Here is a 72089-nt window from a genome sequence, read left to right on the forward strand (position 1 = left end):
AAAACTTTATTCCCCTGAGTTGCACAAGACCCAGAATGTTTTACCAAGGGGACTTAAACTAAAGAACAAATTTTATGCTATTTAAACACTTCCAGTGTATATATTAAAAAATAAATTAAAAGCTAACAAATTCTTTCTGAGAAGCTCAGATTAACAAAGAGGAAAATTTAAACATTGCTGAAAAACAAAACCAAAAATTATACACAACTATTAGCAATTGAATTGAGTATGATGCCAAAAGGAATATGAAGGATCAAGCAGTTTACTCTAGAACTGTAAGAATAATTCAATATTAAGTCATCATATTTTTCATCATATCAGTAAGTCAGAGGCCCCACAAAAATGTTTAATTAAATTTAAATTCATTCTTGATATGAAATAACACAAAAATAAACCTTTTTAATAAACAGAATATTTCCCTAAAATAGCAAAGAATGCATGACTCCAACCAGCCAATATTTCACACACTGAAGAAAAAGAAGAGGCTTTCATATATCTGCTCTTACTTTTCTGAGAAAAGAAATAAGAAGGCATAGGAGGAAGAGAAGGAAGAGTAGTTTATTTGACAGTGTCTTAGATTTGATAGAATACTATTTATAACTTGTTAAAATCTTGTCCATGAATAGAATGCTTTTTTCAGTTAATCACAGAAAGATAAGTTTATAACCATTTGCAAAAGAAATACCTCCAGAATATATGTGTGTGTGTGTGTGTGTGTGTGTGTGTGTGTGTGTGTGTGTACATAATTTCTGGATCTCCTTCTGCATTCAAATATAAAAGTAGCCTGAGGAGGTAGAAATTACTGAAGGTGAAATTTCCTTCCATACCTCTTCTTCTTAACAAGAGAAGAGGTCCTTTACCAACATTTTAAGCTAAAAAATCAATATTTCCAAGAAATGCATAAGTTCATAATAATCAAACTGATTGTTTTATTAATATCTGTTGCAAAATGGATAATCACTAATCTACCTATAAGAGTGAGTTACAGCATTCTACAACCCCTGTCCAATCATTGGAAACTGAATGAGAAATCTGTCACGTTTTGACTTAATTGTAATATATATTGTCCAACACGTGTGACATAGTTGAGCAAATTAAAATTAGGTCATAAAACAGGAAAAGTAAAGGTGTCAAATCTAAACATGTTTCAAGAAACCAAATGTTTCTGCTCAAGGGATAAAAATTTTATCTCCAATGTTAAAAGAAAACATAAATCTTAAAATATTTACCATTCTCCTCTCAAACTTTTATTCTATGATGTATAAAATCATATTTTTACCTGTGCTTTTGAAATGTCATTTGACCATGTATTTTCTAACAGGGATATTTTGTATCAGAGATCAATGACTATTTTAGATTTAAACTTTTGTTGAAAAAAAAAACCAACATAGATCTGAACCCTTGAAATTCTTGTCTATAGAATTGATATCAGCTATTTATATCATATAGACTATCCAGAAGATAACCTGATAACTGACAAATAAACAGGTTTTTAGTCCTTGTGATGTCATATATTGGAACATGTTTGGACATGTCATGATATGGGGTATTTTCCAAATTGCTGGATTGTTGTGCTATGCGGAGCTTTTGATCTTTTTTCTCAGGTTAAGCCCTCCTTATGACCCCATTGACAAAACTGAAAGAAGACACAGAACCTATTTTCCTTGGTATTTGTTGAGCCTAATTAAAAAAAAAAAAAAAAAAAATCTTATAAAGTAAAAAAACCAACCTCCCCAAAAAAGCAACATAAACAAACAAACAAAAATACAACCAAACCTCAAACCTTTCACTCTTGAGAAATCAAGTATAGGATCAAGTGACTATGAGGTGTGACTGGAAAATACTGAGTTAACTGAACTTGAAAGAAATGAATTAGGTCTGTATGTATCAATGAAGGATACAGTTCAAAAATATTGATATAATGTTGTGAGTGAAGACTGCTGCCATATCCTGACTGCCATGTGCCGTACACAGCGGATGTAGCTCCAGGACCTTGTTAAAATGACCATATTGCCAAAGGCAATCTAAAGATTCAATGCAATTCCTATCAAATTACCAATGGCACTTTTCACAAAACTAGAAGAAATAATTTTAAAATTCGTATGGAAACACAAAAGGCCCCAAATAACCAAAGCAATCTTGAGAAAGAAGAACAGCACTGCAAGAATCATGCTTCCTGACTTCAGACTATACTACAAAGCTACAGTAATAAAAACAGTATGGTACTGCCCCAAAACAGACACATAGATCAACATAACAGGATAGAAAACCCAGAAATACACCTATGTACTTACGGTCAATTATTATATGACAAAGGAGGCAATAATACAATGGAGAAAAGACAGTCTCTTCAACCAGTGGTGCTGGGAAAACTGGGCAGCTACATGTTAAAAAAAATGAAATTAGAACATTCTCTAATATTGTATACAAAAATAAACTCAAAATGAATTAAAGACCAATGTAAGATCAGATACTATAAAACTCCTAGAGGAAAACATATGCAGGATAGTCTGTGACATAAATTGCAGCAATATTTTTTTGTATCTGTGTCCTAGAGTAATGGAAACAAAAGCAAAAATAAATAAATGGAACCTAATTAAACTTAAAATCTTTTGCAAAGCAAAGGAAACCATAAATAAAACAAAAAGACAACTGAAAGAATGGGAGAAAATATTTGCAAATGATACAACTGACAGGGCTTAATTTCCAAAATATACAAATAGCTCATATAACTCAATACTAAAAAAAACAACCAACCCAATCAAAAAATGGGCAGAAGACCTAAATAGACATTTTTTCCATAGAAGATTATACAGATGGCCAACAGGCATATGAAAAGATGCTCAACATCGCTAATTAGAGAAATGTAAATCAAAACCACAATGAGGTATCACCTCACACTGGTCAGAATGGCCATCATCAAAATTTCTACAAATAATAAATGCTAGAGAGGGTGTGGAGGATAGGAAACCCTCCCACACTGTTGGAATGTAAGTTGGTGCAGCCACTATAGATAACAGGATGGAAGTTCCTTAAAAAACAGAAAACAGGGCTTCCCTGGTGGCACAGTGGTTGAGAGTCCACCTGCCAATGCAGGGGACACAGGTTCGTGCCCCGGTCCGGGAAGTTCCCACATGCCGTGGTGCGGCTGAGCCACTGAGCCTGCGCGTCCGGAGCCTGTGCTCCACAACAGGAGAGGCCACAACAGTGAGAAGCCCGTGTACCACAAAAAAAAAACACAAAAAAACAGAACAAACAAACAACAACAAAAAAACCCAGAAAACAGAATTACCATATGATCCTGCAATTCCACTCCTAGGTGTGTATCCAGAAAAGACGAAAACTCTAATTCAGAAAGATACATGCACCCCAATGTTCACTGCAGCGCTATTTACAATAGCCAAGACATGGAAGCAACCTAAATGTCCACTGACAGATGAATGGATAAAGATGTGATACACACACACACACACACACACACACACACACACACACACACAATGGAATATTACTCAGCCATAAAAATGAAATAATGCCATTTGCAGCATTATGGATGGACCTAGAGATTATCATACTAAGTAACAGAGAAAGACAAATATATGATGTCATTCAAATGTGGAGTCTAAAAAAAATGATATAAATGAACTTATTTACAAAACAGAAATAGACTCACAGACATTGGAAACTAACTTATGGTTACCAAAGGGGAAAACGGGGGAGGGATTGATAAATACACACACACACACACACACACACACATATATATATACATATAAATATGTATATATTTGAGTAAAAAAAAAGTGGCAAAAATATTTATAATTCATGAAGCACAAAACAATATTTTATATTTTACGGATAACTTTACTATGAAAGTATGCAGAACAAGACTAAGCACATGCACCAAGTTCATAATACTCAGACAAGATGGAATCCCAATGAAGACAGAAATTTAGAAAAGGTTTATAACATTATAAAAGGTTACAACATTTTATAATATTCTAAATTTAAAAGGGGCATATGTCATAAATGTAGGTATATCAATACATATGTGTGTTCCGGTATATACTATATAGAATTAATGTAGCAATTATCTAGTACATTTCAGGTAGATATAGAGAGGTAGATAGATATGATTAAGGTTATTGTCTCTGCACCAAACTTGCTGAGTTTGAATCCTTCTTTTTTTAGCTGTGCAATTTTGAGCAAGGGACCTTATTGTTCTAAACTATTTCCTAATTTTAAAACTCTGATATTAATACTAAACTCTTATGTTTACTGTGAGTATTAAATTAATTTATATAAATGTTTAGAACAGTGAAGGCAATATAGCAATCCATAGATATAACGTATCATCATCATGTTATAAACAGAAGAAAAAGCACTGAAGGCAAATATAGTAAATATGAATAATGGTTAATTCTAGTTTGTGAAACATGACTTATGCTAGCTTGAATTATTGTTCACAAATACTCATTGCCATTCTCTAGGAAAGAATTGGACTCCTCCATCTCGTTGACATGTATCTTCACCTTGCAATTTGCTTTGGTCCACGAAATGTGAGGGAAATTAGCATGAGTCTTCTGAGCAAAATCAGAAAAAATTGAAAAACTAGTATGTGATTCACATTTATTCCCTTTTCCCCTATATCTGTGATCATGAAAACACGAGGAGATAGAGCTCCCATCAGCCTGGGTCCCTGAGCAACTACGATGTAAAAAACCCCCTTGCAAATCTGCAATGGATATGTAGCATGAGTGAGAAATAAGACTTTTATGTCTAAGTCACTGAGACTTTTGTTTTATTTACTCTTGTAGCATAACCCAGCTTGTTCTGACAGATGCAAAGGTACTGAGATTGCACTTTTATAAATTTTTAAATTGTAATAAATGTGAGACTGGTGTGTTGTTCCTAAACAAACACAACTCTCAGGTAAACCTGTTTAAGTATCAAGCCATGGCAAGTTTGAGTTAGGCACTTTGGATACAAAGAAATACATTCCATCTCTGTTCTCAATGTGTGGGTAATGCATGTGTGTGTGTACGTGTGTGTGTGTGTGTATGTGTGTGTGTTGGGGTTGAGGAGGAGTCGTTCTGTGCACAAATTATTAAATCAAAAATATATTGTATAACAGGATATTAATTGCATTTTCCCCAAAGGCCTCAGATATTTTCCTGAGATTCAGCAGTAAGAACAATGGCTGCTGGGTGAAGAGAATAGGTCATCTACGGGGCTTCTCTGTTGGGCAGTCCCCAAGCTGGCTATTCAGTCTTCAGCCCATCACACACCTCTAAACAAGAGTATGTGTAAAGAGAGGCCAGAAAATTGGGGAGAAGAGATTGGTGAGGCTTTCCCTCAAACCCCTCCCCTACCACTTCAAGAAACGTGAAGGCTGCTCCCAAAGACCACTTTAAAGGAAGGAACCCCTGGAGTCTGAAGGGATAGCAACCATTGCTTGACTCTTTCCAGAAAACCTCTCTGTGAGAAGCTGGCCAAAGTGTCTTGTGTTGTGGAGGGAGGAGAAAACAACATAAATTCTATTAAATTCTGTAGTTCTACAATATAGAAAGATAAGAAAAGTGAGATTTCCAGGTGGGAAAAGTTCATTTCATGGGAGGTGGCAGAACTGTAGTCATCTTAAAAGACCCCAGTGCCAGAGGGGGGCCTGCTGGGATGAGGTGACTCAGAGTCTGCCGGGGGATGCACTGATCCTGCAAACCAATGGTGCCATGGGGGTGCCATGGGGGTGCTCACTGAAGTGGGCCCTCCCCAAGGAACAGACAGTAGCACCTGAAAGCGTTCTGAATATGCCCCCCACACCAAACATGTCACTTTGGTATAAAGATTATTTTAAGTTGAAGACACCTGAGAGTCAACAGATGCCAAAAAAAAAAAAAAAAAAAACCTAAACAAAAACACCAACCAGCCTTCTAAGAGCTTCCACTACCTGACAAAAAAGAGCCACATCTGGGAAACAGGGCTGCCATAAATTCCTCTTCAGGGCAGATCTACTCCAAGAAGGGAGAACACAAATAAACCTACCAGAATTTTATGGCCTCAAAGGAAACAGAAAGATCACTCCGACCTGTAGACCTGTATAGACAAACATTATCACAAACTCTAATTTCCTGTTTTGTTCTCCTGAAAACTCATTTATCTTGCCAAGAGTCATTTGTTTTCCCATAAATGCCCTTTCTCCCCTCCCCATCATCTACTAACTAGGTGTATAAACCCCAAGCTCTCATCATCCCTTGAAGTTACTCATCACTGAGTTTCTCTCGTGGGTGTACACATTACACATGTAAATAAACTCTGTTTTCTTTTCTTCTGCTAATCTGTGTCTTGTCAGTTTTGTTTGTAGGGCCCCAAACACTGAATTTAGGAGGTTAGAGGAAAACTTTTTATTTCTCCCTACATATCTGAAAGATTAAAGAGGCAGACATTGGACACCTGTCATCAAGCCCCAGGCCAGAAAGACTGGGCCCCAAGGACAACTCCTATATAAGGCCATCTCTCCAAAACTGTGGAATGTAACCGACCTACCTAATATATAGAAATAAACACAGAGAATTAGGCAAAATGAGGAGTCAAAGGAATACGTTCCAATAAAGGAATAAGACAAAGTCCCAGAAGAACTAAGTGAAGTGGAGATAAGCAATCTACCTAATAAAGAGTTCAAGGTAATGATCATAAGGATGCTCAACAAATGGGAGAAGAATGGATGAACACAGTGAGAAATTTAACAAAGGGTTAGAAAATATAAAGAACCAAACAGAGATGAAGAATATAATAACTGAAATTAAAAGTACACTAGAAGGAATCAACAAAGGATTAGATGATAAAGAGGAAAAGATAACCTAAAAGATAGAATAGTGGAAATGACCCAAGCTGAATAGAAAAAAAAAAAGAAAAAGAAAAAATGAGGATAGCATAAGAGACCACTGGGAAAATATCAAACGTACTACCACTCACATTATAGGAGTCCCAGAAGGTTAAGAGAGAGAGAAATGAGAAAAAAAGCAAAGAACTTATTTGAAGAAATAATAGCTGAAAAGTTCACTAAGCTGATTTGAAGAAATAATATCTGAAAACTTCCCTAACCTGGGAAAGAAACTGACATTCAGGTCCAGGAAGCACAGAGTCTCAAACAGGATCAACTCAGAGGTCCACTCCAAGAAATATTATAGTTAAAATGGAAAAAATTAAAGATAAAGAGAGACTCTTAAAAGCAACAAGAGAAAAGCAACTAGTTAGGTACAAGGGAACTCCCATGAGGCTATCAGCTGACTTTTCAGCAGACTTTCCTGCAGTCCAGAAAGGAGTGGCACAATATATTCAAAGTGATGAAAGAAAGGAAAAAAAAAAAAAACCCCAAACAAGAAAACTCTATCCAACAAGGGTATTATTCAGATTTTCAGGAAAGATAAAGATTTTTACAGACAAGTAAAAGCCAAAAGAGTTCAGCACCACTAAACTGGTTTCACAAGAAATGTTAATGGAACTTCTCTAAGTGGAAAAGTCCACAACTAGAAATATAAAAATTACAAAAGAAAAAATCTCATTGGTAAAGGCAAACTACTGGTAAAGGCAACTACTATCCACAATAAGTAGTTGAGGGATACATAAAAGATGTAAAAAATGATGTCAAAAACATTAAATGTGTGTGGGGGGGAGTAAAAATGCAGGGTTGTTAGAATTTGTTCAAACTTAAGAGATCATCAACTTAAAATAACTATATATATATGATTATATACATCATTTTATATGACTTTATGGTAATCAGAAACCAAAAATCTATTACAGATACACACAAGAAACAGAAAGGAATACAAACATGACACTAAATATAATCATCAAATCACAAGGGAAGAGAGCAAAAGAAAGAGAAAGGTAAAAAAAAGGACTGTAAAAACAACCCCAAAACAATTAACAAAATGGCCATAAGTACATACCTACCAATAATTACTTTAAATGTAAATGGACTAAATGCTCCAATCAAAAGACACAGTGTGTCTGAATGAATACAGAAACAAGACCCATATATATGCTGCTTACAAGAGACTCACTTCAGATCTAAAGACACACACAGGGCTTCCCTGGTGGCGCAGTGGTTGAGAATCTGTCTGCCGATGCAGGGGACACGGGTTCGTGCCCCAGTCTGGGAAGATCCCACATGCCGTGGAGCGGCTGGGTCCGTGAGCCATGGCCACTGAGCTTGCGCGTCCGGAGCCTGTGCTCCGCAATGGGAGACGCCACAACAGTGAGAGGCCCATGTACCGCAAAAAAAAAAAAAAAAAAAAAAAATTAAAAAAATAAATAAATAAAGACACACACAGACTGAAAGTGAGGGGATGGAAAAAGGTATTCCATGCAAATGTAAATAAAAAGAAAGCTGGAGTAGCAATTCTCATTCAGACAAAATAGACTTTAAAATAAAGACTATTACAAGAGACAAAGAAGGACATTTCATAATAATAAAGGAATTAATCCAACTAGAAAAGATAACAATTATAAATATATATGCACCCAACACAGGAATGCTTAAATATATAAAGCAAATATTAACAAACATAAAGGGAGAAACTGACAGCAACACAATAATAGTAGGGCATTTTAACATCCCTCTTATATCAATGGACAGATCATGCAGACAGAAAATCAATGAGGAAACACTGGCCTTAAATGACACATTATATCAAATGGACTTAATACATATATCTAGGACATTCCATCCAAAAGCAGCAGAATACACATTCTTTTCAAGTGTACATGGACCATTCTTCAGGATAGATCGCATGCTATGCCACAAATCTCAATAAACTTAAGAAGACTGTAATCATCAAGCATCTTTTCCGACTATAGTGCTACAAGACTAGAAATCAACTTTAAGAAAAAAAATCTGCAAAAAGCACATACATGTGGAGGCTAAACAATATGCTACTAAACAACCAATGGGTCACTGAAGAAATCTAAGAGGAAATTAAAAAGTACCTGGAGACAAATGAAAATGGAAACACAATGATCCAATGTCTATGGGGTGCAGAAAAACAGTTCTAAGGGAGAAGTTTATAGCAATACAAACCTTCCCCAGGAAACAAGAAAAATCTCAAATAAACAATCTAACTTTACAGCTAAAGGAACTAGAAAAGAAGAACAAACACAACTCAATGTTGGTAGACGTGAAGAGATAATAACGATCATAAAGAGCAGAAAGATCATAAAGATAATAAAGAGCAGAAATAAATGAAATAGGGACTGGAAAAAAAAAATCAATGGAACTAAGAGCTGGTTCTTTAAAAAGAAAAAAAATAATTTGATACACCTTTAGCCAGACTCATCAAGGAAAAAGAGAAGGCCAAATAAATAAAATCAGAAATGAAAGAGGAAAACTTAAAACAAACAACACAGAAATACAAAGGATCATAAGAGATTACTACAAACAATTATATTTCAATAAAATGACAACCTAGAAGAAATGGATAAATTCCTAGAAACATACAATCTCCCAACAATGAATCATGAAGAAATAGAAAATATGAATAGATCAATTACCAGTAATGAAATTGGCTTGTAATCCTTTATTACACCCTAAGTCTAATAAGTTTATTAGACCTTGCAGTTCCATCTATGTGAGAAAGAAGAAAGTGATTCAAATTCTCACTCCACAATATTTGTGACCATAGGCAAGCTACTTAATGGATTTGAGCCTCAATTTTCTTATCTGATGGAAAGTCGTTAATGACACCACAATGTATGCAATGTAGAATTACTTCACAAAGAGGAAGCTTGACAGTTATAATCTATTAGATTCTTTCTAGCTCGAAATGTCCCTGACTCTAATAATGAGTAAGATGTCTAACACCTAGTAAAGAGCCCTGCTGAAAGGTAGTCAGGCAAAGAATATGGAGGGAAACTTTTCCTTTTGTCTTTTTCTTTTCATCCATTGAGAGGGAGATGAAGTCAACAGCTGTTGAAACAAACAAGCTCACTTAGTGAGTTGAATAATATCAAACTATTGCTCAAATGAAAAGAGCAGCTGGCTTTTTAACAAGGCATCATTGTCATACACACCCTCACATTTGGGATCATTAGACATTTACATGGGGTGAATAGCACTAGAAAACTATATTTACTTTTCCATAAATCATCAGAAAAATGCTAGCATATTCTCAGTGAGATATTCACAAAAAAAGAAAACACACACAAGCAGATGTGTATTTTTCATGTGAATGTGAGGGAAACTGCTAGAAATAAATTTAGGCTTTCCAGAGACAAAGAAGTGGCAGGCATTCAAAGGAAGATAGATGCTGAGAGGAAAATGGGGAAGTGTAGCAGAGAAAAATGTGATCAATTTAAAAGCATAAATTACTTCAAATGTTTTAGATAGAACTAATTATTCCTAGGCCTGTTAAGTAAGGAGTTCTACCTCAGGATGATAGCATTTCAGACCTAGCAGTAAGCACACACTTACAAATTTTACTAAGTTCACTCTTGTCTGATTATAAAAATTCAATACAGAAAAATTATAAAGTGTAAATGATAAGAAAAATTCATAACTCATATTCTAGTAAAAATTAACTCATGGTACAGGATAACTCTTTTTAGTATGTTTTTCATATATGTTAACACAGAGAATATCAAATAGTATATAAAGTTTTGAATCCTGCCTTTGTCATTTGATATTATTTCATAATTTTTTCAATGTCATTCAAAACACTTTATAAACATTTTTATTGATTATAAAATGTTCCCTTTAGGAATGTTCACAATTACTAACAATTCCTTAATAATGGGAATTTTATTTTATTTTTAGGTATCTTATAACTATAAAGTTATACAGTAATCAAAATTTAATTTTCTTTTTTAGATTATAAAATACATGTTATTGTGGAAAACATGGAAAATAAAGAAAATTATAGCAAATTATAAACAAATTTTATCTCCATTTCTTTCCTTACTAAGGCAATCACTTTTAACACTTGTTTTCTAGCTTCCAGAAGCCTTCTGCCATCTTTGACCTTTTCCAGATCTATCTTCCCCATGCTCCATTGCTTCAGTTCTCGTGAACAAAACTGTACCTTAAATTCAATAAATACCTATAATTATATTTCAAGTTCTGTGAAAAACCCCTAAAGGAGATACCTTCTGACATTATGTTCCAAATATACATGTAAAACAGATTTCTGGTGTTGCATTACAAATTTAGATATAATATAGGTTGCCAATTTCCTTCACCTGTTGGACTGGTCTCATGTTACGTATTCAGTGTATTCAGTGTGAAGCCCTCATTTCCTTTATAATCTTACCCAAATATTTCTGAGGGATCCCTAATGAGTATTGCACAGCTGTTGGTTTAAGATGAAATCTGTATATAGTATTCTGTTCCATGAAGAACCCTGATCATATTCTGGTTATTGTTATTTTATTATACAGCTCTTTGTTACCATGTTTCTTAGGCTAGATTCTCCTCAAGATGACCTTGAGATGAGGATTCAGGTGGAAGTGATTTATTAAGAAAGTGATTTCAGAGGAAATCTGGAAAGGGATGGAGGAAGAAGGGTATGGAAGAGAGAGAGAGCCAAGCAAGATTGGCTATCCCATTGGATAGGCTTCTCTGTTACTGCTTAATTGGAAACACTTCTGATCAAAATGAGACATAAGAATAAAGAGAGATGATCCTAGGAGGCAGAGCTGATATGACTTACCCATCAAAACTCAGGCAGAAAAGTTGCAAAATGTTGCAGCTTCCCCGCTAGTGGCTTGCAATATGGGACCAGAAGTTTAAACTTCTGCTGCTATGACCTGCTATGTCTGAGTCCAGACAGAGCAAAAGGAAAGAAACTAGATTTAAAAACCTGGGAGAAGTTATTTTATTTTTGGCCTAGTTACCTTTTCTACAAATAATATGACAGAGTATTTTTCAGGCGTACAAACACCAGCCTCACAAAATAGGTAACTATTCAGTGTGGAGATAAAAAGAGACTAAAATAGCTCTCTTCACACTTCCTGAATTGGAAGAGAAGCAAAAATCCACTTGTCTGTAAGGTAAAGCAGAAATATTAGGAGAGAAAAGTAACATTACATTTCCATCCCCATCCCCATTTTTCATGTTTTTTTGTTGGTAGCTGACCTAGGGTGTTCAAGTTCCACCAAGAAATCTAATACCAGCTCAGAAATTTATGCAACCACAGTAATTTACAAGTAACTGTTCCACCATCTATTATAAATCATTCACTTCCAAAATAAGTTCAGTACAGTAAATGGCTGTTTATATAAGGCTCCCCAATTAACCTCATGATGCTCCTTTGATGTTTATAACTATAAAACACTCCCCCTGACATAGGGCATTGGTTTGTCATCCACACTGAAATAAATTTTTTTAAGGATCAAATTTTATGCAGTGTATTTATAGTTAATATACAGAAGATTTTAGATGCCCATTAAGCACCGTGTTTCCCTAATATGTACTCACATGCCTGAGTTTTTTTAATTTCTCACCTTGCACAACAATAGGCAAATAAATGTGAGAAGCCAACTAGAGATACCTATAAATTTGAGAAGAATATCTTTGTGATATGAGTTTGGAAAACATAGTTCAGGGGAGGGTGAAGTTGAATGTTTGCCAAAGACAGGCAAGTTGAAAGATTCAGTAAAATCATGTGTAGTATGTTATACGTGATATGTTATCCTACCACTAAAGGGAATGTGGCATCCTACATACAACTAGCTTTCTCTTCACCCCAGCAGGAAAGGATCAGGCTCATCTGAGCCTCTGGTCAGACTTCAACAGAAAACACTGATGTGGAGATTTCTCCCTCATGGGTAGGCAAGGGACCAAAGAACAAGAGAGGAGCATCAGAGCCTAGGTACAAACACTGACAAGAAAGTGGCCTATCCAGGGAAGAGCTTGGCTTTCAAAGATCTGAGGGCACATCTGGGACAATGGCAACATAGGTCTCCTACAAGGTGCTAGATTTCCTGATCCCCCAAAAGTAAAGAAGCCAAGTGGTAATTGGAGGATTTTGTGCATTTGTAGTAAAGAGTATTTGGGGTATAAAGAGCCAAGAGACTTTCTCCGGGTACCTTGGAAGAAACCTGCAAGAGCAGGCCTACAGGGACAAAGTCCCTTTCTTGCATCATCTGTATTCTTCCAATAATCAGAAACGGGTCCCTTATGAGATGACAGAGAAAAGTAGGGCAAAAAGCAAGAGAGAGGAAGATCAGGCAGAGCAATTTTAATATACACCCAATAAAATAAAACTGCTAGAGGAAAAGAAGGAAACCTATAATGAAAAAGTATAGAAGGAGATTCAAGTGCAACACCAAAAAACTACAAAAAGAGAATATGGAACGCTATAGGAATATATTTGAAAACCTAGAGTAAATTAATGAATTCCTAACAAAGTACCTATTACCAAATTAAGCGGGAGACTTGGGTGGACCAAACCCAATAGAAGAGAGTTAAAGTTTATTAAAGATATATTATTGGAAAAGGCTCCAAGAAAACTACATAATATTTAGGAATAAATTTGACATTAATGGCACAAGATCTGTATTTATGATTCTCAACCTTGGCTTTACATAAAATTACCTTGGGGAGCTTTAAAATATCCTGATGTTCTCAGACAAAACAAGTCATAATTTCTAGGTGTGAACCCCATGCATCGACATTTTTTAAAGCTTGTAAGTAATTCCAGTGTGCTATTGAGTTCAAGAGTCACTGGTCAAGAAAACTGTAAAATTGTATTAAAAGATATCAGGCAAAGTCTGAAAGGAACACACAATCTTTTTGATGAGAAAGCTTAATTTCATGGCATTGTTCATTCTCCTGAATTAATATATAAATTGAATGAAACTCCAGTCAGAAACTCAACAACTCTTTTCAACTCGTTTAAATTTAATGTTTACATTAAAGATGATAACCATTACCAAGGAAGAGCCAAGAAAAAGACCATGATGATTTTACCAGTTATTAGAAAATACTATGCATAATTAATTCATGATTGTTATTTGTATAAGACAGGACAAACAGATCAGTGGCACAGAACAGAGAATCCAGAAATGGTATCCAATACATAAGAAAAGTATCAGAAGATCTATGTGGTAGTTCAATTACATGAGTTAATGATGGATTATTTAATAAATAGTACCGATACAACTAGATGTACACTTGGAAAAGTCCTCCATCTTTTAATGTTTACCAGTAAACCCAAAATTATTTATCATTTTAAATGTGCAATAAAATAATTAATAAATGTATACATACATACATACATATGTAGACTTTCTAAGGGACTTCATGTTAAAAATCGGGATGGTGGGACCTTCTTAACCAGGACGGCTTCCCTTCTCTATTTTTCTCTAGCAATTATCTCAATTTTTTCCCCTTCTCCTTTATCCTTTTCAGGCACACAAACCTATATCTCCAACAGCATCCTGCTCCATTCAATTATTTAGAAATTCTTACCATTTCCATCTGCTCTTCTACCAAAGACTTTATGTACACAGTAAAAGGTAAATAGACCCTAGAATGGTCATTCATATGCAGCACCTTTCCAGATACCCTCCCCACACACTGAAGCATCAGGGCGTGAAGACCACTTTGAGTCTAAAATTTATCACATGACTAGCTTCACCATGACTCGAAGAAAAAGGGTTACTTTGCCTTTCCTTTTTCCTACTTCTAGAAATAGATTTTCTCTTTGACTTTTCAATTGAAAGAAAATCATTTGCTATCTTTTTTTTTTTTTTTTTTTTTTTTTTTTTGTGGTATGCGGGCCTCTCACTGTTGTGGCCTCTCCCATTGCGGAGCACAGGCTCCGGACGCGCAGGCCTAGCGGCCATAGCTCACGGGCTTAGTTACTCCGCGGCATGTGGGATCTTCCCGGACCAGGGCACGAACCCGTGTCTCCTGCATCGGCAGGCAGATTCTCAACCACTGCGCCACCAGGGAAGCCCCATTTGCTATCTTAAGCTGTTTAGTTGGTCTAGAAATTAATTTGGCTAAATTAGGATATCTCTATGGTAAAGTGGCTTCAGTATATTGGCTAATCCAGCAGAACAGCCTGTGGGAAATTATACTGACCTTGATTACACAGTGCATCCATATTGGATACCCATGCATGCTTTGGGTCTAATTTCTTCTCATACTTAAACACTTATAAACATTTTACAATGGCGTAAATGTAGATGCTCAGAATTATGTTATTAAGGACTTTTTTTCTTTATGAAACACACCAGAATTTATATACTCAAATAAGTGCTGCTTTTCCAAAGTATCCCATGACATTGCCGTTGTTGTTACTAATAATAGGTTTGTTGCTCTTTTCTCAGAATTTTCCTTAGATCCTGTCAAAGATTCTTTAAATCTCTTAAGTGAGACTTTGAAGCTAAATGTGCAATCTGAAAACAGCCAAACTCATATGGAGTAATACCTGCATAGTCATATATAGGCTAAGATGGGAAAAGTATATATAGTTATATAGAATAGAATTGGGGACACTCCCTGAATAGTACTCTGTGTGCACCCACATGTACCTGTAACGAAGTAATAAGTTCAGGTTTCTTAGGTGTCTCAAATTTATTTTCAACATAATTCTAAATATTTAATGTTTCTAGGTAACTACATTGAAGCTCACCACTCGGGATACAACTGTCATTTTGGAGGGATTACACTTGCTACCTTATGGTCACACCTTTTAATGCTGCACAGACACATAAATACCTTTATTCTTTTAGACCCATATGGTCCCTTCACTGAAGCCAACCCAATCTGCTCAGTAATTCTCCAAAGGTCTTGATACCTCCAACTTCAGGGTACTTTGTATGTCACAAATAATCCTGGGGCCAAATGACCCTCCTCAATGCTTTGTCAGTCCCTGTCCAGCACTGCTTTTGAGACCTGACTCTGGATGCCTCCCCCAGGTATTCTTTTCTATAAAATGAATTTTTTTCACTTGCAGCAGCACTTGCCTAAGAGATAACAAAATCAAGTGTCATGTTTCATTACAACGGGTCCTAATCAGCTGCAGCTGATTAACAACTAGGGGCTTTGAGCGACCCTCATACACCTTGCAGTAGGAGCACCACCTGGGAATTTGTTAGAAATGCACATTCTCAAGCCCCAGCTCAGACCTGCTGGATCAGAAACTCTGGGGGTGGTGCCCAGAAGTCTGTTTAAACAAGCCCTCCAGGTGTTTCTGACCACATACTCAAATTTGACAACCAGTTACCTGGAGTAATGCTCCGGGGTAGTATCTCAGTAAATGTGTGTAAGGTTGACCCTGCCAATCCTTCTTCTCGAGCTAAAGTTAAAATTAAGGGAACAGGGACTTCCCTAGTGGCACAGTGGTTAAGAATCCACCTGCCAATGCAGGGGACACAGGTTCAAGCCCTGGTCTGGGAAGATCCCACATACCAGGGGGCAGTTAAGCCCGTGTGTCGCAACTACTGAGCCTGTGCTCTAGAGCCAGCGAGCCACAACTACTGAGCCCACATACCACAACTACCGAAGCCCACGTATCTAGAGCCCGTACTCTGCGACAAAAGAAGCCACCTCGATGAGAAGTCCATGGAACACAACGAAGAGTAGCCCCCACTCACCGCAACTAGAGAAAGCCCACACGCAGCAACGAAGACCCAACACAGCCAAAAAAATAAAAAATAAAAAAATTAAGGGAACCCCACAATTCTAGGCAAAAAATGGGAAAAAGACACAAAGAATGCAGTCAGAACTTTAGGCTCAGAGAGGGAGCTGAGTCTTCAAAAAGAAACAGACACTTGACAATGCTATTAAAACTACCAACATATAGATCTTAAAAGTTCTCATCCCAAGAAAAAAATTCTCTAACTTTGTACGGTGAGAGATGCTAATTAGACGGATTGTGGTGATCATTTTGCAACATATACAAATACTGAATCATTATGTTGTATATAACATATCTATTTCTTTTCTCAAGTTTGTTTTCCTACCTTGTCTCATCCAGGCTATGTGATTCCACATACCTCTCTGACTCTCCTGGTTGCCTTCTGCAAGGTTACATACAGGTCCTAAAAAAAAAAAAAAATCTTTAACTTTCCATCCTTTATTTGTATTTCAGTTCATCTCTCCACAGAAAACCAATTATAAGCACAATTTACAGGGAATCTTGTATCATTCACAGAGTTCACCAGCAAAATCTGCTTCTCTTTGCACCTCTTCACTAAAGGTGGGGTTTTCTGATATCTCACATTTCTATTACTACCATGGTCTTTATCCATCCAGTGGAACAGTCCCTTAACTGCTAGCTCCTTGAAGCAGCAGGAGGTATAAGTTACAGGGGGGTGGGGAATGGGAGTTGGAAGTAAGGAAATGTATGGATTTTGAATTGGATGCTGATTGTCAAAGTAGGAGAATACTGAATTTTTCTAATCTTTTCTTTGTGCTAGGCCTTCCTAAATCATAAATCCTGTGGGCACATGATAAATCAGCTCTTTGGAGCAGTGAATCTTCACCTTGACTAAGATGCCAGAATCATTGGGAGATTTTTTTTTTTTTTTAATCTCCAGGCATGGTACCCAGGTATCAGTGACTCTTAAATTTCCCAGGTGGTACCAATGAGTAGCTAAGGTTGAGAACCACTGTTTTGGATTTCCTAGTTAAGGATTGTTAACTGTTGGGTATTTTTGCCTATTTCTCAATGTTCTTCTTCTTACAGTCAGCTCCCAAAGGTCAGACCACAGCTGGATCAAGAACCATCCAAAAAAGGGAAACTGAGTCATCTGTCAAAAGCTCTAGGACCAAAACAAGACACAATTACAAGATCAATAAGCTCTGATGCTATCTTCCTTTGTTTACACCTGTTTTTGTGGTTCTATCTACCCAGGATCCCCACTCTGCCTTTGTGACAAAGTATCCACTACTGTTGAAGAAAACTATGGGACGACCTGCTAATACTGAAGCTTCAGCGACCCAAAGGGGGACTACTGTTCTCTTTGATGGACATTTGCATTTTCGAAAGTTATCTGAAGAGGAAAACATCTAACTCAATGAGCTGAAACGCTAATGTCTTTGATTCAGGCGAGGGAGACTTCTTTGAGCCAAGAGATATTCCCACGATGCTCTGTGTGTTGCCTCTGGGAAAGATAGGTTGCAGATTTCCAGACCCAGCATCTCAGGAAAAGATATGAAGTAAGGGCTTGGAGCTGAGAGATGATACATTAATAACTGACACGTACAGACATGATACAAAAGAATATCTAGCTCACGTCCTGGCACAGAGTAGACATTCAACAAATGTCCTCACTTTCATAAACGTTTTCTTCCTTTCCCAATTATGATTTTTTAGAATCCTTGAAAACATTTTACAAATTTTTCAACTATTCAGGGAATTTAAAACAATGTCTGATTTAGAGGACAAATATTGACTTTGGCTAATTTCTGGAATTATAAATAGTTTTTCATATGATTGGGGAATCTCTTCAATTTTTAGAGCAACATTGAAACATATCAGGTCCAAACCTTGCTAAATCACCCCCTCTACATCCTATGGCACTAAAATTCATTGTCTTGATTAGTTTGAGGACATTCCAAACCCATAAGCACCAACACCAAAGTATAGCTTCCACACATTTGTATCTATAACAAACAATTTGCAATGCCATACTAAATAATTTCGAAGTAAAAAATTCAAAGCTCAGTAACTTTTCACACATGTTTAACATTTTGATTATCAGCTTACTTTTAAAGAGTACCTGAATAGAAAAGAGCTACTAAGTACAATGGCATAAAAGAGGGCTTCCACAATTTGCCGAGTTACACATCAATTATTTAAAATAAAGCAAGATGCTTGTTGAAAAATATGGAGAATGGTAGGAAGGAAGCTCCTTCATGGGTGTTGTCTCTAAGTACTGTCTAAAGACAGATACTAACAGATGATTATAGAATCACTGCAAAAACACTACTCACTGAGGTCACTTCCTCCAGGGGTAAGAGCCAACCTTGTGGTCAATTGTGGCGGGTCAATAGCTCAAGATGGGGGTGTGGCTGGCAATTTAAGTATGAAATTAGATTTGCAGTATAATCAGTCATCTAATTGCACATCCAAATGTATTCTGCATTTGCACATTTAAATTAATTATGTCTTAATTGAAAGCATTCTGCTCATAATGACTTGTTCTAATTGTGTTTTAAATCAAATTACCAAGAGAAAAATTTAGTTTGGGAATTCATTTATAAAGGAGTTTTTATAGATATTGAAAAAAAGTAAAAATAATGAATTTTCAAAATGCTTCTTAAAAGGAAAAGTCTTTCAGTTTCTTTACAGGTGCAAAGGAAAACATGAAAGACAATCCAGATAAATTGGATTTCATTTGAATGAGCATCTAACTTTGAAGATGGAGAGACTATTCCTTTTACTATTGTAGATGTGCCCATTATAATATTGGTATAATTAGTCTTTCAGCTACAACTCAGATTCCTGGGTCAGCACAAAAGGCCTTGTTTATTTAGAAGAGACAATTCTCTGAAAAAGTGTCTCATTACTCTTAGACTTCAGGCACACACAGTCTGGTCTACAAATTAAAGCAGTCATTTAAATTCCCTTTATGAAAATTGTGCCTCATAGCGCACTTCCACGTGCGATGAGGTCTTTATTTCCACATCTAAGGGGTTCCAGAAAACCAGAAAAGGTGGGTTTTGTATCTTTAGATATGCTACAGTTGATAAATCCTAAGATTCAGATATTAACAATTGGGTAGGCTCTTGCATTTCCCATGATTTTAGCTTTAAAGCCATCCATTAACTTAGTACTATGGGAGAAATGTCAGGAAATGCAGAAAAAGAAAGCATTCCCAGTTATGTTTTTTGGGCATATAATTGGAAAGAAGTCAGATTGGGCTTTTAAAATTAATGCCATATAATGTTACACAAACTATGTCCTACGGCATGCTCAAAGAGGTCAGTTTGTGATTCACTTGGGAGGCACAGTTCTGAAATTACTGACTTGTGCATGTAACAGTTTAGCTTCAACTTAGGCATTTAATTTAGCATCCATTATAGCTTCTCTACTATACTGATCCTTGCCCTGAACAAGATGTCATTTCATAAACCTAATTAAACATGGTGCTTACTGTGGCTTAAATACCAAGACAGATTTAATGTACTGTCTAATTTCACAGATCAGCAATGTTTCTCTTCCTGCATCGCTTGCTCATGACAGTAACATAAGTGAACAGCCTGTACCAGTGGCTGGGCCAGAATGAAAATGGTAAAAATATTGCTGTCCTGAAGGTAAGACCAGTTGGGAGTTTCTCACCCAAGGTGTCACAGAGTTGTTGGATATAATGTGGAATTAAGACTCAAAATATAGATTTCAGCCTTTTTGAAATAAGGCAGAATGGCTTCTGGAAGACAGAGAGTCTCTTTCCAAATTGTTGAATTAAAACGCTTAATCAATAAATAAACCACGGATCTTTTCACCAATATTTGAGTTTCTTTTCCATCTTGGTGCATTTTCCAATTAGAAGAGACTTCTGGTTGTATAAATAGTGAGAAGTCAGTGTGGAACTGTTTCATTCTTGCCTCACACTGGTCTCTGCCCATCCCACTCTCTTCTCTACCCAGGACATACCCATCATGATGTTGATGTGAGCTATGTCAGATAATGGTGACTGTCTACTCAATAACTACAATCCCTTATTCCCATAGTTTATAATAACTGTATTTTGTACATGTTGCAACAGGTTTACAGAACTTGGATTCCTCTCCCAATCTGAAGGGATGAACCATGATTGGTCTAAGCCACGATTGCTGGGGTAGATTGTCTTGTTGGTTTATGATTAGTTGTTCCCTCCCCACACTGGCCATGCTTTGATGAGGGTAAAGAACACTTCCTCGTCTCATTGATTTCAGCTTGGTTATATGATTGCTTTACCCAATTAAATGCAGGTAGAAGTGAGAGAGTGCCTATTTTAAGCATAACTTTTAAGACGCATCATATGTTTCTGCTTTTCCTCTTGCACTCCTGCACTGAATTATAAAAATCATATGTCCCAGGTACTCTCTGTACATCAATGTGGGTCCAGAATGAAGGACTCATGAACCACACCTGAACCTCACCCACGTTCTGATGTAGAACTGCTACAACTAATCCATAAACTCAAGAGCAAGAAACAACAAATATATGTTTCTTGAAACATTAGTGTGTTCCTTTAGCTGCATTATTGCAGCAAAAACTGACTGATACAAATGTTGATTTAATTCCTCCTTTTTCTGCAATTGGTTTAGAGATGAACATTTGACCCTGTTCTAACTAATCAGATATGTTATGAAGTATGCTGTGGGAAGGAACTTATGAGTAGGATTTTGACCTCTGATGAAAATAAAAGCAAATGGTAAAAAACAAAAAACAAAAAAAACCAACCTTTAAAATTTTTATTTGGTTTATTGTTTAAGGACATGATCATTGGAGTTATGGTAGCAATTTTAGAACTATGAAAAATTACATAGGATGAAAAGCAAACATGCTAAGGACAGCAAAGCAGAAAGACAAAGAAAAGCTAGGTATTTGATAACATTGTTGAAATGCTGCAGAAAATGTGCCACTTCCAGGGGTCTTGTTATATAGAAAAATTGAAAGACTTAATTTCTTAAGCCAAAATTAGTACCTCTTCTGTTACATGCAACCAAATCACTCAACTAATACTATACATTTCTAACAATATGCCAAGAAACACAGACCACATACACACAGAAATTTTTATTAAAGTAACATACTACATAAATTGTACTATTTTTCATTTAAAAGTGTAAAAGGATATTCCTATACTATAGCAACTATATACTGTAAGACCAACACTTGTTTAATTTTTAAAAAACAGCTGCCTAGAATTCTATGCATGAGTATACTATGCCTTTGTATGGAATTAGTAATCTAGAAGATCAACCTCAGTGACCCACTATTCGAAAATAAACTTTAAAATATATAAAAAGATTTTAAAATATTAAAGAACAGTTAAATGACATGGAAATTAAATCCATAAATTATATACCCACCTAAAGGAGTCACCAAGGGATAGAACAAGGAAAATGAAAAGAAACACTCAAAGAAGTAATAGAGGAAAACTTTAAAAGGTAGAATGATAAAGAAATACATCCTATAACAATAAAGAAACAATGAGTCACTACCAACTCAGTACTAAGTGAAATGACCCTAAAAACAGGTATAGCTTTGGAGTATATGTGTGTGCACATGTGTGTGTGTGTTCATATAACATTTTAAAAATTACTTTTATTGAAATATCACATATGTACATATAAGGACAAATTTTAAGCTTGATAATTTTTTACAAAGTGAACACAGCCATTCAACTATCTGTCAAGTCGGGAAGTAACACTTAACTGGCAACTCTTACACTATTTCATGTTTCATGTTCACTATCAATTATTAGTCCACTCTTTCCCAAAGGCAACTATTATCCTGACTTCTCACACAAAAGATTCATTTTGCCTGGGTACTGAACTTTATATAAATGGAATTATCTATCTATCTACATATATTTTTTTCTTTCAGATATTTTCACTTAGTACCTTATTTTTGATATCTATGCTGTTTTACATAGCAGTAATGCATATTTATTCATTGTTCTATAGTATTTCATGTGCAAACCAACAATTTATTGTTTTTCTTTCTAATGGATATTTGTATTGGTTTAAATTTTGGGTTATTATGAATATGATGCTTTAAATATTCTAATCCTTTATTTTTATGTGAAAATATGAATGGATTTACAGCTGAACCAGAAAAGCTCTGTCTTTATCTCTGGGGGAAACTGGATATCTGGATTTTCAACTCCTAGCCAAGATAACAGCAATGAGATTTATAAAGTGCAATTTAAAGTCAATAAGCATCCTCTGGTGACCTGCAGGGTCAGGTATTTTTGTTTATTTGGTTTTGGTTTTGGTTTTACTGATGGTTTATAAGTGGTCTAATTGGTTTAACAACCTAGCTTGATTACAAGGTCATATAAATGGCTTGCTGAGTGTTTTTGCTTTGAGTTCCCCAGAAAGCAGGATTCCTAGCTCAGATCTTGATGGTTCAAGCTGGTGATAGAGTACAGTCTGTGTGTGTGAATAAAGACAGCCCTGGAAAGCTTGCCTGTGGGATGTCTTTCAGACCCTCAGTGCTTGCCTGCACTATCTTTCACTTGCTACACTATATCCGCTGCAAATGAACACCTTATATAAGTAGGTTCTGTGGAATGTGATGGTTCCTTTCAAGTATCCAAACTCTGGGAAACTTTGCAATGTATATCCCTCCCTATGTATATATTTAGGAATGAATTTACTGGTTCATAATGTACACATATATTGAGTTTTAAAAGATACAGCATAGGTTTCCAAATGTTGTACTAACTCACCCTATCAACAATGTGTTAAATGTTCCAATTTCTCTGCATTCTTGTCATTACTTGGTATAGTCTCTGTGTGTGTGTGTCTCTCTCTCTTTTTCATTATCCAGTGGTAGCTCTTTAAAGTTTTTTAATTCAGAAATAATTTCAAACTTAGACAAAAGTAAGTGGAAAGTAAAATATAAAGAAATCTTTTCTTCAGCCATTTGAGAGTAAGTTGCTGACCTGAAGCCCAATAGCCCCTAAATACTTTGGGGCTTACAAAAAAAACAATTCTCCTACATATCGACAACAAACAGTCAGCATAGGTTGTATTGTCATTAATATCCCACTAGTACCTAACCCTCAGGCCCATTCAAGGCCCTGGCATTCTACACTAAGCTGCCCCTGTATACACTCACCCTTCTTACACTACTGTGACCCCAACACCACTTGTCTATCTTACTCAGGCTCTGATCTGCTCTGTCAGTCACTACCTCGTGCAGTGTTGTGTTGTAATACTCTTCTCGTCCTTCCTGAGCTAAACTCATGTCGGGGCCTGTTCCATCCTGCTCCTGCTCTGACACTCCACAGCATGCCACACTGTGGTGGCAGTGCCCTTTTCATCTTGCTTCGGCTCCGGCATCCCTCGCTGGCCTGCCTCCACTTCTACATGGGCCCCTTCCTTCTCCCTTTCCTTGGCTTCAGTAGCCTGCACCATGTACAGCCCTCCAATACCAATGCCCTCCTCACCCTGCTTGGACCCTGAAACCCCACACTGAACTTCTTCTTCCACAGGGACACCTTTTTTATTCCCATTTCTCTTTCTGAAGCTCCACTCTGTGCCACTGCCCTGAATGGGGCTCTTCTCCCACTAGCCCCTGGGACTAAAAATACTTCTATCTGGATAGTCTCCTCCCCTGTTTGGATTCTGACACCCCATATGGGGTCACCTACAGGCACTGAAGCCCTCACCTAGCTCCAGCTTCAACCCACAGTAGACATCTTTCATATGTGGATACCATGCATTCCTTATTCTGTCCCACCTAATGATTTTAGGACTGAATTGTGCAAGAAGGGAAGGGAAAAAGAGGGAAGGGAAAGAAAAAGAAAAAGAAAAAGAAGGAAAGGGAAGGCATGGGGAAGAGGAAGAGGAAGAGAAAAAGCTCATTTTGGTTTTAATTTGCAATTTCCTGATTACTCATTAGGTCAAGCACATACCCTGAGTTTACGAACCACTTGGTACCTGTTTCAGTGCAGTGCCTGTTAAAAGTCTTTTGCCCAATTGTCAAAAATTTTTGATTGATCTGTAGGAATTCTTTATATATTCTGGATATGAGACTTTTACAGTTATATGTATTGCATATATCTTCTTCCAATATGTGGCTTGACTTTCCAGGTACCTAATCATATATTTTTTTAAAAGAGGCTCTTAATTTTTTTTTTAACATCTTTATTGGAGTATAATTGCTTTACAATGGTGTGTTGGTTTTCTGCTTTATAACAAAGTGAAATAGCTATACATATACATATATCCCCATATCTCCTCCCTCTTAATTTTAATATAGTCCAAATTATATCTTTGCCTTTGTGGTCAGTGTTTTCTTTGTTGTTTTTGTTTGCTTGGTTTTAGATATTTATATAAAAATCACAAAGATATTCTCATATATTACATTCTAAAATACTATTTCCCTTTCATATTTAGATCTATAATTCACCTCAAATTAATTGTTGCATATGATGTGAGATACCAGTAAATTTTCTTTTTTTCTCCACATATGATTAAGTATTTCACCCAAAACTATTTTTTAAATAAAATACCTTCATTTTCCACTGCTCTACAGTGTCCACTTGGTTATAAATTACATATCCATATATGCGTTGATCTCTGCTTAGTTCTGTTCCTTTGGCTATTTTCCTATTGTCCAATACCATACTATCTTTACCCCTAGAGCTTTTCATGAGGGAAGGAGGAATTGACCTTTAATTGTGAACTAAGTTTAGACTTATAGAAAAGTTGTGAAAATTTCTATATACCCCAGAGTTTCTGTATGCCCCACACCAAGCTTTCCTGAATATTTTTATCTTATATAACCATAGTACAATCATCCAAACTAGGAAACCAGCATCGGTAACACACTGTTAACTAAGCTGCAGACCTTACTCAAATTTTATCTGTTGCTCTACTAACATCCTTTCCATGTTCCAGGATTCTATTCAGGATCCCACCTTTCATTTAGTTGTCATGTCTCCTTAGTCTCCTCTAATCTATGACATTTCCTTAATCTTTCTTTGTCTTTTAGAACCTTGCCACCTTTGAAGAGTATCAGTTAGTTATTTTGTAGGCTGTCCCTCCATTTGCGTTTGTCTGATGTTTCCTCACTATTGGATTGAGGATATGCATTTCGCTCAAGAATAATCAAAAGTGATGTCCCGTTCTCAGTACATCATAGCAGGGATTATGATGGTGATGGTATGTCCTATTATTGATGTCATTTACCTTGATCACTTGGCTAAGGTTGTGTCTGCTAGATTTGCCGACTGTTTAAAGGTACTATCTTTCCCACTGTAGCTAATAAATCTCTTGAGATATTTCGAGACAGGCAAATGTCCTTTTACCTCCAACTTTTGTCCACTAATTTGAGCATCCGCTGGTGGATCTTGTCACTAATGACTATTATTGTAGGGATTGCCTAATGGGGATTATCCATCTCCTTTCTGTCTACATTTATTATTCAGAATTTTTCTTAAGCAAGAGCTCTCTTACCCCCCCCCCTCCATTTATTTATTTATTCAATTATTTATATGGGTATAGACTCACAAATATTCTATGCTATGGAACAAAATCCAATAATATCACTATTTTTTTTTTTTTTTTTTTTTGTGGTACGCGGGCCTCTCACTGTTGTGGCCTCTCCCGTTGCGGAGCACAGGCTCCGGACGCGCAGGCTCAGCGGCCATGGCTCACGGGCCCAGCCGCTCCGCGGCATGTGGGATCTTCCCGGACTGGGGCACGAACCCGTGTACCCTGCATCGGCAGGCGGATTCTCAACCCCTGCGCCACCAGGGAAGCCCTCACTATTTATTTTGTTGCTCAAACTGCTTGAGCTTTGGCCTTTAGGAGCCCCTTTGGGGTGTCCAGTGTGTTCTTTCTACAAGTACCTATATTTTCTTTTATTTTTATTTAATTATTTTTTAGCACTGCCTTATTTTCTGGGACCATGAGATGTTCCAGGCTCATCTTGTATTTTCCCTACCCAGTCCAGGAATCATCATTTTTCAAATGAGCACTGACACCTTTTATTGAAAAACAGTGTTTAGACACCAAGGCCTAGTGCTAGATGTTCTACTTGAGTGTCATTGCTCTTAGGCTCTCTCACTGGACAAAGGGAGGAAACATCAATGTATATACTTCCCAGTGCATACTATAAGGCTAAAATAATGAAACTTTGAGGAGGAGCTGGCTATCTCTTCACACTCTGCTCCTTGAAATCTTAATATGCCCAATAGGATGTCTAAATTTTACAGTGCAAGTTTGGGGACATTCTCATCTTGGAACTATAAATACACACCTCCAAAATCAACTCAGGAGACTTTCACAAGGAGACTATCACCAGGTGTAGCCCTTTGTCTTTTGAGGAAATTAAATAAGTTATTCTTGCTTCTACTTTGCTAAGTAAATTATGTGAAAATCTGTCCAGACTTTTTAGTCACTTTTTCTGCTACCTTACATTCATGTAAATCTGATAATGCTTACTTATTAATAAACTGTCCACTCCTCTATATCGGTTCAGAGGGGTCTTTTGTTGGCAGGATTATTTTACTTCCCCTCAAAACACACACACACACACACACACACACACACACACACACACACACACACCTGTGTTTCTGAATCTTTGCTTTAAAGACAGTGATGACTTTGGATTGCTGAACATTGGTGGAAAGGCACTAGTAAAAGAAGAATACAGAAAAAAAACAGACACAGCTTTGGTGGCAAAAAATGGAGGAATTTTTCATTTGAGGCACCAATTATCTCTAAAAAGTGGAAGATACATCATTTATGGAAAGTAACAACAGAATTGGTAGGAGTGACGGTTTACAAAATTAAAATAGTTATTGCAAATAATGGAAAATAGAGTTGATTAAAAAACAGAGCATGCACGGTTGCTGAGTAGTTTTTTGAATGAGTTTACATTAATAACTCACCATAATCTATTCTTGCATAACAACTCACTCCAAAGCAGGCTGTGCTCTGATGCTTTCCAGTTCTCTCCTATACACCTTGGCCCATGGTTGATTACTGACTGCACATTAGATTCACCCAGGCATCTCTGAAGAAATGCTGATTGCTGGGCCCCACCCCCAGAGATTCTACTGTAATTGTTCTGGAGTATGACGTCAGCCTCCAGAGTTTCAAAGCTCCCTAAGTGATTCTACAGGTTGAGAAACACAGGCCCAGATGTATTACTCATTCCCCTCATTATTTTCCACAAAAAGCTGTCCAGGCAAGGCATTTGTGAGCTTCCAAGAGTTTACTGAAAGTTGGAAATTGGGAGTTGAACAGGCAAAGAAATTCAGTCAAATCAAATTTCATCCCTAGTTTTAAAAATTTCCTGCGGCCGCCCCAAGAGCAAGAAACATTCACTGGGTCTTCAGCCCATATTATTATCCCCAACTTCAAACCATTTCACTAACTCCACTTGCCCCTTGACTTAATTGCTTCTTCTTACCCACTTCTTCCTCGTCTCCCTGACTCTAGGAACTGAAACTTCTCATTCTATTATGCACTGTGAATTAGCTCCCAATAACAATCTGGTGTCCTCCCATTTTCCTCCAGTGTGGACTATAGCTGTTTATCACCTTTGAGAGTTTTCAAGAGGCAACATTCTTGCATATTATCTGGTCTGTAGAATCAGGACGAAAGGTTGATCTGACTCCACAGCTTCCAGGGCACAGAAGCTTCTAAGAATACATGACAGATACAGACTTGCAGGATGAAGATAATATCTTTATTCTTTTTTCATTCACTCAATAGATAATAACAGCCTGCCTGCCATATGTTAAGCCAATGAAGGAAAAAAGACAGAAGTTACAAGATAGTGGGGACTTCCCTGTTGGTCCAGCGGTTAAGACTTTGCACTCCCAATGCAGGGGGCCGAGGTTCCATCCCTGGTCAGGGAACTAGATCCCACATGCCTCAACTAAAAGATCCCGCATACCACAACTAAAAGATCCCGCTTGCTGCAACTAAAGATCCCGCATGTAGCAACGAAGATCCTGCGTGCCGAAACTAAAACTAAGACCCGGCACAGCCAAACAAATAAATTAAAAAAGAAAAAAAGCAAGTTGCAAGATAGTGTAATCAGTACAACGGTCTAGTGAACATAGGAAGTATACAGCAGAAACATCTGAACAGACTAGAGGGTGGGAGGAAAGAGGGGTGAGGAAGCACTGCAGGCAGTAAAGAACTCAAGGTTCTAAGCTGGTTTCCTGAGTCCAGATTTAGAGAACTATAGAATTAGAGCACCACGAGGGATGTTAGTGATCCTAGTCTAATCACCCCGTTACAGATTAAGAAATAGAAGTCTAGCAGTCTAAGGGTTGAAGTGAGTTGTAGAAGGTCTCTGGCACTGCCAAGTCAGTGGCAGTGCCAGTATTAAATTAGAATCTGGCCCATTGGCTACAAGTCCAGTTATACTCCTCCAATAAGTGAGTTTCTAAGATCTTGTGAGCATTCCTACAGAAGAAAGTAAGGCAGCTATAGAATTGCTGGTGGTGATTGAAGTCTGAACTTGCATGGTGTATCCCAGGTATATGGTATAGCTTTGGAAAATTACAGAATGAACAAGAGCATATAAGACTAGCAAAGGATGACTTTGGGACCTTGTGTCTGAAACAAGTGGAGAGGTATTTGGGGGCATAGCAAGCAATGAATACACATCTACCATCTGAGGACGAACCTAGACAAGTTCACGACAGGTCTTAAAAATAAAATCCAGTTTATATGGAGTCAAGTGAGGGAGCGTAGATCATTTCTCAATTCACTGTGTTTACAGTTGCTTAAAAACTTGACTGAATCAGTCAAAAACATCATCTAATGGAGCTGTGCTAGTGTTAGTAATTTTCTCTTTTTCTTTTTACTAACCTACCACAGGGAGCTAACACAGAGAAATTCTCTCCATTCAGTTAGTTAGTTTTACATTCCCCAGTTTCCACATTTGTAATTATGACTCAGCAAACTTCTTTGCTTGGATAAAGATGAAGAAACATTAAAACGTAAAGCTTTTCCCAAGTGTCCACTAGTTAGTTCATCCAGTAAGCAATTTCTTCACTACACACCAGAGGTCAGTATTGGCTTATTAATTTACATGAGCTATTAATTTTTATTTTCTGTTAATAACAATAAGAAACAAAATACTAAGGACCATTGTTATATTGGAACTTTGGTACTTTTAAAACATCCCTTAAGCAAGCATCATATGGGTGGATATGCATAGATCATGAATGGCTTAAGAACAAGAAGAAAAAGAAAAAAGGGGCAAGGCAAAAGCCATGCAATGAAAGTGGCCTTTGTTCTTTAGGAAAATGTTCATAACTCATTCCAGGCATATTAATTAAGTACCCTTCACATGATAGTTACCCTTATGTGTGAGAAATGTTCATAACTAACAATATTAACTTACATACTGAAAGGGTATTAGAAGGTAACTAAAGAGTCTAAACACTTAACCCTCTAGTGTTTAGAGCCAGGAAGTAAGAATCTTATTTAACTCTGCATACCTACAATAGCATATCAATTTTAGGTGGAAAAAGTTAATGTGGACAAATAAGACAGGGGTCCAGCAGTATAATAATGATTGTGGTACCTAAAGAAGTTAAAAGATTTAATGGAAAGAAGAAAAGATTAAAGACAGATCCGAAAGCAGTCTACAGATGTATTCAAGGCTTTCCACAAGAGAAAATAAATTTGTGTTATGTTGCTTCAGTCAGCAAGGGGTGGAATAGAGATAGAGACTGTAACTTCATTTGAGCTAGACTTTTCTAAAAACTATAGCTGTTCCAACACTTTTGCCCAGGGTGCTATAGAAACAGTTCCAGCATGGTCTATCAGGAGAATCTAGATGCCAAAATCTTTACATTTTCGAAGGTTATATGAGTACATAATTGTGATGCCAAAGAGTAAACATTCTTGGAGATTCCACAAATTCTAAGCCTCCTTCCAGGCATATGTAAGTCTAGGGGCCACCTGCTTTAAAAACTCTCCCCATATCCTCCAGAACACAGTTTGCTCACCATAAATACTTCTCATATTTTAACCATATATTGCTTTTTGTCATCTTTTGAAACATATTGTACATTTTTATATTATTCAGCTTTGTGTTTCTATGTCCTATCTACAAAATAGATTCCTCTTTTAGGAATACATGTTATTTTATCCTCTATAATACTTACTACAATACAATGGAGTTAGTAGATATTCAGATAGTATTTGTGGAGTGAATAGATTTATCTACAAAGTAACAAAGTAACAAACACCCACTTTCCCTGCCTCTCTGTGCTGCTTTGAGGATCAAATGAGATAATGTGTCTGAAAGTACTTTGAAAAGTATACACCGTTATACAAATGGAAGGCATTATTATTTCCAAGGGGGTTCTCTCATTTATAACCTTTATGTCAGCTTGAACATAATGGCAAACTAAGGAACATTTTTATTTTATTTCCCTTTTTTTAAAACATCTTTATTGCTTTACAATGGTGTGTTAGTTTCTGCTGTATAACAAAGTGAATCAGCTATACATATACATATATCCCCATATCTCCTCCCTCTTGCGTCTCCCTCCCTCCCACCCTCCCTATCCCACCCCTCTAGGTGGTCACAGAGCACAGAGCTGATCTCCCTGTGCTATGCGGCTGCTTCCCACTAGCTATCGATTTTACATTTGGTAGTGTATATATGTCCATGCCACTCTCTAACTTCGTCTCAGCTTACCCTTCCCCCTCCCTGTGTCCTCAAGTCCATTCTCTACGTCTGTGTCTTTAAAAAATTTTATCTGAAAAGGAACTTGTCGCTTCTGGGTGCACATTACGAGACTCCTGAAAAAAGTGTTTGTGCATATTTTTTGTTTGCTTCTAAATAGCATAAGGAGCTATGGTCTTTCAGGGAAAACGTTGCTCTCGTAGAAGTAATTCCCAATGTAGAAAACTGCCCTTGTGTGCTTTTGGGAAGGAACTGCAAACAAATGAGCTATTTTATTTCCTCAAACAAAGGGATTTACCGGGCATGGGTGGCAGCTGTTCAAGTCCATCTGGTCAAGAATGCACTAAGATCATAATGTGAAAGTAGCTCAAATACAGATTTGCACGACAGCCTCCAAATGTTCCTTTGGAGACAAAGTGGTTTCTCAGGCCAATAATCTGCATTTTTAAAAGTCTCTAAGATGGGTTTCTGGAATAATTCATAACAGCTTTAAGAAACTATCATGGTACGCTGAGAAAGTCACCCACGTTGCATGACCTCCTTGTTCTGTTAGCTTGTGAGCATTTGTTTAGAGTTGGCTTTGATCACATCACAATTTTATGAACCTTTTATTTTTTTTGCAAGAATAACTTTTCCAGACAAAATATTGTAAGCAAATAAAGGACATGGCTAGATTTTTTGAAACACCTTACTAACTTCAAAACTTAAATAAGACATGCATGCTCATATATAAGTGGGGGAGGAAAAATAATTAACTGAAAGTTCATAAAAGCTTCTCAGGGACTATACAGATAGGAAAGAGAGAAATGATAGAAGTATAATCTATAATCTACCCTATAGTATATTATATTTACATAACCCCTTCAAATATTTCCAGCACTTTAACATGCTTTTTCTTTTTTTAAATTTTATTGAAGTATAGTTGATTTACAATGTTGTGTTAATTTCTACTGCACTGCAAAGTTAATCAGTTATACATATATATATATTCTTTTTCATATTCTTTTCCATTATGATCTGTCACAGGATACTGAATATAGTTCCCTGTGCTATATAGTAGGATCTTGTTTTGTTTTGTTTTACTTTTTGGCCACGCCTCCGTGGCATGTGGGATCTTAGTTCCCCAACCAGGGATCGAACTGTGCCCCCTGCATTTGGAAGCGTGGACTCTTAACCACTGGACTCCATGGAAGTCCCAGGAACCTGGTGTTTAACATGCTTTTCCTTATTAGGTTATGTGAAGAATGTTGTGAGGTAGAAGATATATGTTTTACAGATGAGTAAACTGATGTGAAAGGGGTTAAATAACTGATCTTGTATTTCCACAGCTGAAGTAACTATGTTGGATTGTCCTTTGTGTCTGGGGCCATTCATTGCTTTAGTCCTATTTGCTGCAAGTCTCCAGGGTACCCAGCACTGATCACACCACCCCTGAGCCCTCTCCTCACCCTGGCCTTCCTACCTTCTCTATGCCAAACACCTGTCTCCTCTCTTCAGAATCCTCAGGAAACTTCAGGACATTGATAGGTAGGGAAGTTATTTTGAGGCTTGTTTCAGAATTATCCTGCAGTGGGCTAGGGCTGCTTTAGAATTGGGGGAGAGGAGCAAAAGGGCATGGGAAAGTGAATATCAGTTCCAGAGTTTGGGTTAGAAGCACCGGGGAAATCTCACCTTCCCCTAGGATGTCCTAAAATCCCTGATATAACCATCTCAGGCCCAAATATCATTCCATCAGCCAAAGGCCATGGCCATTCTTAACCACTCAGAGTAAGGAATATTTTAGAAGCCCTTGGGCAGTCAGGGAGTTCCAGGGATTTCTCAGTTGTTTCCTCGAGAAGTTAGGAGGTAGTAGGGACATCCTGGCAGGCATTTCCACTGGAAACACAACATCAGCCCCCTGCTACTCAGAGGTTAATGCTGACTTTTGAAAGTTACAGTAGGTTTATCACCAGGGTCTCCTTCCACCTGTTCCAACAAGCACTGCAATCAGATCGGAAAACTTTCATCCCTTCAAGATATCCAGTTCCAGCTAATCCAGAAGGTTGAAACGAAACACAGTGGCACTCAGTTCGGAGGTTTGGGGGAAAAATGTAGATTTGTCAACAGTGACTGAATTTACAATGCCCCATCCTATAGTCATCAGGTTCAAGGTAGATCACCTGCAGATTTGACGGAGCAGAGTCAGGTTCACAGATTATCTGTTATAAAGGGCTCCTATTGACTTCTTAGGGCCAGAAGATGCATAATATTTGTCTCTGGGAGGTGAAAGGTCTGGGCACTCCAGGCCAGGGTGAATGTCTAGGTTCGACTCACAATTCTCAGAAGGGACCTCTGGCTCCAGTCCCAGTGTGTTAACAAAATACTGGCATAGCATAGGTTCTTAGCACATATTAGTAGAATGAATGTTTACGGAAGGACAACTGTCTGACCTATGATACCTTGTTGAGAAAGGTTCTTAGAACTTACTGTTAAAACATATTTCAATTGTTTGCTTATTTATTCTGTCATCCAGAATGAGCTCTTCCAAAAGGAAACTAGGTCTTGCTCAGGTTCATCTCCCAGTGGCCAATATCGTTCCAGGCATCCAATAAGCACTCAATGTTTTCAGAATGAACAAACCAGGTAAATCTAGTTACTCAGTGTCCTATAGCTCAGGTGAGGAGGGGCTAGGATTTGGAAAAAGACTCAATCACTACATTGGATCTGGGTGAATGGATCCCATAACAGATGTAAACGAGACCAAAGCAGCATGTCCAATAGAATAGCATGATAGCAGGTAATAATCCTGGTAAGTAAATATCAACAAAGGGTTACAAATGAAATGTTGGCCTATCCAAACAGATGAGTGGCTTATGAGACAATTCATTCTTACAGGAAGTACAAGCAAATCAGAATGAGGGGCATCTGTCATTACAGAGGAGGGTCCAAGCCAAAGGTCCAGGATCTAGGACTGCATTACCCCTTCCTGAGATGGGTGATAGCAGATAACAAAAGAGAGCTTGGGAACAGGGTATCTAGCTGAAGCTTAGTCACCAAACTTAAACGTCTAGAGAATAGGCAAATAAGACTTAGTATGAGACTGAGATCCATTTACCAAAACTAAGTTATGACTTTGGAGCAGAGGCAAAGGAAACGATCAAAACACAGCTTCCAGATATGCAGCCATGTAAATCTCCCCAGCAACATTTCAGGATTAGTGTTGAAAGTCTAGGCAGTGGTAAAACTGCAGGAGGGCTTTATGCAGCCACAGCTCAGGAAGGATGAGTCAGAGAGAATAGAAACCAGGCCTGAGCCAACATTTGCAATAGTGGATTTGATTTGGGATGTTTGTTCTAACAAACACCAATTTAATTTCCTGATTTTCCAGGATGTTTACAAAACCTAATTTCCTTGGAAGTGATTTTTAAACATGAATTATAGAAAGTTATTTCACTGTGCACACTTTAGAAAAAGGTGTATTACTTATACAAAGTTGGGGCTTTCTCTGCTAGAGAAAGCAGGAGGAAATGTCTTCACCAAATGCCTTCTCCAGCTACTCCTTACATATGTATTCTTAAAATGATTACTTGACATATTTGTACGTACATCTTCAGTTTAATATCTTACCTAATTGTCCAACAAACTAATTCAGTGTTGTTGGTATGCATTAAATGAACAAAAGATAAACTGGGTAATAGAGAATGCAGAGAGGCTAGTGGTCCATGAAATCACTGGATTTGCAAAGTGATTTTCTTTTCAGTGCTGTGCACTATCTGAGAATAAATTCTGTTGGCAAAGCACTTCAGTAGCATTCAATGAATTAGAATATAAAGACATTCGGAATGCTGCACAGGGTCAAACCAATGGTCCATCCAGGCCAGCCTATTACAGAGGCACCATAAGATGATTTTGGAGATCAAGGCTGTCTGGTGCAGTATCAGTTTATAATGATGGAAGTATTTAATGTATCTTCCTAAAATCTCTTTGTGAACCAACCTGTAACTCTAATCTACCATTTTATGCAAACACCTGAATTTTATTTTTATGTCTATTTTCCTCCTTTGTATTTCAAGTTTCATTCTCCTTTTTCTACTTTCAGACTTCTAGATGTTTCCACTATTTCCTAAAATGCCAAATTCTTACTGATATTTCAAACTGTCCCCAACCCACTTTGCTCTGCAGTAGTAGTTCTCGATGTATGGTTCCCAGAGCAGCAGAATCGGCTGGAAAATAATTAGAAATGCAAATTCCCAGGTCCCACTCTGGACCTACTGCATCAGAAAATTGGGGGTGGGGCGCAGCAACCTGTATTTTAACAAGCCCTCCAGATGATTCTGAGGTATGTTCCAGGTTGAAAGCTGCTTCTATACAGCAAGTTTGCCCATCCATGCTCTGGCAAAAACATATCACTGCATTTACTCTTTATATGAATCTTGGTAACTTTTGATCTTTCAGTTGGCAACAAAAACATTTAGAATCTGATACACTGAAATACAAAATGGGAGTGAAGAAGGAGACAATACTGGTAGTAAAATCAACAACTATAAAGCAGTTGCAGTCATTAAGTTCAGGGGTAGGCAGGCATTATACCTGAAGATGTGGCACATATATACAATGGAATATTAGCTAGAAAAAGAAACGAAATTGAGTTATTTGCAGTGAGGTGGATGGACCCAGAGTCTGTCATACAGAGTGAAGTAAGTCAGAAAGAGAAAAACAAATACCATATACTAACACATATACATGGAATCTAAAAAAAAAGTTCTGATGAAGAGTAGCATGGACATATATACACTACCAAACGTAAAACAGATAGCTAGTGGGAAGCAGCCACATAGCACAGGGAGATCAGCTCAGTGCTTTGTGACCAGCTAGAGGGGTGGGATAGGGAGGGTGGGAGGGAGATGCAAGAGGGAGGGGATATGGGGGTATATGTATACGTATAGATGATTTACTTTGTTATACAGCAGAAACTAACACAACATTGTAAAGCAATTATACACCAATAAAGATTTTTTAAAATGCAAAAGAAAAAGAAAAACACAAGCATCACCCACAAAACTGATGATTGCCAGTGATGATCCTTAGTCACATAGAGAGGATTAACTCACGTTCATTACATCCAAATTCCTCTGATCAAAGAGTAAATTATTAAGGCATTTTGGAGATATTTTCATCAAAATGAAAATAATAAATGTTTCAAAAATAATAAAGCAAACTGAGATATATATGAAATATTTACTCCTTTGAATATCTGAAGTTGCTAGAAACGTGTCATATTATTCTATTTGTCCTCTTTAAAACAATGTGCATTATTTTTAAAAAATTTATTCTGGTAAATATATATAACATAAAATTTACTTTCTTAATCATTCTTAAGTGCATAGATCAGTGGTATTAGACACATTCATAATGTTGTGCAACCATCACCACCATATTATCTCCATACTTTTCCTTCTCATAAAACTTAAACTCTGTATCCATTAAACAATAACTCCACATCCCCCCAAACTCCAGCCCCTGGCAAACACCATTCTACTTTCTGTCTCCATGATTTTGAATACTCTAAATGGAATCATACAGTATGTGCCTTTCTGTGTACAGATTATTTCACTTAACATAATGTCCTTTATGTTCTTCATTGCATAGCATATTGAAGAATTTCCTTCCTTTTTAAGGCTGAATAATATTCCAGTATATATGTAAACATTTTGCTTATTCATTCATTCATCAGTGAATCCTTATTTTACTTTCACATTTTAGCTGTTGTGAAAAAGGCTGCTATGAACATGGGTGTACAGATATGTCCTAGAGACCCTGCTTTTAATTTGAGGGGTATATATCTAGAAGTAGAGTAGCTGGATCACATGGTAATTCTATTTTTAATTATTTGAGGAACTGCCATACTGTTTTCCACAACGGCTATACCATTTTACATTTCTACCAATAATGTACAAGGGTTCCTATTTCTCTACATTCTTACCAATGCTTGTTGTTATCTGATTTTTTTATAGTAGCCATCCTAATAGGTGTGAGGTAGTATCTCATTGTAGTTTTGATTTGCATTTCCCTAATGATTAGTGATGTTGAGCATCTTTTCATTAGAGTCATGTGCTTATTGGTCATTTGGATATCTTCTTTGGAGAAATGTCTATTCAAATCCTTGGCCCATTTTGAAATGGGTTGTTCATTTTTTGTTGTTGAGTTTTAGGAGTTCTCTATGTATTGGATATTAACCCCCTATCAGATATATGATTTGCAAATATATTCTCCCATTCTAGGGTTTGTATTTTTACTCTGTTAATAGTGTATTTTGATGCACAAAATTTTTAAATTTTCATGGAGTCCAATTTGTCTATATTTTCTTTTGTTATTTGCCTTTGGTGTCATATCCAAGAAATTGCCAAATCAAATGTTATAAATCTTTTCTCCTATGTTTTCTTCAAAGAATTTTATTGTTTTAGTTACATTTATGTTTTTAATCTATTTTGACTTAATTTTTGTATATAATGTTAGGTAAAGATCAAACTTCATTCTTTTGCACGGGGATATTCAGCTTTTCCAGCACTATTTGTTGAAAACACTATCCTTCCCCACTGAATGGGGACCTCAAGGTCTTCAAACCCTTGTCAAAAATTATTTGACCAGATATGTGAGGGTTTATTTCTGGGCTATCTGTTCTATCTCATCGGTCTACATGTCAGCCTTTGTGCCAGTACCACACTCTTTTGATTACTGTAGCTTTGTACTAATTGTTGAAATCAGGAAGTGTGAGTCTTCCAGTTTTGTTTTGTTCTGTTCAAAATTGTTTTGGTTATTCAAGGTCCACTAATATTCCATATTGATTTTAGGATCATTTTTTCTATTTCTGCAAAAAAAAAAAAAGTCATTGGATTTTGAAAGGGTTTACAATGATTCTGTAGATTGCTTTGGATAGCACTGACATTTTAACAATATTAAGTCTGCTAGTTGAAGAACATGGGATGTGCTGCCATTTATTTATGTCTTCTTTAATTTCATTCAGCAATGTTTTATAGTTTTTATTATATGAATCTTTCATTTCCTTATGCTGATTCTGAAGTATTTTATTCTTTTTGATGCTATCATAAATGAAATTGTGTTTATAATTTCTTTTTCAGATTGTTCATTGTTAGTATATAAAAATGCAACTGATTTTTATGTGTTGACTGTATCCTGCTACTTTACTGAATTCATTTATTAGCTCTAATAGTTTTTTTGTGAGCTTTTTAGGGTTTTCTATTGGGTTGGCCAAAAAGTTTGTTTGACTCTTCCATAACATCTTACGAAGAACCCAAATGAACTTTTTGGCCAACCCCATATGTATACGATCATATCATCTGTAAACAGAGATCATTTTACTTCTTACTTTCCAAGTTGGATGCCTTTTATTTCTTTTTCATGCCTGGCTAGAACTTCCAATACTGTGTCAAATAGAAGAGATCATCCTAGCCTTGTTCCTCTTCCTATAGGAAAAGCTTTCTTTCAGTCTTTCACCAGAGTATGATGTTCACCTTGGGTTTTCCATATATGGCTTTTATTACATTGAGGTAATTTTCTTCTATTCCTAGCTTATTAGTGTTTTTATCATGAAAGGGTATTGAATTTTTTTTTTTTTTTTTTTTTTTCGGTATGCGGGCCTCTCACTGTTGTGGCCTCCCCCGCTGCGGGGCACAGGCTCCGGATGCGCAGGCCCAGCGGCCATGGCTCACGGGCCTAGCCGCTCCGCGGCACGTGGGATCTTCCCGGACCAGGGCACGAACCCGTGTCTCCTGCATAGGCAGGCGGACTCTCAACCACTGCGCCACCAGGGAAGCCCAAGGGTATTGAATTTTGTTAAATGCTTTTTCTGTATCAAATGAGATGATCATGTGGTGTTTTTCCTTTATTCTGTTAATGTGGTGTATTACATCGATTGATATCCATGTTGAATCATCCTTGTATTAAGATATCATCCAACTTGGTCATGATGTAATAATCCTTTTAAAATGCTGCTGAATTTGGTTTGCTAGTATTTTGTTGAGGATTTTTGCATCAATGCTCATAAAGGGTATTGATCTATAGTTTTCATTTCTTGTAGTGTCTTTGGCTTTGGTATCAGGATAATACTTGCCTCATAGGACGAGTTAGGAAGTGTTTCCTCCTACCCAATTTTTGGGAAAAGTTTGAGAAGGCTTGGTATTAGTTCTTCTTTAACTGGTAGATTTTACCAGCAAAGTCATCAGGTACAGGGCTTTTCTTTGTTGGGAGGTTTTTGATTACTGATTCAATTTCCTTACTAGTTTTAGGTATATTCAGACTTTTTATTTTTTTATTTTATTTGTATTTTTAAATATTTTTTTATTGGAGTAGCTGATTTACAATGTTGTGTTAGTTTCAGGTATACAGCAAAGTGGAAAAGTTATACATACACATATATCTACTCTTCTTTTTAGATTCTTTTCCCATATAGGTCATTACAAAGTATTAAGCAGAGTTCCCTGTACTATATAGTAGGTTCTTATTAGTTATCTATTTTATGTATAGTAGTGTGTATATCTCAATCCCCATCTCCCAATTTATCTCTCCTCCTGCATTCCCCCAGTAACTGTAAGTTTGTTTTCTACATCTGTGACTATTTCTGTTCTGTAAATAAGTTCATTTGTACCAATTTTTTTTAGATTCCACATATAAGTGATATCATATGATATGTGTCTTTCTCTGTCTGACTTAACTTCACTCAGTATGACAATCTCTAGGTCCATCCATGTTGCTACAATTGGCATTATTTCATTCTTTTTTATGGCTGGATAATATTCTATTGTGTATATGTACCACATCTTCTTTATCCACTCCTTTGTTGATGGACATTTAGGTTGCTTCCATGTCTTGACTATTGTAAATACTGTTGCAATGAATATTGGGGTGCCTGTATCTTTCCAAATTAAGGTTTTCTCCAGATATATGCCCAGGAGTGAGACTGCTGGATCACAGGGTAGTTCTATATTTAGTTTTTTAATGAACCCTCCATACTGTTCTCCATAATGGTTGTACCAATGTACTTTCCCACCAACAGTGTAGGAGGGTTCCTTTTTCTCCACACCCTTTCCAGCAATTATTGTTTGTAGATTTGTTGATGATGGCCTGTTTCTTCATGTTTTAGTCTTTGTAGATTTTGTGTTTCTAGGAATTTGTCCGTTTCATCTAGGTTATCCAATTTGTTAGTGTACAATTATTCATAGTACTCTCTTATAATCCTTTATATTTCTGTAGAATCCAGAGTAATGTCCCCACTTTTTCTGATTTTAGTAATCTGAATCTTCTTTTTTTCCTAGTCCATCTAGCTAAAGATTTGTCCATTTTATTGATTGCTTTAAAGAATGAACTTTAGGTTTTATTGGTTTTCACTACTATTTTATTGTTTTCTATTTCATTTATATCTGCTCTAAACTTTATTACTTCCTTCTTTCTGCAAGCTTTGGGTTTAGTTTATGCTTCCTCTAGCTCCTTAAGTTGTAAATTTAGGTTGTTGATTTGAGATCTTGTTTGTTAACGTAAGCATTTATTGCTATAAATTTTTCCTTTAGCTCTGCTTTTGCTGCATCCTCTAAGTTTTGATATGTTGTGTGTTCATTTTTATTGTCTATATTTCATGATATTCCTTGTGATTTCTGCTTTGATCCATTGGTTAAGAGGGTGTTGTTTAATTTCTACAATTTTGTGAAAATTCCAGTTTTTCTTTTAACTTTAAAAAATTTATAACTCCATTCCATTGTGGTTAGAGAAGATATTTTGTATGACAGCAATCTTTTAAAATCAATTTAGACTTAACTTGCGGCCTAACATATAGTCTATCCTGGAATAAGTTCCATGTGTATCTGAGAAGAATGTGTGTTATGTTGAATAGAGTATCTTGTATATGTCTGTTAGATGTAGTTGGTTTATTGTATTGTTAAAATCCTCTAATTCCTTATTTACCCTCTGTTTGATTGCCCTATCCATTATTGTGAGTGTGGTAGTGAAGTGTCCATCAGTTTGAATGGGGTATTATTATAGAACTATTTCTCCTTTCAATTCTGTCAGTTTTTACATTATATATTTTGATGGTCTGTTATTAGTGTGTAAATTTTTATGATTGTTATACCTTCTTGTTCTATTGAACCCTTTAATAATATGTAATGTGCTTATCTCTTACTATCTTTTTTGACTTAAAGTCTATTTTGTCTGATATTAGTATAGCCACACCCACTCCCTTTTGGCTACTGTTTGCATGGAATATCTTTTTCTACCCTTTTACTTTCAATCTGTTTATGTCTTTGGATCTACAATGAGTCTTTTGTATACAGCATACAGTTGGATCATGTGTTTTTATCCACTCTGCAAATCTCTATCTTTTGATTGGAAAATTTAATTCATTTACATTTAAAGTATTTACTAATAAGGATGGACTTACTTTTGTCATTTTGCTATTTGTTTTCTATAATCCTTAGAGCTTTTTAAGCCCTTATTTCCTGCATTACTGTCTTTTTTCATGTTTAGTTGATTTTTTATAGTGATATTTTTAAGTTCCTTTGTCATTTTCTTTTATGTGTACCTTTATTAGGTATTTTCCTTGGGATTACCATGGAGATTACATTTAGCATCTTAAACTTATAACACTATAATGTGTATTTATACCAGTTTAATTTCCGTATCTTACACTGTTTCTTTACAGCTCTGTCTCCACTCCTTTCAGATGCTGATGTCCCCCAAATTATATCTTTATTTATTGTGTATCCATAAATATAAACTAATCATTTTAAATGCATTAGTCTCAAATTATTAGGAAACAAAATTAGAGTTACAAAGCAAAATTACAATAATACTAGCTTTCAGACTAATACTTTTTTTTCAGTGTATAGATCTCTTAAATCATGTAAAAAACAAACAGTGCAGTTACAAACCAATGTTACAATAATAAAATTTTTATTATGTGTTTTTACAGTATTATTATATTACGTATATAATTATATGATAAAGCTTTTATAATCACCCATGTATTTACTATTGTTGGTATCTTTATTTCTCAATGCAACTTTGAGTTTCTGTCTAGTGCCCTTTCATTTCACCTTGCAGTACTCCCTTAAGCATTTCTTGCAGGGCATGTTAAGTGGTAAGGAACTCCTTCAACTTCTGTTTATCTGTGGGTGTCTTAATTTCTTCCTTGCTTTTGAAGGACAGTTTAGCTGCATACAGACAGTTAAAAAAACCTGTCTTGGTTGACAGGGATTTTTTCTTTTATATTGGCTCACTGCCTTCTGGTCTCCAAAATTTCTGATGAGAAATCTGCTGATAATCTTATTGAGGATCCCATGCATGTGATGATTTGCTTCTCTCTTCCTGCTTTCAAGATTTGCTCTTTGTCTTGGTCTTTCAAAAGTTTGATTATAATGTGTCTCCATATGGGTCTCTCTGAGTGCATCTTACTCAGAGTTCATTGATCTTCTTGTATGTTTATATTCATGTTTATCATCAAATTTGGGAAGTTTTTAGGCATTACTTCTTCACACATTCTCTGTTTTCCTTTTTCTCTCTCCTCTCCTCTGGAATTCCCACAATGCATATATTAGGCTTTGTTTACCTTTTTCAATCTTATTTTTCCTGTTTATCAGACTTAATAAATTCCATTGTCCTAGCTTCAAATTCATTGATTCTTTCTTCTGCCTGCTCAAATCTACCTTTGACTCTCTCTAGTAAATTTTTCATTTCAGTCAGCTTGCTTTTCAGTTCCAGAATTTCTTTTTGTTTTATTTTAGATTTTCTATCTCTTCCTTGATATTCCCATTTTACTCATACTTTTATTTTTTTTACCCCTTTTATAACTTCCATTTAACCACGATAACAGTATCAAAACTGGTAATCTTACCAGGAATCTTACCACTGGGCAGAGTTGTTAAATCAACTGTACAGAATGGGACATAAAGCAAAGAATGTGTTTCTTTGTTTAATGACTGTAACCATGACTGCTACATGACTTTCATACTTTTCTGCCGGCAGGATGCATATTTATCTCATACATTGTTTTTCATTTCTTTGTTTGCTTTTTGTGTGTTTCTTTTGCTTTTACTTTCTCCACATCTGCCTTTAGTTCTTAGAGTGTTTTAAAGACAGTTATTTTAAAGTCTTTGTCTAGTATTATCTGTCATCAGGTCTTTCTCAGCAACAGTTTCTGTTTATTTTTCATTGAAAGGGACATATTTTCCTATTTCTTTGTATGTTTTGTGATGTTTTTGCTGAAAACTGACCATTTGACTCTAACAACATGGTAAATCAGATTCTCCCCCTTCCAGGGTTTGTTGTTTTATGTTTTTGTTTATTGTTTTTATTTTTGATTGTTTAGATAGTCTCTGTGCTGAGGATCACGTATGAACTTAATGTCTTTTCTGAGCCTTTTCTTGGGCATGCGTGGTCACTTTCTAATTTTCCCAGTATGTGCAGTTGTTTTTGAATGTCCTTGCGGTACACAGGCCTCTCACTGTTGTGGCCTCTCCCATTGCAGAGCACAGGCTCCGGACGCGCAGGCTCAGCGGCCATGGCTCATGGGCCTAGCCACTCCACGGCATGTGGGATCTTCCCAGACCAGGGCACGAACCCGCGTCCCCCGCATCAGCAGGCGGACTCTCAACCACTGCACCACCAGGGAAGCCCTGAATGTCCTTTTCTTTAATGTCTGACTCCCAAAACGGGGGTTGGGGGGGGTGGAGGAAAAACAAAGGGAAGCATAAAATGGCATTAGCACTTTAAATACCTTGGAAGTAACTTCAACAGAGAGGGAGGGGCTTGAAACAAAGGAGTGGGTGCAAAATCAATGGCTGCTCACTCCTTTGTATACACTGCGGGATCAGAAGCAGCAATCCGTGATCTGAGTACAGATCTTTGATATTTGGAAGACAGGGTCCTCTTTGTCTACCCTGCCTCCAACCAGCTGTGTACAAGGTACTGTGTGCACTGCCATGTAGCTGTGGCAGGGATGGGTAGGTGCTACTGTCCTAAGTGCTGATAACTGTAATTAACTGCAATTGACTATCCAGGTATTCTCCTGGAAGTTGTCTTCAATAGACTCCAGAGTTCCAAAATAGTTACATCAGACAGATTCTGCCAGTACAAATGCTGTCTAGGTAGGGAGACAGATTCCTGGTGTTTCTCATTCTGCCATCTTCTGCTTTGTTAGCTTTTAAACATGCTCCAGCTGAGGCACAGGACAATACTGGAGAAGCTGATGATTTTGAATCAGATTTAACAATGACATTATCTCATGTGTTTGATCATCAGCATGGCAATTTTTACACACAAAAGCTTGTACTTTTTAAACTTAAATGCAAACTTCATAATCTTTGACTTATTCTGAATTGTACCCTCACTACCAGGAGAAGTCTGATTTCATGTTCAATTGGTATTTGTTGAAAGAGAGAATATGTGCCTGTGTTCTGATGAGCATTTCTGGAGTCACGCTGACCAGTACAGCATTCAAATCCCAGACCAGCTGCATCACAGATTGAAATAATAGCAGAAGGAATATCTACCTGAGTCCATATCCCTGCAGAGCCAAAGTACTCAGCCAAGCAAGTGAGGGATCTGGGACAAAACATTATTAAACTTAGTGGGGAAAAAATTCTATAATTTTCTCATATTCTTTGTCACCTACTGTCTGACATGTTTTTATACACCAGTTGTTCTCCAGATTTCAAATAAGATTTCTAATAATAAACGTGACCCAATTCTATCATCAAGTTGTTCAGGTTCTTTACACGTCTGTTCTTAATAATTATATGCTAGCCTTTGAATATGAAGATAATACCTCTGATCCAGTATTCATAGTGCATATGCCTTGAGTTGTTGTGTTTTGCTAGAGGGATAGTTTGTATTGATCCCTATCACTACAGTTTATTTTTCAGTCTTTGTGTGACCAATAGCACCATCTGCATGATGTGATTGTGGCTTGCAACTTACACCAAATATAGGACTGATCAACCAAGCTGATGTGGAAATTCAGCAAAGGCCCTTTGGCCTCACTACCAACAGGAACCAGCAAAATGGGTGATCACCCATCATCCATTTAAATAGATACTTTATCTTCAGAAAAATCCAACGGACAAAAATAAAGACTATATACTACCATAAGTCTGCTGCTCTGGATACTTGAATGATAAAAGATAAAATTGACAGGGCTGGGAGCTTTACAATCGTCAGACTATCAGGAAGAATTAACAGTGTGTTCTGACAATAAGAGAACAGGAGAAAAGAATGTCCTGGTGATACATGAACTTGAAATACCGTGGAGCATTCTGAAGAAGACAGATCAACCTATGGGCATGGGAACAAAGGGAGGTAGTTCTGAGTGAACTGGAGGTACCGGACATGAGATCCAAGTTGATTAACTCAATGCTCTTCTCACAGATACTTTTTAAGTATGGAAAAATTAATTTTATTATGATTACTAGAGTATGTTTACTATTTAAATAAACTTACAAAAATGTATAATCAAGAAAATAAAGTCCCTTAAATTAAGGTGGTTATACACCCTGTCTCTTCTAGATACTCCTGTATCATTATATCAGGTTCAGATATAAATATTAACAGTTCCCCCTTTAGTTCACAAAAGTGGAAAGTGTCCTGATATGTGTGTGTGCACGTGCATATGTATATATGCATACAGTTTTTGTTTTTATTCTTTTTTGTTTGTTTTGCAAAGATGGAATGAGAGTAGACATGTGGTCCTATATAAAGCTTTTTTGTTTGTTTTGTTTTGTTTTGTTTTGCGGTACGTGGGACTCTCACTGTTGTGGCCTCTCCCGTTGCGGAGCACAGGCTCCAGACGTGCAGGCTCAGCGGCCATGGCTCACGGGCCCAGCCGCTCTGCGGCATGTGGGATCTTCCCAGACCGGGACACGAACCCGTGTCCCCTGCATTGGCAGGCAGACTCTCAACCACTGTGCCACCAGGGAAGCCCAAGAGTTTTGATTCTTTAAGTCCACAAAGATTTCAATGATGGCTGGGTTTCTTTATATATAAAACTACAATAACCTATCAAACTAAGCTGTTCCATGTAACTGTAAAATTTATGAATCCTCAGCTTTTATGACTCTGTGAAGTCAGTGAAATAACAGGCAATAGTCTCACTTGTTAAACCAGGGCAAGTGGTGGGAAGAAGTAGGATACCCCAGAATCAATCAGCTATGTGGCTACATTGTTGGGTGTGAGGATTGTGCTAGTCCTGACTCAGAGATACCTGCTCAGTCATCTTCCCGTTGCTCTGGTGCCCAAGCCTGTACCAGTCCATGGAGACGTGTGTAAAAGCAACTCCTTCCCTTCCTTCCTTCCTTGCAGCTTTGATCATTTGCTTCCTTCTTTTCTGCTTTCTTTATTTTCCACTTATTCATTCCTCTTTCCTTCCACCCCTGTTCAACCCCCGAATTTTTCCCACATTATTAAATGTGTACCAACCAAATGACAACTATAGGTCTTGAAGATGACTGAGATGGAGCTCTTGCCCTTGAAAACACCACAGTTTAGTCAGGGAGACAGACATGTAAATAAAGAATTAGACAGCCTGATGAGTGCTATAATTATGTATCTAATATCATTAGCAGGATAAAGAAAACTGAGCAACTAATTTTGCTAGGAGAAATCAAGACAGCTCTACAGAGGAGACAGTACTCATGATATGTCTGGAAGGTCATTCCTTTTGAGTGTGGGAGAAGGTTATTGGGGCACATGGACAGATGGGCCCTGGGTTCTCACTGCATCAAACACAGGCTGCAACCTGGAGGGCAGGTGATGTCGTTCTGCCCTCAGTGTCTATCCCGCTTAACAAAGACAGTAGTAATAAAGTTGTAGGTTTTCACTTTTACCTAAATATGTCACTGCTGGCTGGGGGGAAGAAAATGTCTCTGAAACAATGGAATAAGAAAGAATGAAGTAATGCCATTTGCAGCAACATGGATGGACCCAGAGATTATCATACTAAGTGAAGTAAGTCAGACAGAGAAAGACAAATACCGTATGATTTCACTTATATGTGGAATCTAAAATATGACACAAATGAACTTATCTACAAAACAGAAATGGACTCACAGACATAGAGAACAGACTGGTGGTTGCCAAGGTGGGAGGGGGTGGAAGGGAGGGATGGATTGGGAGTTTGGGGTTAGCACATGCAAACTAGTATATATAGGATGGATAAACAAGGTGCTACTATATAACACAGGGAACTATATTCACTATCCTTTAATAAACCATAATGGAAAAGAATATGGAAAAGAATGAATATATATATATAATAAATATTATATATATAATAAATATGTATATATATAAAACTGAATCACTTTGTTGTATAGCAGAAATTAACACAATGTAAATCAACTATACTTCAATAAAATAAATTTTTTAAAAAGAAAGAAACAATGCATCTAGCTTCTATTAGTTCCCTGCCTTTGTAAAAATAATCTCAGAATTTTGATTTCCTCTCTTTAGGAGAAGCATAATCTTTAAATATATAAAAAAACTACTCCATTATTTTTGACATTTGTAACGATTTCTTCACAAATTAGACAGTATGCTTGGATACCCCCATTTTATACACACTACCCTTCACTCTGGCTTATCCTCAAAGGTCAATACTTGGCAAATAGATAGGTACTGAGCATGCTGCCAGGAAGAAACAAGCACAATGAGGCGCATACAGGTAGGTGTGTAACTACAGACATCATTAGAATTGTCTAGGCAAAACCACCAGACTATCTGCTACATCTAGAATGAAGCTGCTGAGGCCTATCAGGAGTGTGTGTGTGCATGAACTGAAAGCTTGTTTCTCAAACTTTGGATATTTCATAAGAAGTTTAGAGAGTTTTTTTTTTTATTATTGATTCTATTTTATATAATTTGTTATTTAATCAGATTGCCTTCAAGCAAGAGGTAACCTGGTTATATTAATCTGGACAGGTTATGCTATACTATGGTAACAAATCCTCAAATCTCAGTGGCTTTAAAGCACCAAGGGTTATTTCTAGATCATACTATATGGAAATTGTGTGTCTGGGGGCTTTGCTCTGTATTATCCTTATTCTAGGGCTCAGGCTAATGGAAGTTCTACCATCTGGAGCATCTCCAATTGTGGCAGTAGGGGAAGAAGGTTCTGGAACATCTCAACTGACAAATGTGGGCCAGAAATGGCACACATCATATCCAGCTGTAATCCATTGCCCAGAATGGGTGACATAACCATGCCTAATTTCAAGGGTAAGGAGAAGCAAATCTTACAAATGCCTGGAGGAAAGTGGGTCAGAAATAGATATTGAGGAGGTGGGCATGCTCGTGGGCTGTGGCCAGGGTCTGGTCCGGCTGGATGGAGTGTGGGGTTTGTCAGGAAGGCAAAAGGCGCAGTTGGAGCCCACAGCGTGTGCTGTGTGACTCTGGGTGTGTGGCAGAGTAAGTGCAGGTCCTGACGGAGGGGCAGGAAGAGGATGGGATGGGATACACTGAATATGGCAGGTGGCAGGGGCTCAGAGAATGGTAGAATCAGTCCCGAGGAGCTGCAGCCATGACCAGTCTTCCCAGAGGAAGCTCAGTTTCTAGGGATCTCAGGACTCACAGGGGAGTCCTGGGATGGACCTGGGTTGCCTTGGTGCCGGAGCCCCTCATTTCAAACTCGTGGGTAAGGAATCTGGCTCATACCACTTATCATGCAAACCCCAGTACTTGTGGATACCTCACCTTCACCCCCACTTGCCTCAAAGGGCTCCAGGTAGAGGAAGGGTGGAGGCTCTGGCCCAAAGGCTGTGCAGGGGAGAGACTGACTACCGCCCCGATGCCAGAACAGGGGAGAGAACTGCACGTGTGCGAGTGGCAAATCTATAGCCTTTCAGGACCCCAAAGGGCCTAGAGGCAGCACACAGGCTTCTAGTGTGGAAACCTGGGGCACTAATCCTACGTCTGCCAAGGTCCAAGGCCACAGCAACCCAGACACACTGTTCCATTGCACACCTTGGGGCCAGCTATTCCTTCCAGCAGTTGAGAGCTGTCTAACATTCACCCGTAGAGATCATCGCTGCCTGTTCCTCAAGCCTTTCCCTTGAAGTGTAGACTTGGGGCATTACTCTCTCTTTCTGATGGCAGAGCCAACAGGATTTCCTCACAGATGGGACATGGAGGTCAGAGAAACAGAGGCATAAAGGATGCTGCTGAGCTTTTTGGCTTGAGCAGGTGAAAGCAGGGTGGGACTAGGGTGAGGCGAGCGAGGTATTGAGAACATAAAATTTCAAGAGGCCCATTCTCAGGATCATGCAAAAGCAGTGTTGGCACCTGCATAATACTCTGTCTTAAATTTCGTGCCTAAGCAACTCACTTGCTTCACCTTGGTCCCAGTCCTGACCGGAAGAATGGTGTCACCATGAACTGAGTTGGGGCAGGCTGTGCAGAAGCAGGTTTGGTGAGAGTGCAGTGAAGAGAAGAAGTCTGGTTCTAGACATGTTGACTTCAAGATGGCTCTTGAATATTCAAGTAGAGGTAGCAAGTGGTCAGAAGGATCACCGATTCTAGATCTCATGGGAGAGGTCTAGATGAAAGTTATACATCAGGGTGGTAAGACAAGACTAGATAAATTCATGAAGGCAGTGAGTATAGATAGACAGATAAGAGGTTCAAAGAGTGAGCTAGGAAATACTTTAATTTGTAGGAGAGACCCAGCAAAGGGTCTAGAAAAAGAGGAGCCAGTGAGAGAAGGAAAACTAGGAGTGCAGAGTCCTGGGAGACAAGTGAAGAAAATGCTTCAAGGAGTAGGGAATAACCAATCGTGTTTCATGTTGCTGTATCAGGTTAGATAAGGATTGAGCACGGGGGTCATTGATGACACTGACTAAAAACAGTTTTGGTGGAGAGATGGGAGCAAAAGCGTGACTAGAGTACATTGATCAGAGAGAGGAGGAGAAGGGGAATTGAATTTAGCAAGTATAGACAACTGTTTCCAGGAAGAGGGACAGGAGAATCCAGAGGGGGGACAGAGCACAGAGTTTAGTGCTCGCCCAGTTTCTCAAACTTCCCAACCTCTCGAGTCTGGGTTTTCTAACGGGTCCTCTGAGGTCCTGAATTTTCAGCAGGTAGGGATTCAAAATAACAAACACTTGATTCTGATGGGTGAGAAAAGTTCTACAAGAGATTTTTTTCCAGGAAAACATGTGTAACAGGAAGCCGCAACATGTGGCAATTCAACTAGGATCAGCAACTTTTTCTCTGAATTTGTTGATTTGGAAATCATTTGTCTGGCTCTGCAACTGAATCATCGTTTACCAGTTTTTTTTTTTTTAAAGTCTCACATGCTGATGCTAGTTAAGACTAATACATTTTACTCTGCCAACTTCTGCTTGCCACTGAGCAGCTGAAAGTGTGTTCCGAGGTAATTCGAACAGACTCTTTCAAGATAGTGCATCTTTCAGTAGAACCACAGAACAGTAAATATAACTTGATAATCATGCCCAACATTTCTTTGCACTGTAAAATTGAATCGGCAGCTTTGCATAATAAAGGGCTAAAATTATGAACCACATACGATTTGCCTGAAACTTGATTGTTCAGGCTCAAAAGTCTCTGCCGAATTCTCTTATGCTTGCTTTTGTATTTATCCATTTTCATGTGACTGTTTACAGTGGACATTTTGGTTTTTTTATCAATTCCATAAAAAATACATTTTAATAAATATGCCAAAGCCACTCCGATACCATCCATCTTATCAAATGTATTATATAGATACATATTTTACCATCATAATTGACATACTAGCATGTATAAACTTGGTTCTTTGTGGATGCATTAGGAGTAGTATCCCTTTATAGAATGTAACATTTTATAAACTTTTATTGCTTTATTTCTTGTTATGCTTTACAAAGTGTTTATAAAATGAGGTGCTTTTTGGGTGTAAAATGGGCAATCACCAGGGTAGAGGCGTAAGAGAAGAGAAAGTCGAGTGAGGCTCATGGGGTACTTCCACTTACTTTTAAAGTATGGGTAGATTTTAGCCCCATGGAAACTCTTCAGAAAGAATTCAGAAGGAGTGAGATCATGGAATGTTAGCTTTCCTCAAGTAAAAATTCTGGGACAGAATTATAAAATTGCTGCTTACAAATTTAATTATCTACCTTCTGATTGAAATGAGAGAATTACGGAAGGGCCAGGAGGGACCTCTGAATTCATGTCATCTGATCTCACTGTGCAGATAAGAAAGCTGAACAGTGTTATTCTGCAGGTCACCCTGGTGTGACATAGAAAATAATGGAACCTAGGTTTCTGATACGGTTCCAGTATCAATCTGGAGGGATACTGATCCATCCAACAAGTGTTCCAGGTGTCCACCTACTACAACATATATTTATCAAGCACTTAGTAGGTACAAGAGTCATTCAAACCTTCTCTGAAGGATACAAACTTGGGGGAAACACTCTTTGCCCTTGGAGAACTCATAGTCCATTATCAAAGAATACGATAGAAATTTCATATCTAAAATACACGCTTCATTTTGTTCAGTGCCACGAGAGTGATATAAAGGTTTAAGAAGGGAAAGATAAAATGAAGTTTCCTTCAAAGAATGGCACTTAACTTGTGATGTGAAGCTACGTTTTCATCAAAGAGATAGGGAAGAGGTTGGTGAGCCTGGCAGACGGATTATCATTAGCAAGGATGAGAAAGTACACAGTGATGAAAAACAAGTTACCTAATGTGACTGGATTATCATCTACCTTCACATTTTCCTGTCATGTTATTTCATGCCCATAAATTATGACTTTTTTTGTTTTTTGTGGTGCGCGAGCCTCTCCCTGTTGTGGCCTCTCCCGTTGCGGGGCACAGGTTCCGGACGCCCAGGCTCAGCGGCCATGGCTCACGGGCCCAGCCGCTCGGCGGCGTGTGAGATCTTCCCGGACCGGGGCACGAACCCGCGTCCCCAGCATCGGCAGGCGGACTCTCAACCACTGCGCCACCAGGGAAGCCCCCTGACCATATTTTAAAGGGACTTAAATATTAGACCAAATAGCCTTGTCTTACATAGTAACTCACTGAAGTCTCTAAGCCGCAAATAACTTGATCACCATACCCTGGGCTTGGAGAACAAAAACAAGTTGTGCATGCTTTATCGAAGTTTACAATGCATCCTGAAAGGAAAGAGGAAAAGAGAACTGATGTACCCCAACCACTGGTCATTTGTTTGTTGGCTCTCAAAGTCACCCCCTCCGCCTCTCCTGCTCTGCTGTGAATTGTAGAGTCTTACCTCCACAGATGCCCCAGGCTCCCTTTATTAAATGGTTACCAGTTAGGTTCAGTTAATGGGGGCAGGAGAGGGCACTCGCGTCAAAGGGTGGAAGGAGAAGAAAAGTCAGGAAATTTCCCATCACTCTGTGCTTAAGGCAGTAGCTCCATAGGGGGTCACATCTCCCCTTTGGTTTCAGCTCTCGTGCCATCTCTGCCGTGGCTCCAGTTCGAACCTGGCAGACTCAGCGCTTTCCAGGCAGCTCCTTCTCCATGGTCCCAGCTCCTGCTGGGCATCCCTAGCTCTTGGAATCTGGTAGTACCAAAGCCTTCCTTTGGGCCCCAATTCTGGCACAAAAGAGACTCCCCGATGATGCTAATCTCTGGATGCTTCACAGTTCCTTGTTTTGCCCTTTCAACTCTTCCAGCACAGGAAATGAAAGATTCACATCACTGGAATATTTAAAACTGAAACTGTCTTGAGATATAATTAGAAACAGAGCTTCCAACAAAGTCATCATGGACCTGTCTCTTTCTCCCCATCTCTGGACCCTGCTGTGCTCTCTTTGCATTGTCTTCACCATCAGGCTAGGTCTTTCTACACAGCCAGAAAGCTGACTGTTGGCTGGCCTAAGTCTACACCCTTGAAGTTCATAATCCAAATGAAAAAGAGACTCCCTTTTCCAAAAACTCTGTATTAAATTTCAAGGTTGAGTCTGACTGAGTTCCTGGAGTTCAAGAGAATTCAATTCTCTGATTGGTCTTGGTCACGGGGTGTAGAGGGTTGCTATTCCAGCCGCATCAGAGGTTCACCGAATGAAGACTACTGGTAACTCAAAAGAAGGCATTCTAGATAAACAACAAGCACCTAATGTTGGGGGATGCTGAATGTTCTCCATTTGACCTTCCATATCCATTCTTCATCCTTTCTGACCCAAATTTATGTCCAGGAACCTGATCTCTTTGACCTCTATCCCCTGTCCTCCTTTGTCCTCTGGCTTTTTGTTGAGTGCTACCAATGGAGCACATTGCCAGGTGATGGGAAAGCAAAAGGAAAGAGGCTTCAGGGTGTATATTTCACCCCACCCTGCCCAGGCAGTGATCTGGAGTTGGCCACATCCCTCACTGTAACAGCTCTTTATTGGGCAGTCTCTCCTACTCACATGTTCTACAGTGTTCTCCCAAGAGCTGCCACTGTCCTGCCTTCATTAGGGTGGTAATGGCTTTTACCACTGGTAGTCCCTGGGTGCCTCACTACTCCTGGTGGTTCCCTTAACTCTGTCCACACACCAAATGGCCTCTTCTTTAAACTCCCTTCAATTACTCTTAAAAAAAAAAAAAAAGACTTTTTTAAAGAGCAGTTTTATATTCACAGCAAAATAAAGAGGGAGGTACAGAGACTTCTCATATACCCCCTGTCCTCACACATGCATAGACCCCCCCCATTATCAACATCACCCCAGAGTAGTACATTCGTTACAGTTGATGAACCTACATTGACACATCATCATCACCCAAAGTCCACAGTGTACATTAGGGTTCACTCTAGGTGTTGTACATTCTATGAGTTTGGACAAATATATAATGACAGGTATCTACAATTGTATTATCATACAGACTACCTTCACTGCCCTAAAACCCTCTGGGCCCTGCCTATTCATCCTTCTATCCAACCCTCACCCCTGGAAACAGCTGATCTTTCGACTATCTAAATAGTTTGCCTTTTCCAGAATGCCATATATTCAGAATCATACAATGTGTAGTCTATTCATATTGATTTCTTTCACTTACCAACATACACTTAAGTTTCTTCCATGTCTTTTCACAGCTTGATAGCTCATTTCTTTTCAGCACTGAATAGTATTCCTTTGTTGAGATATACCATAGCCTATTTATCCCTTCACCTACTGAAGGATATCTTGGTTGCTTCCAAGTTTGGGCAATTATGAATAAGCTGTTATAAACGTCCGTTTGCAGGTTTTTGTGTGGACACACATTTTCAGCTCCATTGAGTTAACACCAAGAAATGTGATTGCTGGATCATATGGTAAGAGTACGTTTAGTTTTGTGAGAAACTGCCAAACTGTCTTCCAAAGTCGCTGTACCATTTTTCATTCCCACTGGCAATGAATGAGAGTTCTGTCACTCCACTTTCTCACCAGCATTTGGTGTTGTCAAGGTTCCAGTGTCTAATAGATGTGTAGTCATATCTTCTTATTGTTTTAATTTGCATTTCCCTGATAACAGATGAGGTAGAACATATTTTCACTGCTTATATGCTATCTGTATACCTTCTTTGGTGAGGTGTCTGTTAAGGTCTTTGGCCCACGTGTTGTTTTCTTACTGTTGAATTTTAAGCAGTTACTCTTTCTAGCATGCCAACTGCCCCCAGCAGGGATCTGGTACTTGCTGGTGAAATTATTATTCCCACATCATAGCTGAGGAATCCAAAGCTTCAATATTTTCAGAAACTTGCTGAAGATCACACAGACAGGAGTGGCCAAGATTAAAACTGAAACTCCAGTTTTAATCCTGGTAGACTTTGTCTACCTTCAAAGTCTGGATTCTAAAATAACAATTTCTCTCCTTTTGACAGATACATAAACCCTAGAGCACATACCTCATTGTCATTTACCTGTTCTGACTATACAAATATGATGGACCTGGCAGACAGAGCTTTTGGCTCCTACAGCCAAAATGGCTCATATGTTAAAGGGCAAAGGGGAATACAATGGAGAATATCACCCCACCTACCACTCATGATGGTTGATGAACCCAGTTTGGCGTTTTTATTTTGGATGTACACCTGCTCAAGTTCTCATTGTCTGTGGAGATCTGGGACCTTTGTAAGTCTGTACAAAGAGTAAGTTTTGCAGTTATAATTCCCCCCTCTCCTTACACATTTCTGAGAGTAAATTGCAAATTAACTCATGAAAGAGTAAAATTCTCGGTCTTATTTTTGGGGAAATATGTAGTTTTGGGTGGAGGAAAATAGGGGTCCATTGGAAACTTGGTCTCAATGAAACTTAGTCCTTTGAAGAAGGTCAGCAATGGGTACAGGAGTCATGACAGGCACCCTCTGTGATCCTCAGCTATAAATGTAAACAGTTTTTTTTTTGTTTTTTTTTTTTGCGGTATGCGGGCCTCTCACTGCTGTGGCCTCTCCCGTTGCGGAGCACAGGCTCCGGACGCGCAGGCCTAGCGGCCATGGCTCACGGGCTTAGTTGCTCCGCGGCATGTGGGATCTTCCCGGACCAGGGCACGAACCCGTGTCCCCTGCATCGGCAGGCGGATTCTCAACCACTGCGCCACCAGGGAAGCCCGTAAACAGTTTTTTTTAAGTTACATGATTACTTTTAATTCTTTACCATAAAACTTGCTCCAGCACCAGATTCATGGAAGTATAATTCAGCAATATAAGTGCCCAAGCCCTGGCCTGTTGTCCAGGGCTTCCAGACATACAGTGTTTGGAAGGCACAAAAACAAATGTGTAAGGGCAAACAAACACACCTGATCCAGGGTGCTAAAGTTCATTCCTTTCTCACTTCCTTTCCATGATATCTCCTTAGCCAAATGATGCACAAAAATGCATTATGAAATTAAGAAGCTTAAGAAATTAAATGGAAAATCATAGCAGGAGTAAACTGCGATTAAAGGCATAGGCAGGAAAGACAAATGCATCTGAGATTTGACACACTGGGATTCAGCTCAGCAAAGCAAGAAGGAAAATTGGGCCAGCCAGGTCCTGCTGAGACAGAGAGCTGCTTTCAGTTCTGCATTGTCCATTTATGTGAAGAATCACAGAAGATCCGATATGCAGGAGAAATGAGCAGTGTGGTTTGTGCGAAGAATCTAACACAACAAAGCATTTGCGTGCAGGCTAAACACTGACTTGGAACGGCCAAGGAAGACAGAAGCTTTATTTAATGACAGGGTACCCAAAAGGAAAGAATATATACAAAATTATAAAAATCTTACTTCTTACAAATAGACATGCCCCCAAACTGGGAAGACTTCTTTCCAAAAGCACAAATTCACAAAGGAGACAAGTTTATTTGGAGGAAAGTTTAGAGCAGAGAAGGATGGACAGAGGCTCTTTGTGGTCAGAGTCTGCTTTGAGAGGGGACCCTTGTCTCTCAGGGTGCTTGGAAGTCATGGTGACCCACAGATGCAGCAGCAACGATCTTGCATTTTCTCCTACACAATTCCAGTCACCTCCCAGAGCCTTCACAGGTGGTGAAGATGGAAGACCTCTGAAGGTTTGTGTTTATTTGTTTTGCTGCAAGGTTGCAGGCTCCTCTGTAGCCTACGAGCACCCCGAGAGCAGGGACAGCCTTTACTCATCATTGTTCTTTATTCCTTAGCTTTGTACCTGGACACAGAGTAGGCATTTAATAAAGTCAGTCCTGTTGACCTAATATTTTTCTCTCTTATTCATTTTTTTAAATTGAAATACAGTTGGTTTACAATGTCTCTGGTGTACAGCAAAGTGATCCAGTTATACATATGCATATATATCTATTCTTTTTCAGATTCTTTGTCATTATAGGTTATAACAAGATACTGAATATAGTTCTCTGTGCTATACAGTAGGTACTTGTTTATCTATTTAATATATAGGAGTGTGTATCTGTTAATCCCAAATTCCTTATTCCTAATTTATGCCCCTAATTATGACCTAATTTTTAAATGTCGATATTTTTCCTCCTTAGGAAAAAGACTTATACACACACACACACACACACACACACACACACACACACACACGTTTTTGTAAAAAAAAAAAAAAATTAATAATAATGGTAAATCAAAAGCAATAAAACATTCATTTATGCTAAAATTTTAAAAAAGAAAGCTCAAAGTAAAAGATTAAAATATATAGAAGCTACAGAAAAACATAAACCCACAAAGCATATTTCATGTCTCCATGTCTTGATTTTTTCTCTCTTTAACATGGAGAATGAGGTAGGATTTCTATGGCCCACATTTTCTGTTGGCTGCTGAGGACCATACTTTCTTTTCTTATCAGAAACTCAGCAATTAACCATAGATGTTCTTGTCACGAAATAAACCCTGCTTATCATTAATCAAATATAAATTATAAAAAGGAAGGCAGTGTAGTGGAATAAAGTGTCCTCCCAAAATGTATGTGCACCCTGAACATCAGAATGTGACCTTATTTAAAAATAGAGTCTTCGTAGATGTAATTAGGAAGTAAAAAAGAATCTTGAGGTAAAATCGCCCTGGGGTTATTTTTATTTTTTTATTTTTTTGGCCTGGTTACAAAGACTTTATCAAACTATTTCAAATGTTGGCATTTATGTATCCCTATGTATACATAAAACAATTACATAGAATCTTCAAGTCACTGAGGTGCTAATGTGGTACACACATGAGCCTGGCAGGGACTCAAGTGAGACCAGGCTTGGAGGCACGGCACGGGGCTTTGAAAAGCTGGACGTGCTTCTAAGGACCTGAGAGGAGTAGGGTGAAGAGGAAAGGGCATTTCAGGGATTTGGCTTAAGTCCACCGCCCAGAGCTCCACCTCAAGCTCCTTTTCCATCTTCAGGGGGAGAAGACTCATTTTCAGACTGTAACCCCACTACACAACAGGCCCAGTCCCTAAAGTCTTCATGTGGCAAACACACCCAAGAATCCACTGGACCTGGTCCTTACAAATATATTTATATCAGAGAAAACAAGGCACTATGGGAGCATGACAGCTCACTCTCCTACACATACATCATTCTAAACAGAAAGTAAAAATTGCTTAGTTTCTCAAGTGAGTTAAGTGAGTAAAGTTAGTACAATAATAAAATTGTTCCCTAGCCCTTCCTGAGGCACAGGATGAGGCCCATCTCTGGGCGACACCTAGTCTCAGGTCAGCTGAACCCCAGTAGGGCTCAAAGCCCCCAAGAAGTCTGACCTCTCTCCTGAGCAAAAGCCCCTGGCCTCGGGGGCACCAGCCCCCTCCTCAAGCCCCGAGGTCAGGTGAGAGGGGTTGCAGTGGGCGACAGGCTGAGACAGAGATGGGACACAGTGGGAATGCTTAAGCAGCGTCACCAAAGCCACAGAGACCTCAGTCTGTCTGAGCTGGTGCTGCCGAGCCGGGTCGACTGGCCCCATGGGAAGAGATTTCACATTAGCCCTGATGATGACACCGCCTATGCTCTGTGGTGACACTGGCCAGGGTCGTTTCTGAGGACACTCGAGCTTCCGTTGGAGGTGAGGTTACCTGGATTTTAATCCTAAATCCAAGACAGATGTCCTTAAAAAGCAAGCTAAGGGCACAGAGGCATAAGAGGGAAGGCCACGTGAAGACAGAGGCGAGACAGGAGTTGAGAAAGTGTGACTGCTTGGTTTATCTCTACATAAATACTTCCTGCCCAAGAAATGCCCCATCACCCTCCTCTACTGCCACCAATATCTTTTCATTTTTATTCAGACTTTTCAATCCTTTAGAAGTGTTAGATGAAATTCCAGACTTTGTTCCTATCTTGAATTGACTTATATGCTAGGTAGTATCAGTGTCCCAGGGAGGGAAAGGAGAGCTGAAGTAGATGCCCCCTTCCAAATCTGTACCACCCAGAGAATAATGTTCTGGATTTTTCTGACATGCTTCTCGAGGGTGATGATGCTAAACGCCCCTCACACTGTCACTTTTCATTCCTAAATTAACCCACTTTATTGTGTCTCAGGAATCAAATTTTCTGATTAAGTCTTCCCTTTGCTCCTGTTGAATTGTAATGACTTTACAATGACTGCCCTTCTTAGGTATGATTTGATTTCACTGTGGTGGTGGAGGCTTTAGGTTGGGAGGACTAGATACATGTGTTGTGTCTTACTTCTCCAGGAGATAAAATTAATGTTCAGAAAATGTGGCCTTTCAAGGGACATGGCTGTCAACTAGAGTTAATCTTATGAGCTGATTCTTTTTTTTTTTTTAATTACAAGGTGAATACAAAAAGTGTTTCTAGTTAAGTACTGTTATTTTTGAGACATAAGATCTAGGCTTTGGAAACTGGAGACAAAATTGTCCTAAGACCTGAATTACCTGATGAGATGGGCTAGTTGTCACGAAAACAAAATATTTTATTTTCTTTGTTTTATCACATTTATACCAAAACTAAGAAACCCTGACATTTGCAAACATATGTTCTTGCTCATAAGCACACATACACCTATCTTACACATAATTATTTCAATATATCTTCACTTAACAGATGAGCAAACTGAAGCTCAGTTGGGTTATGGGACTTATCCAAGCCTACACAGCTCATTAATGCCTTTAGCATTAATGAAGAGCTTAACAGAATACCTTAAGCTCTTGTTTCTCAGGCTTTTAAAACTAATACTCCCTTCAGATAAACATAAAAGTTTTGTGAAGTTGCATGGAGTTTATTATAGCCAGCTCCTCTCCCTTCCACCACACCTCAGCTCCTTTACAGTCACTGGTATACTTAGAAGATGGCTTATCTTCTGTGTACACTAGTCAGGTTGAGCTTTTATTTTTCTGTGGCTGAAAAACAGATTTATTTTCAAATTTATATATTCTACCCTGATCCTTCCTCCATTACCCTCAAAATATGAGTTAAGAATGGTATCATTTTGGGACTCCCCTGGCAGTCCAGTGGTTAAGACTCTGCACTTCCACTGCAGCAGGTGCAAGTTTGATCCCTGGTCAGGGAACAAAGATACCACAGTCCATGCAGCATGGCCAAAAAAAAAAAAAAAAAAGAATGGTATCATTTTAATTACAAAGTTCTTTGGTTACACTTAAAACATGCTTTTTATTTATAAATGTTGAGGTGAGGCTCCAACTTGTACAAACAACCTCTGAAGAATGTTATAAACATGTGTGTACTTTTTAAATACCTTAGTTCCACCTTTTGGTACTTCATTTACATCTGTCCCTAATCCAGCCCTGTGCTGGAAGCCTCTTCAGAGTAAACCAAGTTAACATTAGGCCTTTAAAACAGTTGTTCAGAAGTGTGTTGTTTAATTTCCACATATTTTAAAATTTTCCATTTTTCCTCCTGCTATTGATTTCTACTTTTATATCATTATGGTGGTAAAAGATACTTGATATGATTTCAATCTTCTTCGATTTGATAAGACTTGTTTTGTGACCTATCAGATGATCTGTCCTAGAGAATGTTCCATGTGCACTTGAGAAAAATGTGTATTTTCCTACCATTGAATGGAATCTCTATATATGTCTGTTAGGGCTATTTGGTATATATTATTATTCAATACCAATATTTCCATATTGGTTTTTCGTCTGGATGATCTACCCATTGTTGAAAGTATAGTACCGAAGCCCTTTACTATTATTTTACTGCTATCTGTGTCTCCCTACAGTTCTGTTAATATTTGCTTTTTATATTTAGGTGCTCCGATGTCGAATGCATATATATTTACTATTTTTACATTCTCTTGATGAACTGACCCCTTTATCATTATGCAGTGACTTTCTTTGTCTCTTGACTTCCTAATTTCATATTATATTACAAAACTATAGTAGTGAAAACAGTATGAATACTGGCATAAAAACAGACACATAGACCAATGGAACAGAATAGAAAGCCCAGAAATAAACCCTCACATATACGGCCAACTAATATTTGGCAAGGGCATGAGGAATACACAATGAAGACAGGGTAATATCTTCAACAAATGGTATTGGGACAACTGGATAGCCACATACAAAAAAATAAAAAGAAAAGAAAAGAAAAAAAAGAAAAGAAACTGGACCTTTATCTTACACTATACACACACACACACAAAAGCTCAAAATGGATTAAAGACTTAAATGAAGAACTGGAACTGTAAAACTCCTATTAAAATAAATAGAGAAAACCTCCTTGACATTGACCTTGGCAATGATGATTTTGGATATGACACCAACAGCACAGGCAATAAAAGCAAAAATAAACAAGTGGAACTACATTGGACTATAGCAAAGAAGCTATATCAAAGCTTATATATAGTAAAGGAAACATACAACACAGTGAAACGGCAACCTATGGAATGGGAGAAAATATCTGCAAACCATGTATTTGATAAGGTGTTAATAACCAAAAGTATATAAGAAACTCATACAACTCAATACAAAAAAAAGCCAATTAAAGAGTAGGCAAGGGCTTCCCTGGTGGCGCAGTGGTTGAGAATCCGCCTGCCGATGCAGGGGACACGGGTTCGTGCCCCGATCCGGGAAGATCCCACATGCCACGGAGCTGCTGGGTCCGTGAGCCATGGCCTCTGAGCCTGCGCGTCCGGAGCCTGTGCTCCGCAATGGGAGAGGCCACAACAGTGAGAGGCCCGCGTACCACAAAAAAAAAAAAAAAAAAAAAGAAAAAAAAAGAGTAGGCAAAGGACTTGAATAGACTCTTTTCCAAAGAAGACTTACAAATAACCAACAAGTATATCAAAAGGCACTCAGCATCATTAATCACCAGGGAAATACAAGTCAAAACCACAATATCACCATCTCACACTTGTTAGAATGGCTATTAACAAAAAAAAGAAGAGGACACAAGTACTGGCAAGGGTATGGAGAAAAGGGAACCCTTGTGCACTGTTGGTGGGACTGTAATTGGTATAGTCACTGTGGAAAATAGTATAGAGGTTCCTCATAAAATTAAAAACAGAACTACCACATTATCTACCAATCCCACATCTGGGTATATATCCAAAGGAAGTGAAATCAATTTCTCAAAGAAATCTGTCCTTCCATGTTCATTGCAGCATTATTCACAATAGCTAAGATATGGAAATGACTTGAGTTTCTATCAACAACTAAATGGATAAAGAAAATGTGGTATATGTACATACATACACACACACACACACACACACACGTTATTTAACCTTAAAAAGAAGGAAATCCTGCCATTTGTGACAAAATGGATAAACCTGGAGGGCATTATACTAAGTGAATTAAGCCAGACATAGAAAAACAAGTACTTTATGATCTTACTTATATGTGGAATCTAAAAAAGTCAAACCCACAGAACTAGAGAGTAGAATGGTGGTTGTCAGGTGGTGGGAAAATGGGGAGATGTTGACAAAATGGTACACATTTTCATTCATAAGATGGAAGTTTCTTGGGATCTCTCCCATCACCAACACAACAACTACAAAAAAGGTAACTGTGACATAACAGATGTGTTAATTAACTTGACTGTGGTAATCATTTCACAATGTGTATGTATATTAAATCATCATGTTGTACACTGTAAGCAAAGCAAAACAAAACTAAATAAGGAGGTGTTAGTTTTTCTTTGTTTAAAATATAATCTGTGGAGTTGACCCCAAGGAACCTTTTGCACTGAGGTAAAGTTTGCATAAATTCCAACCTATACACTTTTAAAAAAGGGCTATCACAAACTTGATTAGCTCTGCTTGGTCTTTGCATTAGGGAAAAAAAAAAAAAAAAACACCAGCTGTTTTCAGAGCTAAAGCCTGAAATCTCAGTGGATTAACCCAAAAAAAAGAGGTTTATTTTTCATCATGTAAAATCCAATATGCAACAGGGGTGGGGACGGGAGTGTGATCTATGTTGGATTTATCAGCTCAGGCCACCATAACAAAACACCACAGACTGAGTGGCTTAAACAACAGAAATTTATTGTCTCATAGCTCTGGAGGCTGGAAGTACAAGATCAACGTGTCCACAGGGTTGGTTTCTGGTGTGAGCTCTCTCTTTGGTTTGCAGATGGCCGCCCTCTGGCTCTGTCCTCACATGGCCTTTTCTCTGTGTATGCACAAAAAGAGAAAGCACGAGCTCTGGTGTCCCTCTTCTTATGAGGACCAGTCCTACTGAATTAGAGCCCTCCCCATATGACTTCATTTAACCTTAATTACCTCCTTAAAGGACCTACGTCCAAATAAAGTCACACTAAGAGTTAAGCCTTCAAAATATAAAATTTTTTTTTGAGCGGAGAGGCCACAATTCAGTCCATAACAGTGATGTACACAGCCTCTCAGAGATTCAGGCTGAAAGAGAATCCAACATCTTCAGTGCAGAGCTTCCAAGGTCTCCCTGAGTGTCACTATCCAACAGTAACAAGTGAAGAGAAAGGACTGAGCACAGGAGGGTAAGGGGCTAAGCGTAGTCATCACTTCTGCCTACATCCCACTGGCCAGATGCAGTCATATGTCACCTAACTGCAAAGGAGATTGAGAAATGTTGTCTAGTGTGTGCCTAGGGTAAAAGAAATCTCTACTCCAGCCCCTGGTACTCCTAGACGTGGTTAAAAAGAAAAGAGAAGAAAGGAAGAAGCGTACTTTTTATTAGCTCTCCCAGAGCATTCTCTAGCTCATGTTACTTTCAAGTTCTTTTCCCCAAATTTTCCACCTGCTTTTGTCTACAGAGCTATGTGACTCAGGAAGTGCATGGGCAATGTGTTCATGTAGGGAAAAGGGAGTGTAAGACTACATACAGCTTATGTTTTCGATCTAGAGAATGACAAAAGACGTCACTTTGAGGATGTACGTGCGATTGCAGTGAAGAGCTTCATCCACTTCCTTTTTTTTTCTTTTTTTTAAATTGAAGTATAGTTGATTTACAATGTTGTGTTAATTTCTGCTGTACAGCAAAGTGATTCAGTTATACATATATACACGCTCTTTTTTTCATATTCTTTTCCATTATGGTTTAACATAGGATATTGAATATAGTTCCCTGTGTTATACAGTAGGACTTTGTTGTGTTTCATCCACTTTCAATCTGAGAAGTCCTGAAGCTCTCACGTTGCACATGCAGAGACACCAGATTTGTGCACACAGTATCTCTGTGTACACGAGAGAAGCAAGCCCCTGTGTGCACTCCATGTTTTCTGTCATGGTGGGAAGCGGTAGGAGAGAGCTAGAATAAGACCCTAGAAAAAAAGGCAGCGGCAGAGCACAGATACCTTCTGTCATCCCTTCTACTATCTTTCCAAGAAATCCCATGTACACCTTAAGCACACTGCAAAGCCCTGGCTTAGACACGTTTATCTCCCCAGTATCAAAGCCCAAGTCCTTCCCCCATGCCACTGCGGCCCTTTTTCAGGGCACCACTCTCAGCATAAGCTATTGGTTGGGTCGAGTATGTAGGGGACCCCCTAGTGCCACTGAGATGAGGTGATGATCCTGGTCTCCCAGCCGAGGAAGCAGGCTGGTCCAGCTGGCAGGGAGGGCTGGGTGTGCTGTTTGTTCCTTCGTGAGAAATTCCTCAGAACACACTTCCCCTTCCAGTTAATTCTCCTAGGAAAATCAAACTCAGTATTTTTGCTATTCTTTTGTTTTTGCTTTAATTTTTTTTTTTTTTTTTTTTTTTTTTTTTTTTTTTTTGCTATTCTTTAAAGGGTACAAATGAAGACCCAATTTTTTTCCCAGCAATCTGGGTATAATAGTCTAAACTTTTTAATGTTTTGCTTCCTGAAAACAGTAAAATTTCATTGCCATCGATTTTTTTTTTCCCCATACAATCCTCTTTACTGTACTTTCAAAGTAAGCCTTTTTCATCACCCTGAAATGCTTTTGTCCTTAGGTTGTCAGTAAAAACAAGTCGGCCTCTGACTCAGTTCATTGAGATATGAGTGCACTGAAATGTGTCCAAAGGGCCATTGCCAAAGTTGCTGTATTTCAATTCATGTTTGAGACGGAAGAGTCCAAGGAGGATTCCACTTGTGTAGGTTGTATAAGAGCTGGCAAACAAAGCTGAACGGGATAAGAGTATAAAGAAAATAAAAGCAGCATAGTATGTGATAGAGGCCACAGATAGTGCGAGGAGGGAGAGCAAGATTGTGACAAGGTGAAAAGAAGCTGGAAATTTATTAAGTGCTTCAGTCCTTCCTGAGAGCTCTCTGCCATATCTCCTTTGCACAGGTGCAGATTTTGCCTTTAGTTTTACAAAGATTAGGGCAAGAAAGAAGCTGCTTTAAAAACAGAGGGAAAACATCAGTTTCAGTGCACTGGCTTGTAGTATATCCTGGAGTACCCTCCAGGATATACTACAAGCCAGTGTTATGGCCCATGCATCATCTTATTCTCACATTGTGCCATGTATATAGTATGAGCTTAATAAATGTCTGTTGCACTGAATTGCCCAATTTTCTATGAATTCATAGAAATAGAAATAACCCATACTATACGTCATTTGTGCATAATTCAAGTATTACACTTTGAATTTATCAACACAAAACATTTTATACTTTTCATAAGCCAATCACCAGATTCATTTTGCCCACTCCACCATCTCTAGGTAGAACTCTGTCAAACCTACCTTGATTAAAGAAGGACATTTACAAATGACTTTATGATGGTTGTACCACAAACCTCTCTAAGTAATTAATCCCAGTATTAATCAGCAGCTACTTTTAGGAAAGTTCTCCGTGGTAACTTGGATTCCAAACACCTAATGCAAAAGAGTGTGTGCTTCTCTCTTCCTGTTTATTTGGCTTTTAGAGATTAGGAAAAGAACCAACCAGACATGCAGCTTGTCGGCCACAACAATGCGCCTTTTCAACTTTTGGCTGATCAAGACATGAGAAGGTAATAATTTGACTACTTTTTATACAAATACACATGCATATTTTCACAGCTTTGCTTCAAGGCTTAAACTTCTCCAGCTGATTATTAACTGCCAGGAAATGTCTGCCCAGTCTATCATAGTGTCTTATTTAAGCAAATGCACAGAAATTACATGGGGGCAGAGGGCCATGGAATTCACCAGGTGTAAAGAATTCTGAAGAAGCAGTAGCTATAGATTTCCCAGGGTGTGCTAATAATACACACAAGTTAGGGGACAACAGAATTAAGAATTCTTTTTTCCCCTCCTTTCTACCAATCTCCTCCCTTTCTAACTCTTCAGTCTTTAACTCTCCATGTAGGTGCCTCTTCTCTCCAGAGAATTTCTCAGTCTTCCTTTTCTGCCCTCTATTAGGCTACATTAAGTGACCCTCCTCTGCATTCCTACCGGTAAACAGCGTTGCCATTGTTCTAACCACAGTCTGCTCTAATGACCTCGTTAGGTGTTTGTCTCCCCCAATAAGTCTATGGTCTCGTCCATGCCTTATTCATCAAAGTATTACCAGAATTATATAAAATGCCCAGTCTACAGTTCTCTCTCCAAAAACTGATTGGTGAAATGAAATGTACAATATCACCATCTTGAGCTACCCAGAGCACTTTGGAAAACAGAGGAGCAGACAAAAGGGGTTATTTATTTTTAACTTTTAAATATTATGCTTATTTTGTTGAGACGTGGATGGATCTAGAGACTGTCACACAGAGTGAAGTAAGTCAGAAAGAGAAAAACAAATATCGTATATTAATGCATGTATGTGGAACCTAGAAAAATGGTACAGATTAACCGGTTTGCACTGCAGAAGTTGAGACACAGATGTAGAGAACAAACGTATGGACAACAAGGGGCGAAAGCGGCGCAGGGGTGGGGGTGGGGGTTGTGGGCTGAATTGGGCGATTGGGATTGACATGTATACACTGATGTGTATAAAATGGATGACTAATAAGAACCTGCTGTATAAACAAACAAAAAAAACTAATACTAAACTTTCTTTGGGTTATTTGTATGGAAATATGTTATTATATATGTTTCAGACATTACATGAGATTTCTAAAAATCTTATATGTTCTGGTATAATGTTATAAATCATAATTCTAGTTATTACTTTAAAACGTGTATCTCAGAAATAACTAAATTTCCTTGTCAACTGCATTACTATGAACTTTCATCAAATCTTTAACCATGGTCATTTTTCAGTCTTTTGTCATTTACAGACAGTTCTGGGTGCAAAAATGTTCCTATAAAAGCATTTCATCTTCAAAGAATTCATGGAAAAGACTCTGACAAGTACAGGTTTCTGGTAACTAACTATACTGCTGAACTGAATGAATAAGCATTTCCAGAACTCTAATGGAAAACTGATGAATTCATAAAAGTGCTAACAAAAGATCAAGATGAAAAAAAAATTAATTACATGGGACTGAGTGAACTGATGAGGATGATTGTAATTTTTGTGACTTTCTGTTTGAATACAAATAAATAAATAAATAAATACTATGCTTATGAACAGAGCCTGCAGTGGGCAAACCTTCAGTTAATTCCCTACCTATTTTTTGCCAAGCTGGGAACTAAAACATTTTGGATTATATTCCCTGTAGGCTGCTGTGTTTTCCATAAGTCACTCCTCAGAGGACTTTACCAAGGGCCTGGGGTTGGAGAGGGGCCCACTGGTGAAGAGCAGTGAAGAGCCCAGCAGACCTAAGGCATGTCTGACATATGCATGATGGAGAAGATGGGGAAAGGGCGCAGCAGTTCCTGCTGTGACATATTTAAGAGACTGAGGAGGTGTATTGCTTTAAAATGACTGATCCTAAGAAACAGTTGCTGCAAATGGTGTGTGGGATGTACCCTTCTGTCCACACCAATGCAGTTGGTAAACACAGAGAAACGGAATCTTCCCTGAGTACTTGAAGCTCAGAGAAAGGTCAAGAGGAAGAGGGGTGATGCAGTTAGAATCCCTGAATAGTCTGGAGCTCAAGCTTGAAGGTGAGAGAGGATGAAGGAGCTAAGAGTGAACAGGCTGGGGCATGAAGCAGCAATAATACGTGACTCGGTGCCTGTCTAAAGGAAGGGAGACAAAATTTTCACTGCTTTAGGAAAAGTCAAGTGCTCACCTTTCTGAGGACCCGGCCTGCCAAGAAGAGATATGTGAGCTGCACTAAAGGAGCACTTTCTCCAAGAAGCTGAAGGTTTGGCTTCCTTAATCTTGCAAAAATAAAAGAAAAAGCAAATGCAGCCACTGATGTTCAAAGAGGGGAAGGGAAGCCAGAAATGACCACATCAATGACTGCAGAGTTGTTCACAGGATTTGCAGGGGTGCATGGGATTTGCATCCCAAGGAAGGGCACTGGCCCTGTTCAAGGAAGATTAATCTGGGTAACACTGGTTGAATTTCCACTCCCTTTGGCATTTGAAACAACAAAATCTATTACTCATGCATTGTTAGCAGGGTAGTAAGGGAGTACAAGAAGCAAGACACATTCTCTGTCCCAAAGGACCGTCAGGACTTTTGAGAAGATTGTATAAATAGAGGAAAGTCAGCAAACCATGGTGTATATATTTGGCATAGAATGGGCAATAGGTGAATGCTTATAGGGATTTCTGCTTAGTGATAAACGTGTGGTCTAGCTGCTAGATCATACTAGATGTTAGGTACATGGTATCATCTAAACTATGCTCAGCCTAGAAGAAGAGTAAGGCCTGGACTTGGCACTGCCTCTTCCTCAGGTCTGTACATGGAGTCCCTGTGGTGCTCTGTCCTCAGGGACACCTGCCCTTTAGTTTCATGAGGCCTCTTTCAGGACGTGACTCCTCGGCCCCAACCTACACTCGTAGCCTGGCAATTGCTGCAATTCCAGTTTATCTGCCAAAGGAAACTAATCTGTGTGATTGTGAAAGTCTGTAGTAATAGACAAGACCGGGATAGTGTGTGAGGGCTCCGCCTTTCGGCAAGAGATTGATCAGCTCTAACGCAGAGAGAAGATACTGCACTTGGAGTTGAGTTCAAAGGACAGTCCATCCGGGTCTGTCTTTTACAAGCATGTGCCCTCACACAACTCACTGACTCAGAGCCCAAATTTCCTCACCTTTGCAGAGCAGGGATCCCAAAAGCAGTGTAGGCTTTGCTAGGCCAGTGGTGTGAGCCGACCAGGAGTGGACAGGCTTGAGTTCATTTTGCATGAACGATGCTTTGTTTGACTCAAAACACACGTTCCTGGAAGTCCTTCACTGGTGAATGTTGGCAAAATCAAGTAAAACTTAGGTTACAGCCAATGATTTGACCTCATCTGTGCCAGTTTCATAGAAAATTGGGAAATGCAGCTTACATATAATGGGAAAGTATATCATTTTCCTCATTAAGGTTATTATGAGCAGCCAATAGAATCTAATCTCAGTGCCTAAACGTTTCTCTTCTTTTCACTTTTTGCAGACTTATGGAGATATAATTGACAATAAGGTGCACATATTTAAAATATACAGTGCCCAAACTTTTCTTAAATCTATTTTACAAGTAAAATTATTAAGAAAAAATTGTTGTTGATAGTAAAAATAGAAGGTTTAGGGTACAGGGAAGTAATCTGGGCTTTGTATTCTTACTCCAAGGTGGTGGCCACACGCTCTATGTTTCTTCTGGGAGTCAGCCCAGCTGCCAGCTTTCAATACCTTGAGGCACTGATTCCATCTTATATATCTCTACATCCTCCATAACAGCTCATAAAGTGGCTTATTACACTAGAAGTTCAACACTAATGTGCAAAATGAAAAAGGAATAAAATTATAATTAGAAGACCATAACATCAAGGAGCAGCGATACTAATGCAGGCAACACAGTGTTTGCTGAGGAACTGCTTAGCAACCCACGGTTTGGAAATGCTATGCTCAAGAGTGTGCCGTTAATTAATGAACAGCCAAGTGCTGAGTTCAGGAATAAGAGAAGACAATTACAGCTCAGCTGCTGGTGAGGCAGCTCTTTCATTGACATGTGAGTCCTGCATAAAGCCTTGGATATTTCCATTTTAATAAAAACAACCTTATTGTTGTTTTTATTACAGGGGGCTTCCCTGGTGGCGCAGTGGTTGAGAGTCCGCCTGCCAATGCAGGGGACACGGGTTCGTGCCCTGGTCTGGGAAGATCCCACGTGCCGCGGAGCGGCTGGGCCCGTGAGCCATGGCCGCTGGGCCTGTGCGTCCGGAGCCTGTGCTACGTGGTGGGAGAGGTCACAGCAGTGAGAGGTCCGCGTACCGCAAAAAAAAAAAAAAACCTTGGAGAATCACAGGCGACAGGAGAATCTCTTCTCTATCCCTGACACTTTGGTTGTCTCTTACAATGAGGTTCTGCTAGCCTGATGCGAAATCCTGGCTGCTAGTTCTGTTCACACTTGCAGGCCCCCTCTTAGCCCTCTATAAGAGAGACGGGAGAGAGGTTGTGGGTATTCAACTCCCACCAGACCTCTTTCATGCTGACTATAATTAGATTTTAGTCTGAGGTCAGAAGGAAAAGGGTAATTGGGGCAAAATGTTATCAAGCCAGGCACTTGGCGTATGACTTAGGTTCTGAACTCAAATGAGCTCAGCCTCTCAGCAGAAGATTTCTGCTTCTGTGGGATCTCTCCTGCCACTCCTGGGGGCTCCCCCACTACTAATGGCCCTTTTCACTAAGCAGTCCTCTTTGGGATCTCTCAGTCATTATTTATGCTCTTGATAGGCTTACTGACTCTTTTCCCCTTAGATCTCTGGCTAAGGATCCCAGTTTTCAGCAGTCTTTGCAATCCTTTGCAACTCTAAAAGAAACACTCAACTTAATAATTAATAATTAATAATTAATAATTATTTGTGGATTGCCAAGAGCTAGATCCCAGTAGGATAGTTTTTCTGACTGACATGAAGGATTCAGAGATGAGCTGGGAGTCAGAGATGAGCTGGGTAATTAAAGGCATTTATGCTTAAAAACCATGCATGAAGAGTTCAATCAAGACAACTAAGACTCATCCATGTGTTGAAAGCAGTCATATAAGGGCATTTGAGCCCTGAGAGGGGAAAAGAAGACACAGGATGGAACCCTCTTTGTCCACGATGTCAAAGAATCCCAGGGGGTTTGTTATCCTTGTCGATGCTCTTTTCATTAGGGGCTTAGGGTGGGCGTGAGGGAGGACAGCCAGAGTCTGAGCTAACTCAGTGACACTCTGCAGTACTGGGTTTCAAAGCCAACGAGGAGTTAGGACTGGTCCCAGTGCAGTGAGTACAGGTTGCTGGGTGTTCCAGCAAAGCAGAGACCATATCCTGTGGGAAGGATGGACTTCTGGGTATCAAGGATGATGGACAAGCACAGCAGGACTGGGGTCAGTGTCCTAAAGCAAGCAAGGAAGAGAATAAATAACAAATGCAATATGGTCTTTTTTAGTTTTCTATTGCTGCTATAACAAGTTACTACAAACTTAGGGGCTTAAAACGACATGGATATTTTTATCTTCTAGATTTGGAGGCCCAAAGTCCAAAATGCATCTCAATGGGCTAAAATCAAGGTGTTGACCAGGCTGCCTTGCTTTCTGGAGGACCTAGCAGAGAGTCCACCTTCTTGCCTTCTCCAGCTTCTGAAGGCTGCCTTCTCCAGCTTCTGGAGGCTGCCTGCATTCCTTGGCTCATGGACCCCTTCCATCAAATCTTTCTCATGATGTCATTTCTCTGGTTCTACCTCTTCTGCCTCCTTCTTCTACCCCTTTTTCCCTTTTTGCTCTGTTTTTGAGGAGATATCCTTAATTTTATCTTCTAACTTTTCTATTACATTTATCTTGGCTATTGTATATTTAATTTCATTTTTCATAGCACCTTAGTCTTATGGATATATTAGCTTCTCTTATGTATTTGAGATTGGTAATGATAGCATTATTTTGCTTTTTAATCCTGTTTCTTCTCTCTGAT

This window comes from Kogia breviceps, chromosome 2, assembly GCF_026419965.1.
Source record: "Kogia breviceps isolate mKogBre1 chromosome 2, mKogBre1 haplotype 1, whole genome shotgun sequence".
Lineage (NCBI taxonomy): Eukaryota > Metazoa > Chordata > Mammalia > Artiodactyla > Physeteridae > Kogia > Kogia breviceps.